This window comes from Hordeum vulgare, chromosome 5H, assembly GCF_904849725.1.
Source record: "Hordeum vulgare subsp. vulgare chromosome 5H, MorexV3_pseudomolecules_assembly, whole genome shotgun sequence".
NCBI lineage: Eukaryota > Viridiplantae > Streptophyta > Magnoliopsida > Poales > Poaceae > Hordeum > Hordeum vulgare.
Window position 1 is genome coordinate 466,953,900 of NC_058522.1, and position 72,089 is coordinate 467,025,988.

Consider the following 72,089-nt stretch of genomic DNA (forward strand, 5'->3'; position numbering starts at 1 on the left):
ACAGCCACCATACCTACCTACTATGGATTTTTCAAAGTCATTCCGAGATATATTGCCATGCAACTACCACCATGATATGTGCCACCACGTCTACATTGCCATTGCATGATCGTAAGATAGCTAGCATGATGTTTCCATTGATGTCTATGCTATGCTAGATCATTGCCACGGTACACTACCGAAGGCATTCCATATAAAGTCATAATTGCTCTAAGTTTTGATTTGAAAGTGTGATGATCATCATTATTGGAGCATTGTCCCATGTGAGGAAATAAAAGAGGCCAAAGAAGCCCATAAAAAAGAGGCCAAAGAGCCCAGCAAAGTAATTAAAAAAATGAGAGAAAAAGAGAGAAGGGACAATGCAACCATTTTTTCACACTTGTGCATTTTGAGCACCATGATCTTCATGATTGAGAGTCTCTCGTTTTGTCACCATTATATAGCTAGTGGGAAATTTTCATTATATAACTTGGCTTGTATATTCCAATGATAGGCTTCCTCAAAATTGCCTTAGGTCTTCGTGAGCAAGCAAGTTGGATGCATACCCACTAGTTTTCTTTAAGAGCTTTCACGTACTTATAGCTCTAGTGCATCATTTGTATGGCAATCCCTACCCATTCACATTGATATCTATTGATGAGCATCTCCACAGCTCATTGATATGCCTAGTTAATGTAACTATCTTCTCCTTTTTGTCTTGCAAACTCCACCACATTCCACACCATCTATAGTGCTATAACCATGGCTCACGCTCATGTATTGCGTGAGAGTTGAAAATGTTTGAGAAAGTAAAGGTGTGAAACAATTACTTGGCCAATACCGGGGTTGTGCATGATTTAAATTCGTTGTGCAATGATGATAGAGCATAGCCAGACTATATGCTTTTGTAGGGATAACTTTCTTTTGGCCTTGTTATTTTGGAAGTTCATGATTACTTTGCTAGTTTGCTTGAATTATTATTGTTTCCACGTCAATAGCAAACTATTGTTTTCAATCTAATGGATCTGAACATTCACGTCACATAAGAGGAATTACAAAGGACACCTATGCTAGGTAGCATGAAAGCATCAGAAATTCATTCTTATCACTTCCCTACTCGAGGACGAGCAGGAATTAAGCTTGGGGATGCTTGATACGACTCAAACGTATCTATATTTTTTGATGGTTTCACGCTGTTATCTTGTCTTCTTTGTATGTTTTATGTACCTTTTATATATCTTTTTGGGGACTAACTTATTGATTCAGTGCCAAGTGCCAGTTCCTGTTTTCCCGTGTTTTTGACTCTTTTCAGATCTGATTTTGGAACGGAGTCCAAATGGAATAAAATCCCCGAAATGATTTTTTCCCGAACGAAAGAAGACCAGGGAGCCTTTGGGCCAAGCCAGGTGGGCCCCAGGGAGCCCACAAGCTTGCACCACGCCACCAGGGGGGAGGCGGCGGTGGGCAAGCTTGTGGCTTCCCTGGCCACCTCCTGACCTAGGTTTTGCGCCTATATATTCCCAAATATTCCGCAAAAAATTAGGGGAGCCTCGAAAATACTTTTCCACGAGATCTCATCTAGAGACCCTTCCTGGCGCCCTGCCGGAGGGGACTTTGGAGGTGGAGGGCTTCTTCATCATAATCATCGCCGCTCAAATGACTCGTGAGTAGTTCACTTCAGACCTACTGGTCCGTAGTTAGTAGCTAGAAGGCTTCTTCTCTCTCTTGGATCTTTAATACAAAGTTCTCCATGATCTTCATGGAGATCTATCCGATGTAATCTTCTTTGGTGGTGTGTTTGTCGAGATCCGATGAATTGTGGACTTGTGATCAGATTATCTATGATATATATTTGAGTCTTTTTTGATTTCTTATATGCATGATTTGATATCCTTGTAAGTCTCTCCGAGTCTTGGATTTTGTTTGGCCAACTAGATCTATGATTCTTGCAATGGGAGAAGTGCTTGGTTTTGGGTTCTGCCATGTGGTGACCTTTCCCAGTGACAGTAGGGGCAGCAAGGCACACATAAAGCAGTTGCCATCAAGGGTAAAAAGATGGGGTTTTTTATCATTGGTTTGAGATTATCCCTCTACATCATGTCATCTTGCTTAAGGCGTTACTATGTTCTTATGGACTTAATACACTAGATGCATGCTGGATAGAGGTCGACGTGTGGAGTAATAGTAGTAGATGCAGACAGTATCGATCTACTTGTTTTGGACGTGATGCCTATAGAAATAATCATTGCATAGATATCGTCACGACTCTGCACAGTTCTATCAATTGCTGGACAGTAATTTGTGCACCCACCGTCTACTTGCTTTCATGAGAGAAGCCACTAGTAAACACTACGGCCCCCGGGTCTATTCACATCCATCGTTTACACCTCCGCTTTTACTTTGCTTTGTTACTTTGTTGCTTTCAGTTCTCACTTGGCAAACAATCTATAAGGGATTGACAACCCGTTCATAGCGTTGGGTGCAAGCTTTTGTGTTTGTGCAGGATCTTGACATACTCTTCCGCCGGATTGATACCATGGTTCTCAAACTGAGGGAAATACTTACCACCGCTAAGCTACATCACCCTTTCCGATTCGAGGGAACACCAACGCAAGGCTCCAAGGCCACGGGGGAAATCCTTTGCATACTTGCCTAGGAAGTCCCTTAAGGCGTAGCCGCAGCTGAAGGATTCCTGGTGCCGTTGCTGAGGAGTATCAAGCAACACTCCTATTTCTGGCGCCGTGGAAGGTCTTTTGTTGCAGTAGCAGACTCCTCCACCTCCAATTTCAGCTAAACCTTGAGGGTTTGAGGCTGCCTCCTCCCCTCCCTCCCTCCTATATATACTGGGGTATTAGGGCCAATTTGAGACAATTTTGCCACGGCAGCCCGACCACGTATCTCCATGGTTTTTCCTCTAGATCGTATTTCTGTGGAGCTCGGGCGGAGCCCTGCTGGAATAGATCATCACCAACCTCCGGAGCGCCGTCACGCTGCCAGAGAACTCATCTATCTCTTCGTCTCTCTTGCTGGATCAAGAAGGCCGAGATCGTCGTTGCGCTGTACGTGTGCTGAACGTGGAGGTGCCGTCCGTTCGGCACTAGATCGGGAAGGATCATGATGAGATCGCGGGACGGATCGTGATGAAGTTCGCGGGATGTATCGTGATGAGATCGTGGGATGGAGTGTACGACTACGGTGATTTGAATCACACAAGTTGTTCCACTACATCGTCCGCGTTTCTTAACGCTTACCGCTGTTCGATCTACAAGGGTACGCAGATCAGAAATCTCCTCTCGTAGATGAACATCACCATGATAGGTATTGCGGGTGCGTAGGAAAATTTTGTTTCCAATGCAACGTTCCTCAACAGTGGCATCATGAGCTAGGTTCATGTGTAGATGTTATCTCGAGTAGGACACAAAAGTTTTTCTGGGCGGTGATGTGCGGTTTGCTGCCCTCCTTAGTCTTTTCTTGATTCCGCGGTATTGTTGGATCGAAGCGGCTCGGACCGACATTACTCGTACGCTTACGAGAGACTGGTTTCATCGCTACGAGCAACCCCGTTGCTCAAAGATGACTGGCGAGTGTTGGTTTCTCCAACTTTAGTTGAATCGGATTTGACCGAGGAGGTCCTTGGAGAGAGGTTAAATAGCAATTCATACATCTCCGTTGTGGTGTTTGCGTAAGTAAGATGCGATCCTACTAGATACCTATGGCAACCACGTACAACATGCAACAACAGTTAGAGGACGTCTAACTTGTTTTTGCAGGGTATGCTTGTGATGTGATATGGCCAACGACGTGATATGATATATTGGATGTATGATATGATCATGTTGTAATAGTTAATATCGACTTGCACGTCGATGCTACGGCAACCGGCAGGAGCCATAGGGTTGTCTTTAAACTAATGTTTGTGTTTGCAGATGCGTTTACTATATTGCTAGGACATAGCTTTAGTAGTAATAGCATAGCATACACGACAACCTCGATGGCGACACGACGATGGAGATCATGATGAAGGGGATCATGGTGTGGCGCCGGTGACAAAAAGATCATACTGATGCTTTGGTGATGGAGATCAAGGAGCACTTGATGATGGCCATATCATGTCACTTATGAATTGCATGTGATGTTAATCCTTTATGCACCATATCATGCTTCAACAAGATTTTGCGGTTCACCTGTGGAAAAAACCCAGCCCGAGTGTATACAACCATCAGTATAAACTTTTGGTTTGGTAATACCACCTTGTGCACGTGTGTGAGCTCGAACAGGTGGAGGCGAAGCAGGGCGATGAAGATGTTGCTGAAGCCGTTGTGAGGTAGCAGAAACAGGAGATCCTTCGGGTGATGAAGTGCCGGAACCAGCCGACAACGTTGCATGGCCGAAATCTGCGTGTGGTGCACCCAGCGACCCACCAGCAGTGTCGCCTTACATCGTAGGCAGTGGCTAATCCGGACGAGCGCATGCAGGAACCGTCTGGGTGCTCGCCCGCGCCATAGGAGCCGACAAGGGGACTGTTGGGGATATTATCTGTTGTGTGACCCGCCCTAGTTGGGCCGGGTCACCAAGCGGGCGACTCATCCTTTTGCAATTCAAGCCTTGTCCTATAAGCCCAGGAGCTAGACGGCGGGTCAAGATCCTCGTGGAGAATCAATCATTGGGAAGATCTCCAAGTCTTGGAAAGCACGGCGACTTAGAGATAGAAAGAATCATGACCTGCATGATGGCAAGGACTCTTGTAAACCCTAACGGCTTGACCTGTATATAAAGGCGAGTCCCGGGGAAGGAGAGGAGAGGTGAGAAATCATCGAGTGCTAGGTCAGGCGAGTTACGCCCTCCTTGTAACCGAAACACCATCAATACAGCACAAAGCAGGACGTAGGCTTTTACCTCCTCTCGAGGGGCTGAACCTGGGTAAATCTCTGTCTCGCTCCCGTTCAACCCCTTTGAGTCGCCACCAAGGTGCGATGGCTCCAACACTAAGTCCTTTCACGAGGACATCTGCCGTGACAAAACCACGACAGTTGGCGCCCACCATGGGGCCTACGCACGGTGGAGTTGAGTTCTCAAAAGGAGCCCTACCAGGGTCAGGGAGCTACGCGGCGGGGCCCATGACTCGGAGCTGCCGCGGAAAGTACTACATCAATAACTCGCTGTGGGGGCCCAAGGCCGATTCCATCGAATCCGGTTACAGAGTCCCCTTCGGCAATATCAACATCTTTGTCGGCATGGTTGGATCGCCTGCGCCTGAGCCGGACATCTTCACCGACATCGTCGAGCCGACCAGGTATGTCCGCCCTGTTGCAACGCCAAATCTAACCCGCCCGGTCTTTGTTGGTTTCACACAGGGATCTGAGGAACCAGAACGATCGGTGACTCAGGAAACTACGCTGGTCAACACTGATGACGAATCATCCATGGGCGACTCAGATTCAATTCAGTCTCTACATGGGGGCTGCCTCGGAGGCCTGTCATTGGCAATGGACCCCGAGGTCCTCGACCGGACCCACCGTCAGATTGCCGTGTACATGGCAGGGGCGACTCAGCCCCAGCAAAACCCTGCAGGCAATGAGGGGACTGGCGAAACATCCAGGAGCCCAGCTGCGATCTTGGTGGACTTGACGGCGGAGATAACAAGGATCATGGCGACCCGTGTAACAGCAGAAAACCAGGGCACGGTAAACGCCGAGTTGGCAAAGCTAAGAGATGGGGTGGCGAAGGCTCAACGAGATGCTGAAGTAGAAGCCGCGAGGATCGAGACCCGGCAAGCTCAGATCACCGCTGAGACAGCCCGCTTGAACACCGAAAACTAGCGGCTTGAGAGGCATGAGCGCGCATCCGACGCTGTTCATCAGAGGAGGCACCAGGGGCGTTTACCCCCTGATCTCAACCCTACCCGCCTATTAGACACTCCACACACCCTCGGGGCAGGAGACGCTCCAGAAGGAGGGCCGGGTCTGCCGCCAAACCCGCCCTTCAGCCAGCAGTTGATCGCATTCCCCGTTTCCAGACACCTCGGGGTCACTTTTCCAACCCGGTGGACAATGTGCTCGCTGCAACTCGCCATTTAGAATCCCTTCCGATTCATGGCAACACCTCAGCCGAAATAGAGGCAAGAAACGCTATTGAGATGTTGAAGACAGCGGTGGTTCAAAATGCTCAGTTCTCGCACAGCCTCGATCGGCTACACTCCACCCCCAAGCAAGCCGCACCAGGAGCCGGCCAGAGGACCAGCCCGCCATAACCAGCGGACCGTGACCCCTGCCCCACGTTAACCCGCCTGACCATCGGGACCCGCCTGGTCGGGATCACCCGGACGTTCAAACCGGCCCGGCACAACTTGTTGGAGGCGGCAAGCAGGTAAGGGTGCCATGCTTGGCCCCCGCCCTTCGCAATGAGCGGATGCCGAAAGATTTTAAAGGACCAAGGAAGGTGCCTAATTACACCCCGGACCTTGAGCCGGCATCATGGGTTGAGAGTTACGAAATCGCCATGGACATGCTCGATGTAAATGAAGCAGTCTGCGCCAGGTACTTCACAATGATGCTCGAGGGGACGGCACGTACTTGGTTGAAAAACCTGCCACCCAACTCCATCCAAACTTGGGCCGAACTAAAAGAGCGTTTCATCAAAAATTTCCGGGGAACTTTCAAGCGCCCAATGACAATAGTCGATTTACAGCACTTCGTTCAACGCCCCGATGTGTCGGCTTACCGCTGGACGCGGCGGTCGCAAAAATCATCCACTTGTCGGACGGCATCACGGCGGCTCAGGCTGTGCTGATCTTGGAGCAAAACTGCCACTATGAACCCTTGGTACAAAAGTTGGGGCGACTCAAGCGAAAGGTCCAGGATATGGGGGAACTAATGGTCACCCTCACTAGGTACGCCGAAGCGGACGATACGAAAGATCCAGGAGAGGATGGCAGCAAGGCCAACTCGCCGACGAAGGGCGAGTCATCCAAAAATCATACCCGGCTTCAGGGACGCGCCCACCATAATCATGGGGGGAACGACAAAAGAAGGCAGCAGGAAGGGTCCACGGACTTTGTCGCCAACACCAATGCCAACAACGGCAACCAGCGCCAGAAGAAGAGGGGTTACAGTGGCAAGAAGCCGCACAATTATAATGAGATACTCAAGGGCCCCTGCCAGCATCATGCCATGGCGGACGGGCCGTCGACTCACTCTTGGGAGGACTGTTACGTGATGTAGGAATTTCGGGCGGAGGCAATCAAAAAGGGCCAAAACGGTGACCAGGGCCAACGGCAGGAACAGTTCGGTGCACCTAATCAACGCCAGAACCCGTTCGGCGGCTTCCCCGAACAGGGGGCTCAGGGCGGCTCGCAGCCAAGCAGCGGCCAGTACCCAGTGCATAACCAACATCGGTATAACCCGCCCGGAGTATTTCAGCAGCCACCCCCGTAGAGGGCTCCACAGGGGCAAGATGATCATGGCGGGTTCCGCAACAATCCAAAACAATTAAGCAACGGACAATACCACGTGTTCACCACCAATGCCTGCAAGCGTGATAAGAAGGTGAGTCACCGAGCGTACAGTGTATCTGAGCCGGCGCTCCCCAGGTACCTCCACTGGTCCGAGCAGACTATCTCCTGGAGTAGGGAGGATCACCCGCCCAGAATTGACAACCCCGGCGACTTAGCATTGGTCGTGGCTCCTCAAGTCGGGGGGTATACCCTATCGAAGGTGCTGATGGATGGTGGTAGCAACATCAACATACTATACTTCGACATTTTTCGAAGGATGAACCTGCTGGAGAAAGACCTAATGCCATCAACCACGATATTCCATGGAATTGTCCCAGGTAAGTCGGCATACCCTATAGGCCGGGTTAAACTCACAGTGGCGTTTGGAACAACATCCAATTACAGGAGTGAGTCACTTATATTTGAGGTGGTCAAGTTAAATAGCCCTTATCATTCGTTGTTTGGGCGACCGGCTTACGCCCGTTTGATAGATCGCCCCTGCTATGTTTACCTTAAACTCAAGATGCCTGGTCCTAAGGGACCCATCAAGGTTGACGGTGATAGGAGGATAGCAAGAGAGTGTGAGCAAGGGGATGCGGATTACACAGAAGTCGCATGTGCTGCAGAAGAGCTCAAGTATCACCACGCCAATGTTGATCCAGCAGATATGTCACCTCTCAAGAAGCCAACAACAGACGCTGAACCGCCCCTCAAGTTCAAACCAACGGATGACACTAAGATGGTGGATTTCGTTCCTGGCGACTCATCCAAGCAGTTTACTATTCGGGCGGGTCTGGATCCTAAATAGGAAAGCGCGCTTATCGAATTCATCTGTAAGAATCGGGACATCTTCGCGTGGAAACCTTCTGACATGCCTGGTGTACCGAGAGAATTCACTGAGCACCATCTTAATGTTGATCCAAAAGCAAAGCCGATTCAGCAATATCTTTGTAGGTTCAATGAGGAACGACGCAAGGCAATCGGGGAAGAAGTCGCCCGTCTTTTGGCGGCTGGATTCATCATAGAGGTCTTCCACCCCAAGTGGTTGGCTAACCCGGTCCTGGTGCTCAAGAAGAACGGCACCTTCCGCATGTGCATTGACTACACAGACCTTAACAGAGCTTGTCCAAAGGACCCTTTCACCCTTCCCCGCATCGATCAAATCATTGATTCAGTGGCGAGCGTCTGTGTTTCCTGGACGCTTATTCCGGGTATCACCAAATCAAGATGGCTGTGGAAGATCAGGAAAAGACAACTTTTATAACCCCTTTCGGGGATTTTGTTTATGTGTCCATGCCGTTCGGGCTCAAAAGCGCTGGGGCGACTTACCAGCGCTGCATCCAAAATTGTCTCCGTGGCCAAATCGGACGCAACGTCCACGCTTACGTTGATGACATTGTGGTTAAAACTCGTAGGAGGGAGACGCTCTTGGAAGACCTAAGGGAAACTTTTGACAACCTGCGGGTATATCAAATGAAGCTTAATCCCACCAAATGTGTCTTTGGCATTCCCACAGGAAAGTTGTTGGGCTTCCTGGTGTCAGAATGCGGCATTGAGGCCAACCCGGACAAAATTGAGGCAGTTACTTCGCTTGGGAAAGCAGCGAATATCAATCTAGTTCAACGCATGGCGGGTCGTATCGCGGCCTTAAGTCTCTTCATAAGCCGCCTCGGGGAGAAAGCTATTCCCCTCTATCAGTTGCTTAAGAAATCTGTCCGTTTTGTTTGGACGGACGAGGCCAACGAAGCTTTTGAAGCCTTGAAACAGGAACTGGTCAACCCGCCAGTTTTGGCCGCCCCGACTGAAAAAGAACCTATGCTCCTGTACATCGCGGCGAACTCCAAGGCGGTGAGCGTGGCAGTAGCTGTCGAACGGAAGTAAGAAGGGAAGGAATATATGGTACAATGGCCGGTGTACTTCATTAGCGAGGTGCTAACCCTCTCCAAACAACATTACCCGCACTGGCAGAAGCTGGTCTACGGGGTCTTTATGGCGACTCGGAAGCTCAAACACTATTTCCAAGAGCATCCCATCACGGTGGTTAGCTCCGCTCCTCTTGGGGACATCATCCAAAACCGAGAAGCAACATGGCGGATCGTCAAATGGGCGATTGAACTTGGGCCGCACCACGTACGGTACACCCCTCGCACGACCATCAAATCCCAGGAATTGGTCGACTTCGTCAACGATTGGACTGAATTGCAAATTCTGGAAGACAGGCCTGACCTCACGTACTGGACTATTTACTTTGATGGGTCTAGGCAATTGGAAGGCTCGGGGGCTGGCGTGGTGTTGAATTCGCCCCAGGGAGACAAATTCTGTTATGTTCTCCGACTTATGTTTCCATGCACCAACAACGCTGCAGAGTATGAAGCCTTGCTTCATGGTTTGCGACTCGCCAAGGAGATGAACCTCACGCGTGTCAGATGTCTTGGCGATTCTGATATGGTGGCTCAACAAGTTTCAGGTACTTGGGATTCTCGGGACCCCTTGATGGCGGCTTACAGAAGAGCCGTGACTGATGTGGCGGGTCATTTCCATGGCTATCAAGTTGATCATATCGACCGACGACTTAACGAAGCTGCTGACGCCCTTTCACGTCTTGGCTCACAACGTAAGCCGGTTCCTCCCAATGTTTTTCTGGATATTTTGCATAATCCTTCCGTGAGGTTGCCCTCAGAAGAGGAGTTGGCAAGACCAGACCCTGACTCCCAGTTTGTGGCGGCTCTCCGTATTACGCCGGATTGGGTTCTTCCTTATTTGGCATATCTTGCACGAGGCGAGTTACCTTCAGATGAGGTGATGGCTCGACAAATTGTTCGACGGAGCAAATCCATGGTCATCATCAACGGCGAATTATATAAGCGAAGCACTTCTGGGGTATTCCAACGATGCGTTTCTTCCAAAGAAGGGTGCGTGATTCTGCACGACATCCATGCCTGAGATTGTGGGCATCATGCCGGGTCACGTTCCCCGGTCTCAAAGGCGTTCCGTCACGGATTCTTTTGGTTGACGGCTCATGCACACGCAGAGGAGATAGTTCGTCGATGTGATGGCTGTCAGCGTTACGGATGAAATGCTCATGTGTCGGCTCAAGAACTAAGGATGATACCTATTACTTGGCCTTTTGCGGTCTGGGGGCTAGACATGGTTGGCCCCTTTAAGATGTCATCCAACAAAAAAACACATCTACTGGTGGCGGTTGATAAATTCACCAAGTGGTTCGAAGCAGAACCTGTTGGTGCGTGCGATGCGGAAACAACGGTCAAGTTTTTGAAAAAAACTGATATTCCGATTCGGATATCCACACAACATTATTACTGATAATGGTACTAATCTATCACAAGGAGCGATGCAGGAGTTTTGTCACCGTGAGCACATTCGGCTTGATGTATCTGCTGTTGCTCATCCATAATCTAATTGGCAAGCAGAACGGGAGAATCAGGAAGTGTTGCGAGGAATCAAGCCCCGACTTATGGTTCCCTTGGAGCGCACCCCAGGATGTTGGGTTGAGGAGTTGCCTTCAGTACTGTGGAGCATCCGAACCACCCCAAACCGTTCTACGGGTTTTACTCCTTTTTTCCTGGTGTATGGGGCAGAAGCTGTTCTTCCCACTGACATTAGGCATGACTCGCCCAGAGTTGCTGCTTATGTGGAACAGGATAACGAGTTGGCGCGTCAAGATTCTTTGGACACTTTGGAGGAAGCACACGACTTGGCTGCCGCTCGATCGGCTATTTATCAGGAGGACTTGCGGTGTTACCATAGCCGCCGGGTCAAGAGCCAAACTTTTAAGGAGGGCGGCTTAGTGCTTCGATTGATCCAATATCGCACTGGCATGCATAAGTTATCACCACCATGGGAAGGACCGTTCGTCGTCAGCAAAAGCCTTTGCAACGGGTCATACTATCTGGTGGATCTTCGGCCTGATCGGCCAACCACGGAGGCTGAGTCAACTCGCCCCTGGAACATAGCCCACTTGCGGCCTTATTACACTTGAGCTATTGGCTCTGTTTTTTCTTCTCTTGAAAATTGTAAGTCTTTCATTTTTATGAAGCAATAAAATTGATGCCCACGAATTTTGGGGCTTTCCTGCTATTTCATCTTATTGAAAGTATGGATTTTTATTGCTCCTCAACAAGTCGCCCAAGCATGGACGCTATCCATACCAGAGAGCATAAGTCGCCATGTTGCACTTATTACAACACTGGGTATCGATAAGCCAAAGAGGATCAAGTCGCTACGAGCGCGCAATTCAAACATAGGCGCCTTATATGATTCTGTGGATTAGGCCAGCTAACTTGGGGGCTATTTGCTCCCAAGTTGTTTTGTGGTAAGAGCGTATATGCTTCTACAATCCTATGACCGGTCTTTCCCCTAATCATAGGTCACTTGGGGGCTTCCTCTCATTGAGATCAGCCTTACTACCCATTTGGCCCGCGTAAAATTACCGCATTACAAATGGTTATACTGGACTGTGTGTTGGCCAAATCGCCATATGGACCCATGAACTCTTGGCGAGTTACTCCGCTTTATGGATCCTGAACTCGCCTTGGTTAAAACATGCATGGTACCGGCTAGCACCCACATGGAAAATAGAGAAATCATTGGTTCACTAAACCTGCTTCACTGAAGCTTGACTCGTGCCTGATCAGCCGGTCTAAATACTTCCTCGGGTAGCACTTGAGTTTATATAACTCGTCCCATCCTGTCGCGACTTGAACGAGCCGACGAAATTCTTACTTTCACCTTCCTGGCACTGCCACAAGGTTTTGCAAATTTTTCCGACTCACCGAAACATCATGAGTCGGTTATCATTTATTATCATCCATTACTCACTGAGGTGGTTTGATGTATGTTTTCAGCCTAACAGAATTATGATCAAAATCTCTACTGACATGGCGGGTCAAGCATCATAAGGCGCCCTGAGGGCGACACAAGGGTTTTAAAGAAATCACGGAACAAGGTTGTTTTCTACAAATAACCTATTACATGGCTCTGATAGCCAATTCCATGAAGAACTACTCTGCTGATGACCCCGGGTCAGCTTGCTTTGAGCTCTGGCCGACTTCAAGTTGTAAGTCGCCCAACACCCAATTACACTTGGATAAGGCGGCGAATTCATCTTCATCATTCAAAAATGTCGAGAGGTCCGCCTCCAAATCAAAAGGGTTCTTGGGTCGACGCGGAGTCAAGCTGGTTGTCACAAAGGTTGGCGGATTTATTTTCTTATTTTTGTCATCATAAGCAGCTTGATACTTTGACAAATCCAAGCTTGCTGCAAGCTGAGTCGCCGCCAAGCGAGATTCTTTGACAACGCGATGATAATCATCTTGAGTAAATTCTGACCCGTCGTCCTTGAGCTGGGGAAAGCCTGCTGCTACTTCTTCGGGTTTTAGCTCTGGAGCGTATGCTAAACATAGTCGGTACCCCTTTCCGGGCAGCTGATCGGGTTAGCTCACCTATCTGAGGCAGATGGGTAGATAAGCAGCCAAGCATCTTTTTGATTGATGTTATGGGTTCCTTGGCGCTCATCACTGCCTTCACGGTCAGCACGCTTCCGGTATACAGTTGCTCTGTTAATGTGTAAATCGCCTTTAGCATCAAGATACAGTCATCCTGAAGGTTGGCGGCTCTCGGACCTATATAAGGGATAATGATGGTCAGTAACTTCTTCATACAAAGTTTTTTTTTACGAAGTACAAGATCAGGGTTTGCTTCTTACCAAAGATAGCCCGTGCCATGTTGGAGATATGTTGCTTTAAGCCGGCCAGCTCTTGTTGCATAGTTTCCAGTTTTGCTTCAGCTTTTTCCGCTCGCTTTACCGCGGCGCCTTGATCATCTTGGGACTTCTTGTGGGTGGCCTTCAGCTTCTTCATCTCAGATAAGATCACTTGACATTTTTTTTTCTGATTTAGCCCGCGCGTCTTGCTGGTCGGCTAAAGTTTTCTTTAAGTCGCCCAACGCCGACTCAGCTTGGGCAAGAGATTCCTGTCAAAATATATTATCAAGGGGCAAGTCTCAGAATTATTGCAAGCAACATCTCTGACACTTGGGGGCTAATGTATAATTTTTTTAGACAAAATTATACAAGATCAAGACCCGACTCATCTTTTAACAGATGACCCGACCCTTGGGGGTTACAGGTCGAAAGATTTTTTCTAATATCAAGACCCGGCTCATCTTTCAACAGATGACCCAGCCCTTGGGGGTTAGAGGACGAAAGATTTTTTCCTAATATCAAGACCCGACTCATCTTTCAACAGATGACCCGGCCCTTGGGGGTTACAGGTCGACAGATTTTTTCTAATATCAAGACCCGACTCATCTTTCAACACATGACCCGTCCCTTGGGGGTTACAGGTCGAAAGATTTTTCTAATATCAAGACCCGGCTCATCTTTCAACAGATGACCCGGCCCTTGGGGGCTAATAAGGATGGTATGCATTAAGGCGTACCTCATGTCTATTCTTCATCATAAGGAGTAGACTCTTCTCCATTTCATAACTCGCCTCCAGACGACTTGCAAAGCCGGAGCAGAGCTCTATAAATTCAAGATTTTCGTATTGGGATAGTTTGGCCTTGGAAATCTCATGTCCAGTAGAAGGCTGGGTTGATGTTGATACATGCTTCAACAAGACTGCCGAAGCCGGTTTAGAGAAGCTAGTAGCAGTGATGATTATAGCATCTGGATCCTCTGCCCTTTTCAACGGACTCGACGGATTGGCCGTTTCCGTGCCTTCCTTGGGAGAACTTGGGAGGTCCGCTTGGTCATCAGGTTTATCCTTTGCCGGGTTAGCCTGAGCCGGCGCCGGTTTTTCAATAGGTTCCGGAGCTGTAGTGGAAGTTGATCCGCCAGTTTTCCTTTTCTTCGCTTGTGCCCTAAAAATAGAAGGGGATATGCTTAAAAAACAGACATTATCATCATCAGGACAAATGTAAGTGTTTTGAGGATTTACCCTGGAACGCGGATCGTTGGCGGAAGGGCTGACATCACTGAGTCGCCTCACGAAGGGGGAGAATTCTGCAAAAGTAATACCTCAAGATATGAGCAAGTTATAAGTATGATCCAAAAGGAAGCAAAGGGGGACGCTGTTAAAAGGATACCTCATTCTGCCTCTTCTTGGTAGGAGTTTTCGCTGGTAACCCGGACACCAAGTCTCCAGAATGACTCCGAGTCTTCCGATAGGAAGCATGTTGCGCTTTCTTCAAAAGGAAATTAGGATCCAAACAAGCATTTGGGTGAGACATGGGAACCTTCGCACAAACCCGCCTGGCCGGCTTAGGCGGAGGAGAAGATGAGTCGGAGGAAACAGAAATTACCTCTATGGAGTCTTCTTGGCTTTCGTTGCCATCATTCTATACATAAGAGATACAGAGGTGTAAACACAAATTATAGCGATGGATGGCAAGACAAAGAAGATAGAATTTTACCTCTGAAGATACGTCGCCGATTTGGGATTCGTCCACATCAGACGGTTCAGTAATGGCGGTTTTGCTTTTGCTCTTGCATTTCTTTTTTGGAGGCGGCCTGGCCTGCTTCAGGCCCACTTTTTTCGGCCTCTTGGACCAGAATCGGTCACCTTTCTGAAGTGGCATTTTTATTATGTGAATCAGAATTCAAGTAAGTCGGAAAGAATAAAGTAAAGGCAGGTTAAGTTATTTATCTTAGGAGCCGGGTTGATCTTGCAGAATGGCTTAAGCCCTATTTGGGTACACTTGGCCAAGGGCTCGCCGGTCAGCTTCTTGATGATGGTCACAATATCATTTTCTGTCAGTGCTTTACGGAAGTAGCATTGGGGATGGTCCAAAGTGCCATCAAACTCACACATTAAGCCGTCTCGGCGACTTAAGGGATGGATGCGCCATTCAACCCAGCAGCGGATCAAATCAATCCCAGTAAGACCATTGTTTGTCAAAGATCGTAACTCAGATAGCACCGGAATAAAATCTGACTCCTCTTCTTCAGTGAGCTTGTCTGGAAGTTTAAAGTTTGTAGGAAGGCGTTCCTCCCTATAGCCAAGGAGCTTGTTTTTACCCTCAAGAGAAGTGTCTTGGCAATAAAACCAAGACTCGCCCCAGCCTTTGGGATGGCTTGGCATGGCGAGTGATTGGAATGAGCTGTCCCTGCGACGTTGGACATTGACGCCTCCAAGTTCCAAGCTAGGGCCATTGGAAAATTCGGTCTGGCTATTCAAATGAGAAAAAACCACCAGAACAAAGGAACTGAAGGTTCCATCCGCAAGTAGGCTTCGCAGAACACTTGTAACTGACATAAGTTACTAATCAAGTTCGGTCCTAAGTCTTGGAGGCAGACGTTCATGAAAGTCATGGCATCTCTGAGGAATTTTGACCTTGGCGGCTTAAACCCCCATTGGAGGTGTTCAGCAAAGACAACTATTTCCCCTTCCTTCGGGTTGGGAATTTCTTCTCCAAACCCAGATCGCCATCCGATAACCTCTTTCGGGTCAAGATTTCCCATCTTCACAGAGTCGTTGAGAAAAGATTCATCAACTTTGGTCGTGAGCCAATCGGCTTTGAAAACGGTACCCATGGCTACAGAGGAAAAGATTACGGATAAATTAACTCGCCGAGCGTTTACTGAGTGGTTAAAAGGATCAATGAACTCGCCGAACATTTGTCAGGTGACTAAGGGAGTCTGTTGACTCGCCAACAAGGGACCGGGTCAGGATACAAGGGCGATTTAGGAATTTCCTACTATTTGAGGGAGACAACTCAGAGCTTCAGAGATGTTCGCTAAAATGGTGAAGTACGGATCTACAAACAGGTTTTATACAATAGGCAGTAACACATAGATCTACAGAGCATGCGAAAATGAATGGAAATAGGCCTGGATAAAGTAAAACAGCCCGTGGCTAGGGTAAGAACAGTAAGGCTGATTTGAGAGAAGCCTTTTTTAGATTCTCAAACAGGAGCTAATCAAATGAGGATATGGTCGATGCTACCGTGCCTACTATTATCATTGTGAACTAATCAGCATCTATGGGGGCATTCGAGGTGTTCTAAGGAACCGGCAAGTGATGAACCTCGAGGAGCTAAGATCTACCTCTAATGGCGAAGGACTGACCTGATGATGGCGACCGGAGGCGACCGAGGAAGATCCGCGGCGAGTGTTGCGCGTTTGGTCGGCCTGGGGATGCGTCGGACGCGGTTCCCGGAGACGGAGGTCCTCGGGCGGCGATGGAATTCTTGGTGCAGTCGTGAGGAAGAAGGGGTCGACGAAATGGATAGGTGGGGATGTTCCCTGCCCCTCCCCCAGCCTATTTATTGGGTCGGGCGCTGGAATCAAGGCGCCTTGCGTGGGAACTGACGACAGGATAAAAGATTCGCTATAATAACGCCAAGATTTTCGAGATATTTGTGCCGAAAGATCCGTTGGGGATGGCATCATCATTACTTCCGAGATTAAAGGGATAAGATGGTGTCAATGAGAAACGGTTCGGCGACTTGGATATTTCCACGAAAGGGTGGCAGATTAAGTGTATGATGCGTAAAAAGAGCACAGTGAGTCGCCCCTGACTAGGTGAGAGTTGGCATGAACAGGTTCAGGTCAATCTGGGTCCTAATGTTGGGGATATTATCTGTTGTGTGACCCGCCCTAGTTGGGCCGGGTCACCAAGCGGGCGTCTCATCCTTTGGTAATTCAAGCCTTGGCCTATAAGCCCAGGAGCTAGACGGCGGTTCAAGATCCTCGTGGAGAATCAATCATTGGGAAGATCTCCAAGTCTTGGAAAGCATGGCGACTTAGAGATAGAAAGAATCATGACCTGCATGATGGCAAGGACTCTTGTAAACCCTAAGGGCTCGACCTGTATATAAAGGCGAGTCCCGGGGAAGGAGAGGAGAGGTGAGAAATCATCGAGTGCTAGGTCAGGCGAGTTACACCCTCCTTGTATTCGAAACACCATCAATACAACACAAAGCAGGACGTAGGCTTTTACCTCCTATCGAGGGGCCGAACCTGGGTAAATCTCTGTCTCGCTCCCGTTCAACCCCTTTGAGTCGCCACCAAGGTGCGATGGCTCCAACACTAAGCCTTTCACGAGGACATCTGCCATGACAAAACCACGATAGGGACTGCCCGACCGCGCGCCTTGGGCTCCGTCAGGGGAACCATCTGATAACCCACAAGTATAGGGGATCACAACAGTTTTCGAGGGTGGAGTTTTCAATCCAAATTTGTTGATTCGACATAACGGGAAGCCAAAGAATATTCTCGAGTATTAGCAGTTGAGTTGTCAATTCAACCACACATGAAAGACTTAGTATATGCAGCAAAGTATCAGTAGCAAAGTAGTGTGATAGCAACAGTAGCAACGGTAACCAGTAGTAATAGTGACAGCAGTAGCAGTAACAGTAGGAGCAGTGACGACAATAGCAGTAACAGTAGCAGCAGTGACATCAGTGACAACAGTAGCGGCAAAGTAACGTTGCAAGGACCAGTAGGAAAAGCTCGTAGCCATTGGATCAGTGATGGATAATTATGCCGGATGACATTCATCATGTAACAATTATAAGATGGGGAGATATGTAACTAGCTCCAGTTCGTGAATGTAATGTAGGCATGTATTCCGTATATAGTCATACGTGCTTAGGGAAAAGAACTTGCATGACATCTATTGTCCATTGATATGTCTCCGTCGTTTCTACTTTTCCAGACTCTTTTGCCCTTGTCTTGGACTCTAATTTGCATGATTTGAATGGAACTAACTTGGACTCACGCTGTTTTCAGCAGAATTGCCTTGGTGTTATTTTTGTGCAGAAATCAAAGTTCTCCAAACGTCCTGAAACTTTACGGGGAGCAGTTTTGGAAAATATAAAAAATATCTGCGCCAAGTTCCACCTCAGGGGGTGGGCCAGTACTCCACAAGCCCTGGCTCCGTCACCTCCCCCCTGGTGGTGGTGGGCAGGCTTGTGGGACCCACACGGCTCTGCCGCCCCCAATTCCACCTCTATAAGATCCCTTTCGTCCCACAAAAAAATAAAAAGAGAAGTTTTCGTCGCGTTTTCGATACGGAGGCGCCGCCACCACCTGTTCTTCATCTGGAGGGCAGATCTGGAGTCCGTCTTGGGCTCCGGAGAGGGGAAATCGTCGCCATCATCATCATCAACCTTCTACCCTCTCCAATTCCATGAAGCTCTTCGTCGTTCGTGAGTAATCTATTCGTAGGCTCGCTGGGCGGTGATGAGTAGGATGAGATCTATCATGTAATCGAGTTAGTTTTGATTGGGATTGATCCCTAGTATCCACTATGTTCTGAGATTGATGTTGCTACTACTTTGCCATGCTTAATGCTTGTCACTAGGTCCCGAGTGCCGTGATTTCAGATCTGAAATTATTATGTTGTCACCAATATATGTGTGTTTTAGATCTGATCTTGCAAGTTCTAGTTACCTACTATGTGTTATGATCCGGCAACCCCGGAGTGACAATAACCGGAACCACTCCAGGTGATGACCATAGTTTGAGGAGTTCATGTGTTCACCAAGTGCTAATGCGTTGGTCCGGTTCTTTATTAAAACGAGAACCTTAATATCCCGTAGTTTCTTTTTGGACCCCGCTGCCACGGGAGGGATGGACAATAGATGTCATGCAAGTTCTTTTCTCTAAGCACGTATCATGACACACGGAATGCATGCCTACATCACATTGACGAATGGGAGCTAGCCACATATCTCTCCGTGTTATAGATGTTGCATGATGAATATCATCCAAACAAATCACCGACCCATTTCCTACGAGTTTGTCCTACTGCTGTTACTTGTCTTGCTCTCCTGCTGCTACTACTGTTGCTACTGCTATTACTTGTCTTGCTCTACTGCTGCTGCTACTACTGTTGCTACTGCTGTTACTTGTCTTGCTCTGCTGCTACTCTCGCTATTACTGTCGCTTGCTACTATTGCTACTTGCTACTGCTGTCACTACTGCTGTTCCTTGCCACTGCTGTTACTCGTTACACTGCTGCTACCTGCTACAATTTTGGTTCACTGGACGTTGACGGGAAGTGACAACTTCCGTCAACACGGCAACTTGGTGCCATTGATACAATCGTTAGGAATAGTCTGCCGTCAACAGATTGTTTCTGACACCGTTGTTATCATACTACTTTGCTGTTACTACTGTGCTTGCAGATACTAATCTTTCAGGTGTGGTTGAATGTGACAAATTCAGCTACTAATACTCGAGAGTATTCTCTCACCTCCTGCTTGGCTTACCAACAAATTTGGGTCGAATACTCTACCCTCGAATACTGTTGCGAACCCACGCGCTGGTGGGCCGTCAACAACATTCTTCTAGTTTCATTACTGGGGAGTGCTATCAGCATTATTTTGGTGCCGTTGCAGGGGAAGGTTTGTTGTCATCAACATTCGTCTAGCCATCGGCAAAGATTGCAATCAACATTTTTCTGGCACCGTTGTCGGGGAGGTATTGCTATATTCTCTGAGTCACTTGTGATTTATATCTGCTGATCACTATGAAGAATCTGAAGGATCCAAAGACCAAAGTCTTGCCCTCAACTACGATGGGAGGTAAGGAATTGCCATCTAGCTCTGCACTTGATTCACCTTCAGTTATGAGTAAGTTTGCGACATCACCTCCTACTAGAAATTTTGATATGTCGCCTGCGCTTGATGATGCTTATGATGCTACTGCTAGAGATGCTATGCTTGATACTATGCCTGATGATACTATCCTTGATACTATGCCTGATACGGCTAGATATGCTATGCTTGATACTGCTTTGCGTGATGATGCTAGAGATGCTATTTTGCCTGATGATGCTATGCTTGATACTGCTAGAGATACTCCTTTGCTTGATGTTCCACTAGGAGTGTTCCTTGATGCTCATATTACTATAGTTACTGCCAATGCTCGTGATGCTTTTGAAACTGCCGATACTATTGAGATAGAACCTGCTTTTGCTCCTGTTAGATCTAGCTCTCCTAGATGTGAATTGCCTGATATACCTGAGGGTTACATTATGGAGGGAGAGATAGCTGAGGATTTTCTTGCGTGTAAGGATTCCTATGACGCTGAGAAATTACTTCTCAAGTGGAAGGAAAAATCTCGGGAAGCTAGGATGAAAAATGACCCGAAGTTTGCCACTTCGCCTATCTTTGTCACCGATAAGGATTATGAATTCTCTGTCAATCCTGAGATAATCTCTCTAGTCGAATCTGATCCTTTTCACGGTTATGAGTCTGAGACGGTCATAGCCCATCTTGCCAAACTATCCGAAATAGCCAACCTTTTCACTAATGAGGAGAAGATCCGCCACTACTATATCCTTAAGTTGTTTCCTTTCTCTCTAAAGGATGATGCTAAAGTCTGGTTCACCTCTCTTGCTCCCGAATGTGTGCGTAGTCCCTAGGAGATGGTCTATTACTTCTGTGAGAAATATTTCCCTGCCCATAAGAAGCAAGCTGCCTTGCAGGATATATACAACTTTGCTCAACTCCAAGAAGAGAGTCTTCCACAAGCTTGGGGGAGGCTCGTCCAGCTACAGAATGCTTTGCCTAATCACCCTCTTAAGTAGAACGAGATACTTGATATCCTCTATAACGGACTTACCGATGCCTCTAGAGACCACCTAGATAGTTGTGCCGGTTGTGTTTTTAGGGAACGAACTATAGAACAAGCTGAGACCCTACTGAATAACCTCTTGATCAACGATAATGCTTGGACTATTCCCGAACCACCTCCTAAGCCAACTTCGAAGAAATGAGGTATTCTATTCCTTAGTCCCGAAGATATGCAAGAAGCCAAGAAATCTATGCAAGAGAAAGGCATTAGATCCGAAGATGTCAAAAATCTACCACCTATCGAAGAAATCCATGGTCTCGATAACCCGATACAGGTTGTAGAAGTGAATTCTATGCGTAGGTTTGATGAGAGTGATATTCCTTTTGATAAACCTGCTAGCCTATGCTTTGATGAATTTGACAACTTTGTTGCCAAACAACAGAGTTTCAATGATTATGTTAGCAGACATTTGGAACAAAGTACTCGTATGCTTAGCCATTTAAGTGCTTGTGTAGACAGAAATGTCAATGATCTGAAGCTTCTGAGTAAACATGCCTCTATGATTACTACTCAGGTAGAACAAGTACTTAAAGCTCAGAATGACCTACTCAATGAATTAAATGACAACTCTGTCAGAGTCATTACTTGAGGAGGCAAAATGACTTAGGAACCTTTGTATCTTGAAGGTCATCCTAAGAGAATTGATCAAGATTCTCAAGGAATAAATGCTGATACACCCAGTCATTCTAAGGAGAAGAAGAAGGATGATAGAAACCTGCACGCCAGTTCACCAAATACTGTCACACCTGAAGAACCTAATGATATTTCCGCGTCTGATGCGGAAACACAATCAGGTGATGAACATGAACCTGGTGACAATGTGGACATCGATGTTCATAATAATGCTCAACCTAGCAATGATGAGGATGTGGAGATTGAACCTACGGTTAATCCTGATAATCCACAACCTAAAAAATACGATAAGAATGACTTTGCTGCTAGGAAGCATGGTAAAGAGAGGGAGCCATGGGTTCAGAGACCTATGCCCTTTCCTCCTAAGCCATCCAAGAAAAAGGATGATGAGGATTTTGAGCGCTTCGTTGAGATGATAAGACCCGTCTTTCTGCAGATGCGGTTAACTGATATGCTCAAGATGTCTCCGTACGCCAAGTACATGAAAGATATCATGACTAATAAACGGAAGATACCAGATCTTGAGATCTCCACCATGCTTGCCAACTACACTTTTAAAGGTGGAACTCCTAAGAAACTTGGTGATCCCGGAGTGCCCACTATACCTTGCTCCATTATAGGAAACTACGTAAGAACTGCCTTATGTGACCTTGGGGCCGGTGTTAGTGTTATGCCGCTCTATCTTTATCGTAGACTTGAGTTGGATAAGTTGACACCCAGTACAATTTCTCTGCAAATGGTCGACAAATCAACTGCTTTCCCTATCGGCATTTGCGAGGATGTGCGTGTTGTGGTTGCTAACACCACTATCTTAATAGACTTTGTTATCTTGGATATTCCCGAGGACGATGCCATGACTATCATCCTCAGAAGACCCTTTTTAAACACGGCAGGGGCTGTTATAGATTGCAACAAAGGAAATGTCACTTTCCATGTCAACGGTAATGAGCACACAGTGCATTTTCCGAAGAAACGATATCAAGTACATTGCATCAATGCTATCGAAAATACTTCATCGATTCTCATTGGGAGCTTTGAATGCCCTATTCCTCATGTCAAGGTGAACTATGATTTGCTTGTTGGGGAGAAACATATCCCCATTGAGGTTACTTAGTGGCTATTTGAAAATTATCCGTTCTCTCTTGCGATTCGAGAAGGTTTTGTCATAAGGGCTTGATCAATCCCATTGACGGATTTCTTTCGATGACCATGAAACGGATGAATCAAGGAGTCACATACCTCTGTTTTGAGTTTTCCTTTTCTGTTGCTTAGAAGAAAAGTGATAGAATTAGTTTAGCTTTTCCTGTTTTCTGTTTTAGCGTCCCATAGAAAAATACCTCGAAAATGAAAGTTCTCCGATGTTCCTCAAAATTTAGTATGATTTTTTCTAGAATTTTGAAAATTTCTGGGCCTGAGAGCTGGCCTGGGGCCCTGACCAGTGGGCCACAAGCCCTGCCACCGCCACCTACCCCCCTGGTGGCGGGGTGCAAGCTGGTGGGGCCCACAGGCACCCGCTCCACTCATTCCATCTCCCAGCCTCTTCTTCCACCTCCAGAAAAAATTGTTTCGCAGCTCAAACCCGTGTTCTTGCTCATTTGGCTGTGATTTTCGATCTCCTTGCTCAAAGCACCGTTCTCCGAACTGTTTTGGGGAAATTACTCCTTGGTAAGTGACTCCTCCATTGGTCCAATTAGTTTTTGCTTTAGTGCTTTATCCTTCGCGTATTCTTGCTACCTTGGTGACCCTGTTCTTGAGCTAGAAATGTTGATTTTAGTTGGTCCCAAGTAGTTTTAGCGCGTGATACGATCTCTAGGCACTAGTGGGAGTAGTTGCTACAAGCTGGGTTAATCCTTATTCACTTTTCTTTCGAAGTCTCTAAAAATTTCAGAATTTTTCACAGCTAGAAAAAGGAAAGGATGAGGAGGTTCTTGAGAGGCTCTTCAAGCCGTAACCCCAAGGAGGATGAGAAGAACCACCCCAAGTACGTAGTCCCTCGAGTCACAGAAGTTCGAGCGTGCGAGTGGCCAAGTGATGAATTTTTGCGCGCCGCTCGGCTTTATGAAGAGTTTTATTACTTGGTGGAGAACGCAGGTCTTATTGTGTTCGTTGAAGATAAGTGCCCACAATAGCTCCTCCTCACCAATATTTTCGTTCAAAGCTTCAACTTTTATCCGAGGAAGAATCCTCCCATGGTTGAGTTCATGATATACGATGTTCCCCAGTGCATGACGCTGCACGATTTTTGCAATGTATGCAAATTACCTTATGTTGGGGATATCCGTGACCCTCGTCCACGGGACTTGGAGGATTTTATTGGTTCTATTGCTGTTGGAGAGGAGAGAGGAGTGTCTCGCGCTAGAATTGCTAGCATACATTTTCCTGTGCGTCGGTACTTCTCATTATTTGTGGGAAAATGTTTGGTTGGCCGTGGGGAGGCTGGAGCACTTAGTTCTCCAAACCTTGCGGTTTTGCGCGAAGGCCTTTATAACGATAAGACTTATAGCTTGGGCGCTATAGTAGCTCAACGGTTGAACCTGAACCGTTCTAAAGGTGTCGTCTATGGAGGTATCTATGCTACCCGTCTTGCCAGACACTTTGAGATACCCATTATCTGGGATAGGAAGGAGATATGCTTCTCCCTCAGATATATCTAGATTATGACAGCATGGTTCGCCATGATTTTCTAGATAGAGATGCTAGTAGACGGATGATTTATAACTTGGTGTTTAGTCAGGGTACTCGAGAGACTATTACTTTGCCTGCTCCTTCTTTGTTTGATCTTCATGCAGGCAGGTACACTATTATGCCCGCGGACATCTATGCATATTGGGGCTTGGCCCAACCAGAGGCGCCCGTGCCCAAGCCGCTAGTCGAGTACCAGACGCCAGTTTATCAGTGGGAGCCAGAGGAGCTCACACAACAGTGGCATCCACAGTCTGCTCCAGAGTATCCTGGAGCTGGTTATTTCCCACCTTGGGAGTAGACCAAGCTAGGCCAAAAGCCTAAGCTTGAGGAAGTACGTGTTCTCACCGACTTTACATTCATGCTTATGCTTTCACTTTGTTAGCCAGTGTTTACACTTTGCCACTGTATTATCCATGCTAGTTTCTTTTCGTTTTCTTGTTTTCTTGTTTTGTGTTCTTTTGAGAAAACCCAAAAAGGTTTTTCTTTCTTCTTTTGCTTCTTGGGAGCTTTCCCATGTAAATAGTTTTCTTTTTCTTTGTGTCAAGGTAGAAGATATTGGTTACAATGTTTAGTGGTTCTTACATACTTACCTATTTAGTTTTCAAAAAGCCATATTACTTTGTCTTCTCCTTTGTGTTTGCGTGCAGATTCATCTTAGTCCAATGCGCTTATTATTGTTCACATCGTTCAATCGTGCAAATGAAAGGCAACAATGATGATATATGATGAAGTGACTGAGACTGAAAAGTTGGTATGAACTCTATCTATTTTGTTTTTGTAAATATGACTAGCTTGTCGACCCAGATTTAGCTTTGTTGTGAGAGAACCATGTTTGCAATGACAACTTAGAGATCATAGTTTCTGATGCCATGCTTATTCAGCTGAGAGCTTATAATGGTTTGTCTTGAATGCCAACATAGATTTTGAGATGACTATGATGTAGTATGATAGGATGGTATTCTCCTTTGAATGTTTCAAGTGGCTTGACTTGGCGCATGTTCATGCATGTAGTTGAAACAAAATCAACATAGCCTCTATGATGTTTGTGTTCATGCTGATTTATATCCTGTTCATGCTTGCATTCAATGTTAGTCAAACTCATTGCATCTTGATGACTGTTGCCGCTCTCTAGTTGGTCGCTTCCTAGTCTTTTGCTAGCCTTCACTTGTACTAAGCGGAATACTGCTTGTGCATCCACTTCCATAAACCCAAAAGTTTTTCCATGAGAGTCCACCATACCTACCTATTTGCGGTATCTACCTGCCATTCCAAGTAAATTTGCATTTGCCATTCTCTAAACCTTCAAGAAATAATCTGTTTTGCATGCCCGAACCGCTCATGTGGTGACAGAGGGCTATTGGTATCTTCCATGCTAGGAGTGTTATCCTCGACATGTGTTTATTCACAGTCATTCATGAGAAAGGGGCCGGTAATTGGAATGCCCAGTTCCACGCTTAAATCGAAAACATAATTGTAAAACAAGACTCCCCCTGGATTGATGTTAGTATGGACGGTACCCGAGGATTCGGCTAGCCATGGAGTGTGATTGATTGCTGGTGGGGGAGTTAAAACTTTACTTTTCTGTTTGGGAACCGCCTATAGCATGAGTAGCATGGAATATATTGAGAACTCTTGGTCATTGCGTTGACAATGAAAGCATGCCACCCAAAATTATTATCTCTGTTTTCAAAGCTTGAGCTCTAGCATCTCTCCAAATCAATGCTTCCCTCTGCGAAGGGCCTGTCTATTTATTTTCCTATTGAGTCATCCTCTTCTTATATAAGCACCAATTAGAGAGCACCTTTGTCATTTTTATGCTTTGCTTTTGATTGATATTGAGTATGACTATGACTGGATCTTCGTTGCTATGAATTACAATGTTTAGTCAGCCCTTGATCTTTGAAAGTGCTCTGGATTTATGTTTTGCGGTCTCAGAAAGAGCTAGCGAGATACCACCTATTCATATTGCTTCATGCTTGTTTTGATTGAAGTGTTGGTATTTGAAACTCATTATTATTTGCTCGTTAGCTGATTATGCCATTGCTATTAGTTTACCGTGAGACCTTTGTGTCATTTGCTTATGTGGTTAACTTGTGATCTTGCTGAAATTCTGGTTATGAGTTAGACATAGTTGCAACAACAAGATCAAACAGAGTCTGTCAAAGTTTTTCTTTCTCTCTCAGTTTGTCAACTGAGTTGCTTGAGGACAACCAAGGATTTAAGCTTGGGGGAGTTGATACGTCTCCATCGTATCTGCTTTTCCAAACTCTTTTGCCCTTGTTTTGGACTCTAATTTGCATGATTTGAATGGAACTAACCTGGACTAACGCTGTTTTCAGCAGAATTGCCTTGGTGTTATTTTTGTGCAGAAATCAAAGTTCTCCAAACGTCCTGAAAATTTACGGGGAGCAGTTTTGGAAAATATGAAAAATATCTGCGCCAAGTTCCACCTCACGGGGTGGGCCAGTGGGCCACAAGCCCTGGCTCCGCCACCACCCCCTGGTGGCGGTGGGCAGGCTTGTGGAGCCCACACGGCTCTGCCGCCCCCAATTCCAGCTCTATAAGACCCCTTTCGTCCGAGAAAAAAGAAAAAGAGAAGTTTTCGTCGCGTTTTCGATACGGAGGCGCCGCCACCACCTGTTCTTCATCTGGAGGGCAGATCTCGAGTCCGTCTTGGGCTCCAGAGAGGGGAAATCGTCGCCATCGTCATCATCAACCTTCTTCCCTCTCCAATTCCATGAAGCTCTTCGTCGTTCGTGAGTAATCTATTTATAGGCTCGCTGGCGGTGATGAGTAGGATGAGATCTATCATGTAATCGAGTTAGTTTCGATGGGGATTGATCCCTAGTATCCACTATATTCGGAGATTGATGTTGCTACTACTTTGACATGCTTAATGCTTGTCACTAGGGCCCGAGTGCCATGATTTCAGATCTGAAATTATTATGTTGTCACCAATATATGTGTGTTTTAGATCCGATCTTGCAAGTTGTAGTTACCTACTATGTGTTTTGATCCGGCAACCCCGGAGTGACAATAACCGGAACCACTCCAGGTGATGACCATAGTTTGAGGAGTTCATGTGTTCACCAAGTGCTAATGCGTTGGTCCGGTTCTTTATTAAAAGGAGAACCTTAATATCCCGTAGTTTCCTTTTGGACCCCGCTGCCACGGGAGGGATCGACAATAGATGTCATGCAAGTTCTTTTCCCTAAGCACGTATGACAACACACGGAATGCATGCCTACATCACATTGACGAACGGGAGCTAGCCACATATCTCTCAGTGTTATAGCCGTTGCATGATGATTATCATCCAAACAAATCACCGACCCATTGCCTATGAATTTGTCCTACTGCTGTTACTTGTCTTGCTCTCCTGCTGCTACTACTGTTGCTACTGCTATTACTTGTCTTGCTCTGCTGCTGCTGCTACTACTGTTGCTACTGCTGTTACTTGTCTTGCTCTGCTGCTACTCTCGCTATTACTGTCGCTTGCTACTATTGCTACTTGCTACTGCTGTCACTACTGCTGTTCCTTGCCACTGCTGTTACTCGTTACACTGCTGCTACCTGCTACAATTTTGGTTCACTGGACGTTGACGGGAAGTGACAACTTCCGTCAACGCGGCAACTTGGTCCCATTGATACAATCGTTAGGAATAGTCTGCCGTCAACAGATTGTTTCTGACACCGTTGTTATCATACTACTTTGCTGTTACTACTGTGCTTGCAGATACTAATCTTTCAGGTGTGGTTGAATGTGACAAATTCAGCTACTAATACTCGAGAGTATTCTCTCACCTCCTGCTTGGCTTACCAACAAATTTGGGTCGAATACTCTACCCTCGAATACTGTTGCGAACCCACGCGCTGGTGGGCCGTCAACAACATTCTTCTAGTTTCATTACTGGGGAGTGCTATCAGCATTCTTCTGGTGCCGTTGCAGGGGAAGGTTTGTTGTCATTAGCATACGTCTAGCCATCGCCAGAGATTGCAATCATCCATCCCTCCCGTGGCAGTGGGGTCCTAATGGATACTAAGGGATATTAAGGTTCTCCATTTAATAGAGAACCGGAAGAAAGCATTAGCACTTAGTGAATACATGAACTCCTCATACTATGGTCATCTCCGGGAGTGGTACCGGCTATTGTCACTCCGGGGTTGCCGGGTCATAACACATAGCAGGTGACTACAACTTGCAAGATAGGATCAAGAACACACATATATTGACGACAACATAATAGGTTCATATCTGAAATCATGGCACTCGGGCCCTAGTGACAAGCATTAAGCATAGCCAAGTAGTAGCAACATCAATCTTAGAACATAATGGATAATAGGGATCAATGCCCATCAAAACTAACTCGATTAAATGATAGATCTCATCCAACCCATCACTGTCCAGCAAGCCTACGATGAGATTACTCACGAACGATCAAGAGCATCATGGAATTGGCGATGAAGGAAGGTTGGTGATGACGATGGCGACGATCTCCCCTCTCCAAAGCCTAGACCGGACTCCAGATCTGTCCTCTAGAGGAAGAACAGGTGGTGGCGGCGCCTCCGTATCGTAAAATGCAATGAACTCTTCTCCTTGATTTTTTTTCCGGACGAAAGGGACTAAATAGAGCTGGAGTTGGAGGCGGTGGAGCTCTGTGGGCCCCACAAGCCTGCTAGGCGCGACCAGGGGGGCCCGCGCCTTGTGGGCTTGTGGGCTCCTTGCTCCACTCCTCCGGTTGATTCTTGCGCCAGTATTTTTTATATATTCCACAAAAAATCCTCGTAAATTTCTAGGTCATTGTGAGAACTTTTATTTGTGCGCAAAAACAACACCATGGCAATTCCGCTGAAAACAGCGTTAGTCCAGGTTAGTTCCATTCAAATCATGCAAGTTAGAGTCCAAAACAAGGGCAAAAGAGTTTGGAAAAGTAGATACGATGGAGACGTATCAACTCCCCCAAGCTTAAAGCCTTGCTTGTCCTCAAGAAATTTAGTTGACAAACTGAAAGAGACAAAAGAAAAACTTTTACAAACTCTGTTTGATCTTGTTGTTGCAATTATGTCTAACTCATATCCATATTTTTAGCAAGATCATAAGCTAACCACATAAGCAATGACATTTAGGTCTCAAGAGGAACGCATATCAATGGCATAATCAACTAGCGAGCAATAATAATGAGTTTCAAACGTCAACACTTCAATCAAAACAATCATGAAACAGTATGAGCAGATGGTATCTCGCTATCTCTTTCTAAGACCACAAAACATGAATGCAGAGCACCTTCAAATACCAAGGGCTGAGTGACCATTGTAATTCATGGCAAACAAGATCTAGTCACAGTCATACTCAATATCAATTAAAAGCAAAGAATAGAAATGACAGAGGTGCTTTCTAATTGGTGCTTTTATAAGAAGAGGATGACTCAATAGAAACGTAAATAGATAGGCCCTTCGCAGAGGGAAGCATTGATTTGCAGAGGTGCCAAAGCTCAAGCTTTGAAGACAAAGATAAACAATTTTGGGTGGCATGCTTTCATTGTCAAGGCGATGACTAAGAGTTTTCACCATCTTCCATGGTACACATACTATAGGCAGTTCCCAAACAGAAAAGTGAAGTTTTGAGTCCCCCACCACCGATCAATCACACTCCACGACTAGCCGAATACTCGGGTGCCGTCCATACCAACATCAATCCAGGGGGAGTTTTGTTTGCAATTATCTTTTCGATTTGAGCATGGAACTGGGCATTCCAATTCCCGGCCCCTTTCTCGTGAGTGATAGTGAATAAACACGTATCGAGGATAACACGCCTAGCATGGAAGATACTGACCGCCCCTTGTCACCATATGAGCGGTTCGGGCATACAAAACAAATTATTACTTGAAGGTTTAGAGAGTGGCACATGCAAATTTACCTTGAACGGCAGGTAGATACCACATATAGGTAGGTATGATGGACTCATATGGAACAACTTTGGGTTTATGGAAGTGGATGCACAAGCAGTATTCCCGCTTAGTACAAGTGAAGGCTAGCAAAAGACTGGGAAACGACCAACTAGAGAGCGACAACAATCATCAAAATGCATTGAGATTAACCAACATTGAGTGCAAGCAGGAGTATGACATAAATCACCATGAACATGAATATCGTAGAGGCTATGTTGATTTTGTTTCAACTACATGCATAAACATGTGCCAAGTCAAGACACTTGAATCATTCAAAGTTGGATACCATCCTATCATACTACATCATAATCATCTCAAAATTCATGTTGGCATCCAAGACAAACCATTATAAGCTCCTAGCTAATTAAGCATGGCATCAGAAACTATGATCTCTAAGTTGTCACTGGAAACATGTTTCTCTCACAACAAAGCTGAATCAGGAACGATGAGCTAGTCATATTTACAAAAAGAAAATATATCGAGTTCATACCAGCTTTTTCATGCTCAGTCACTTCATCATATATTGTCATTATTGACTTTCACTTGCATGACCGAATGATGTGAACAATAATAAGAGTGCTCGTGCATTGGACTAACCTGGAATCTGCAAGCAAACACAAAGGAGAAGACAAAGTAATATTGCTCTTTGAAGTACAAACAAATATGCATGTGAGAGCCACTAAACAATGTAACCATGGTCTTCTACCTTGACCCAAAGAAAAAGAAAACTATTTACACGGGAAAGCTCCCAACAAGAAAAAGAAGAACAAGAAATCTTTTTGGGTTTTCTCAAACTAGACAAACACACGAGAAGAAAGCGAGAAAAAGAAATAAACTAGCATGGATGATACAATGGCAAAGTGTGAACACCCACTAACAAAATGAAAGCGTGAGCAAGAATATAAAGTCGGTAAGAAACACGTACTCCCTCAAGCTTAGGCTTTTGGCCTAAGTTGGTCTACTCCGAAGGAGGGAAGTAACCGTCTCCGGGGTACTCCGGAGTGTACTGAGGGTGCCACTGCTAGGTGAACTCCTTTGGCTCCCACTGATAAAAGTTGGGAATAGAAGGTTGTGACTTCTAGATTCATCCATCTCAACTGGGATGTGCATATCCCCAACAAGTAAATCATACTTCATCTTGACAGTAGGTATAGGGCATTCAAAGCTACCAATAAGAATCGATGAAGTTTTTTCAATAGCATTGATGCAACGTACTCGATATTGTTTCTTCGGAAAGTGCACCGTATGCTCATTACCATTGACATGGAAAGTGACATTGCCTTTTTTGCAATCAATAACAGCCCATGTAGTGTTTAAAAAGGGTCTTCCAAGGATGACCGCCATGGCATCATCCTCGGGAATATCCAGAATAACAAAGTACGTTAAGATAGCAACGTTAGCAACCACAACAGGCACATCCTCGCAAATGCCGATAGGGAAAGCAGCTGATTTGTCGGCCATTTGCAAGGAGATTTCAGTGGGTGTCAACTTATCCAATTCAAGTCTACGGTATAAGGAGAGAGGCATAACACTAACACCGGCTCCAAGGTCGCATAAAGCAGTTCTAACATAGTTTCCTTTAATGGAGCATGGTATAGTGGGCTCTCCTAGATCACCTAGTTTCTTAGGAGTTCCACCCTTGAAGGTGTAATTGGCAAGCATGGTGGAAATCTCAACCTCAGGTATCCTCCTCTTATTAGTCACAATATCCGTCATGTACTTAGCATAAGGATACATTTTGAGCATATCTGTCAAACGCATTTGAAGAAAGATAGGTCTAATCATTTCAACAAATCGCTCAAAATCCTCATCATCCTTTTTCTTGGTTGGTTTGGGAGGAAAGGGCATGGGTTTCTAAACCCATGGTTCCCTTTCTTTACCATGCTTCCTAGCAATGAAGTCATTCTTATTGTATCTCCTATTCTTAGGTTGTGGGTTATCAAGATCAACTGGTTCAATCTCCACATCCTTACCCTAGCTAGGTTAAGGATCATCATGAACACCACTATTGATATTATCACTAAGCTCATGCTCATCACCAGATTGTGTTTCGGCATTAGAAACAGAGATATCATTTGGATTCTCAGGTGCAACAGCAGCAAGGTTGCTAGCATGCAAGTTCCTATCATCTTTCTATTTCTTCCTAGGATGACTAGGTGCATCAGTGCTAACTCCTTGAGAATCTTATTCAGTTCTCTTAGGATGACCCTCAGGATACAAAGGTTCTCGGGTCATTCTACCGCCTCTAGTGATGACTCTAATACAATTGTCATTCAACTCATTGAGCAAGTCATTTTGAGCCTTAAGTACTTGTTCTACTTGAGTAGTAACCATAGAGGCATGTTTACTCAAAAGCTTAAGATCATTGACATTTCTGTCCACACAAGCACTTAAATGACTAAGCATACGAGCATTATGTTCCAATTGTCTCCTAACATAATCATTGAAAGTTTCTTGTTTGGCAACAAAGTTATCAAATTCATCCAAGCATAAGCTAGCAGGTTTATCAAAAGGAATATCACTCTCATTGAATCTACGAAGAGAATTTACCTGTGTCGGGTTATCAAGACCATCGATCTCTTCGATAGGTGGTAGATTTTTGACGACTTCAGATTTATAGCCTTTCTCTTTCATAGATTTCTTAGCTTCTTGCATATCTTCAGGACTGAGGAATAGAATACCTATTTTCTTCGGAGTTGGCTTCGGAGGTGGTTCGGGAATAGTCAAAGCATTCTCATTGCACAAGATATTATTCAATAGAATCTCAGCTTGTTCCACAGTTCGTTCCCTAAAAACACAACCAGCACAACTATCTAGGTGGTCTTTAGAAGCATCGGTTAGTCCATTATAGAAGATATCAAGTATTTCATTTTTCTCAAGAGGGTGGTCAGAGAAAGCATTCAACAGCTGGACAAGCCTCCCCCAAGCTTGTGGGAGACTCTCTTCTTCAACTTGCACAAAGTTATATATTTCATGCAAGGCAGCTTGCTTCTTATGGGCAGGAAAATATTTCTCAGAGAAGTAGTAGAACATATCCTAGGGGTTACGCACACAACCAGGAGCAAGAGAAGTGAACCAAGTCTTAGCATCTAGCGAGAAAGGAAACAACTTAAGGATATAGTAGTGGTGGATCTTTTCCTCACTCGTGAATAGGGTGGCTATATCATGGAGCTTAGTAAGATGTGCTATGATACGTCTCCATCGTATCTACTTTTCCTAACTCTTTTGCCCTTGTTTTGGACTCTAATTTGCATGATTTGAATGGAACTAACCCGGACTGACGCTGTTTTCAGCAGAATTGCCATGGTGTTGTTTTTGTGCAGAAAAGAAAGTTCTCGGAATGTCCTGAAAATTTACGGAGAATATTTCTGGAAAATATGAAAAATACCCGCGCAAAGATCCACCGGAGGGGACGGGCCACAAGCCCTGTAGCCGCGGCCTCCCCCTGGCCGCGACTACCAGGCTTGTGGGGCCCACATGGCTCTGCCGCCCCCAATTCCAGTGCTATTTATTCTCTTTCGTCCCAGAAAAAAATCAAGAGAGAAGAGTTCATCGCGTTTCACGATCCAGAGGCGCCGCCACATCCCGTTCTTGCCTGGAGGGCAGATCTAGAGTCTGTTTTGGGATCCGGATCAAGGAGATCGTCGCCATCGTCATCATCAAACTTCTTCTCTCTCCAATTCCATGAAGCTCTTCACTGTTCGTGAGTAATCTATTCATAGGCTCGCTGGGCTGTGATGAGTTGGATGAGATCTATCATGTAATCGAGTTAGTTTTGACGGGGATTGATCCCTAGTATCCACTATATTCTGAGATTGACGTTGGTACTACTTTGCCATGCTTAATGCTTGTCACTAGGGCCCGAGTGCCATGATTTCAGATCTGAAATTATTATGTTCTCACCAATATATGTGTGTTTTAGATCCGATCTTGCAAGTTGTAGTTACCTACTATGTGTTATGATCCGGCAACCCCGGAGTGACAATAACCGGAACCACTCCCGGTGATGACCATAGTTTGAGGAGTTCATGTGTTCACCAAGTGCTAATGCGTTGGTCCGGTTCTTTATTAAAAGGATAACCTTAGTATCCTGTAGTATCCATTTGGACCCCGCTGCCACGGGAGGGATGGACAATAAATGTCATGCAAGTTCTTTTCCCTAAGCACGTATGACTACACACGGAATGCATGCCTACATCACATTGACGAACGTGAGCTAGCCACATATCTCTCCGTGTTATAACTGTTGCACGATGAATGTCATCCAACAAATCACCGATCCATTGCCTACGAGTTTGTCCCACTGCCACTGTTACTTGCCTTGTCGTGCAGCTGCTGCCACTACTGTTGCTACTACTATTATTTGTTGTTGCTGTTACTTGCTACTGTTGCTACTTGCTACTGCTGTCACTACTTCTGTTCCTTGCTACTGCTGTTACTCGTTACACTGCTGCTACCTGCTACAATACTTTTCTGGCGCCATTGATACTTCAGTTAGGAATAATCTGCCGTCAACAGATTCTTTCCTAGCACCGTTGCTATCATACTACCTTTAATGCTTATATCTTGCTTGCAGATACTAATCTTTCAGGTGTGGTTGAGCCAACAACTCAACTGTTAATACTGGAGAATATCCTTTCACTCCCATCGTGTCGAGCCAACAAATTTGGGTTGAATACTCTACCCTCGAAAACTGCCGCGATCCCACACGCTGGTGGGCCATCGCAATACAATTGCTAATTGTTGAGCAACTGGAAGCATGCCACAACCGTTTCAGACTCATAACCATGAAAAGGATCAGATTCGACCAAAGTGATTAACTCTGGGTCGACAGAGAATTCATAATCCTTATCGGTCATAAAGATAGGCGAAGTAGCAAACTTCGGGTCATATTTCATCCCAGCGTTCAGAGATTTTTCTTTCCACTTGCGAAGTAAATTCTCAACATCATAGCTATCCTTACAAGCAATAAAGTCCTCAGCTATCTCTCCCTCCATAACATAACCCTCAGGCATATCAGACAATTCATATCTAGGAGAGCTAGTTCTAACACGTGAAATAGCAAGTTGTACTTCAATAATCTCAACAGTCTCTGAAGTATCATCACATTCAGCAGTAACTCTAGCAATTTGTGCATCAAGGAATGCACCTAGTGGAAAAGCAGTATCAAGCAAAGCATCATCACAAGCATCATGGATAGCAGAAGTAGCATCATCAAGCACAGGTGACACATCAAAATTTCTGGGAAGAGGTGGTGTCGCAAACTTACTCATAACTGAAGGTGAATCAAGTGCAGAGCTAGATGGCAGTTCCTTACCTATCCTCGTAGTTGAGGGCAAGACTTTAGTTTTTGGATCTCTCGGATTCCTCCTAGTGATCAACAGACGTAAATCCCAAGTGACTCAGAGAATAGAGCTATGCTTCCCCGGCAACGGCGCCAGAAAATAGTCTTGATAACCCACAAGTATAGGGGATCGCAACAGTTTTCGAGGGTAGAGTATTCAACCCAAATTTGTTGATTCGACACAAGGGGAAGCCAAAAAAATATTCTCGAGTATTAGCAGTTGAGTTGTCAATTCAACCACACATGAAAGACTTAGGATCTGCAGATAAGTATCAGTAGCAAAGTAGTGTGATAGCAACAGTAGCAATGGTAACTAGTAGCAATAGTGATAGCTATAGCAGCAGTGACAACAGTAGCAATAACAGTAGCAGCAGTGACAACACTAACAGCGGTAGCGGCAAAATAACGTAGCAAGGGCCAGTAGGAAAAGCTCGTAGCCATTGGATCGGTGATGGTTAATTATGCCGGATGACATTCATCATGTAACAGTTATAACATGGGGAGATATGTAACTAGCTCCAGTTCGTCAATGTAATGTAGGCATGTATTCTGTTTATAGTCATACGTGCTTAGGGAAAAGAACTTGCATGACATCTATTGTCCATCCCTCCCGTGGCAGCGGGGTCCTAATGGAAACTACAAGATATTAAGGTTCTCCTTTTAATAGAGAACCGGAACAAAGCATTAGCACTTAGTGAATACATGAACTCCTCATACTATGGTCATCTCCGGGAGTGGTACTGGCTATTATCACTCCGGGGTTGCCGGGTCATAACACATAGTAGGTGACTACAACTGACAAGATAGGATCAAGAACACACATATATTGACGACAACATAATAGGTTCAGATCTGAAATCATGGCACTCGGGCCCTAGTGACAAGCATTAAGCATAGCCAAGTAGTAGCAACATCAATCTCATAACATAGTGGATACTAGGGATCAATCCCCATCAAAACTAACTCGATTACATGATAGATCTCATCCAACCCATCACCGTCCAACAAGCCTACGATGAGATTACTCACGGACGATGAAGAGCATCATGGAATTGGCGATGAAGGAAGGTTGGTGATGACGATGGCGACGATCTCCCCTCTCCGGAGCCTAGAACGGACTCCAGATCTGTCCTCTAGAGGAAGAACAGGTGGTGGCGGCGCCTCCGTATCGTAAAACGCGATGAACTCTTCTCCTTGATTTTTTTTCCGGACGGAAGGGACTAAATAGAGCTAGAGTTAGAGGCGGTGGAGCTATGTGGGCCCCACAAGCGTGCTAGGCGCGACCACGGGGGGGCCCGCGCCTTGTGGGCTTGTGGGGTCCTCGCTCCACTCCTCGGGTTGATTCTTGCGCTAGTATTTTTTATACATTCCACAAAAAATCCTCGTAAATTTCCAGGTCATTCCGAGAACTTTTATATCTGCGCAAAAACAACACCATGGCAATTTTGCTGAAAACAACGTTAGTCCGGGTTAGTTCCATTCAAATCATGCAAATTAGAGTCCAAAACAAGGGCAAAAGAGTTTGGAAAAGTAGATACGATGGAGACGTATCACCGTCCGACCGTGGCTGGACCCGCCAGACACCGTAGAGAGCGCGCCGGCACCATCAGCGCCAGGAGTTCCAGCCCCCGATGCAGCGCCGGATCCCGATGCGATTTGGACCGAATCTGGAGCTGATTCCAAGGCAGGATCCTTTGTGGTGGCACCTGAGTCTGTTGTGGACATAAAATCATGCCCGTTTTCGTTATTTTCTGCACTGTTTTCCTGCACACTATCATCGGAGGGATGAGCAACATTTCTATTATGAGACATTGTTATGCGATCATCAGCAGTATCTATCCCCCTAGAAAGAAATTGTGGCGATGGGAGTAGGTGTGATGGTAGTAAAACAAACTATTTGCGAAGTTGAGCAACTGCATTAGGGTGAAGTGTTGTAAACGGAAAAACTTGCTCATCAAACACTACATCACGAGAGATATAGACACGACCAGAAGCAATATCAAGACACTTATAGCCTTTGTGCATGGTGCTATATCCTAAGAAGACACATTGTTTGGAGCGGAACTCAAGCTTGTGTTTATTAAAAGGACGCAAGTTTGGCCAAACGGTACACCCAAAAATGTGTAGGAAGGTGTAGTTGGGTATTGTGTGGAAGAGACGCTCAAGAGGGGATTGGTTGTTGATGACCCTACTAGGGAGACAATTAATTAGGTAAACGGCAGTGGGGAAAGCTTCATCCCAGAATTTTAGTGGCATAAAGGCATGAGCAAGTAGAGATAGCCCAACTTCTACAATGTGTCAGTGCTTTCTTTTAGGGGACCCATTCTGTTGATGAGCATGGGGACATGAGACGTGGTGAGTTATGCCAATGCGCTCAAAGAAGACATTGAGTTTTTGATATTCACCTCCCCAATCCGTTTGCATGGCAAGGATTTTGCTATCAAAAATACGCTCAACATGTTGTTCGAAGATATGAAATTTAGCAAACACATTAGATTTATGTTTGATTAAATAGATCCAACTAAACTTGTTGAAATCATTAATGATACTAACATAATATTTTTGTTTGCCTACAGAAAGACGTCCATGCCCCACACATCGGAAAAAATCAGCTCTAAAGGAGCTTTTGACTCACTAGTCGAACGTGAATAAGGAAGTTGATGGCTCTTGGCCATTTGACATGAATCACAAACTAACAAGAGATCCTTTTCATTTGACACTAGAAGACAAAAGTCTCGAAGAATTTTCTGGACAACTGGTAGGGCCGGATGACCAAGAAGCTTATGCCACCTTGACGTAGATGGTTTCATCACACCAAGTGCTTGACGTTGAGGGGGATCATGGCGACCGGACACTAGAAACGAGCGGTGTTTACTCTTGCTTTATAGAATGGTTCTCCGAGTGTCCCGATCCTTAACAAAAACAATTTGAGGGTAAACTTCAAGGAAGGCATGATTATCTTTGATAAGTTGGTAGGTAGAGAGGAGACTTTTGTCAGCTTGAGGAGCATGGAGAATATTGTTTAGATCTAAGGAACCATGGGGAGTAGATAATACAGAGTGACCAACATGAGCAATGTTCATACCTTGACCACTCGCAGTGTGTATTTGTTCTGTGCCGGTGTAGCGATCGCGAACAACTAACTTCTCGAGCTCACCGGTGACGTGGTCGGTTGCATCGGTGTCAAGATACCAGTTGGTATCCACTCCATAGGATTGTACGGCGTTGGCACACCTGTTTCCACCACCACCACCCGCGGGGTTGCGAACATTGTTGTTGTAGTTGCGATCGTAGCGCTTCCTGCAGCGCCACGCACCGTGCCCATTTTCCTTGCATATCTGGCAATTCTCTCGGTTGGTGTTGTTGCTGCGGTCACCGCGATCACCACCACAGTCACCGCGCCCGCCACCGAGACCACCACCACTGCTTGAGTTGTCAGAGAAGCGGCCACCCGTGTTGTTGTTGTTGTAGTCACGGGGGCCGCCGTTGCCGTTTCCAGAACGGCCGTAGGTGCCTTGGCCACCTCCCTTGGCCGCCAGATTGGCGGTATAGGAAGCAACGTGAGCATTGATCCGGCCTTCTGCTACGAGGAGAAGAGAATACAATTCCCTGAGGCCGATCGGTTGGTCAGTGATGGTGCGAGTGGAGATAGCAAAAACAAACCCATTATACTCAAATTCGTGCATCAAGACCTGGAGGATGTGAGATACCACATCGTCTTCATCTAGGGGTTTTCCGGCAGCGGCGAGTTCATCAGCAAGCCCCTTCATCTTGCTAAAGTAGGCGGCGGCAGAGAGATCACCCTTTCGCGTGGAGGCGATCTGCGAGCGGAGCTGGATTATACGCGCCCTTGATTGCGAGGAGAAGCTCTGTGTGAGCTCCTTCTAGGCCTCGACAACGGTCTCACAGCTGCTGACCTGCATCAGCACATCGTGGGAGAGAGACGCCAGCAGGAAGGTGAGAGCCTGCTGGTCCTGTGTTACCCAAACATCATGTTCAGGGTTGGCGGTGGCGACAATCTCCTTTTTGCTGGCAATCTCTTTCTCCAAGAGAAGCTCAGCGCCTGGTTCCTTGTTCTAACCATCGAGGAAGCCTAGCATCCGAGTAGCACGGATGTGCGGCAGGACTTGGGCCCTCCATACATGGAAATTCTCCCTTGTTAGCTTCTCCGTGATGGTGTAACCAAGAGAAGCGATGGAGGGGGCGGCCATGGCGACAACACAGGATGAGGACATGGCGGCTAGATGCAGTGGAAGGGATAGGCTTTGTATACCATGTGAAAACTATAGGATAGGCATATGCATTGCCGCAGGGATGCATCCGTGTTATATAGGGGCGCTAAGGCGAGAGATTACAAGGGTAGTTAGGCTTAGGATTGATCTCCAAGGAAACTAGCTTAAACTGGATCTTATCCCTAAGCCTAACAAACTACAAGATGTGTTACTGATACGTCTCCAACATATCTATAATTTTTGATCGTTCCATGCTATTATATTATCAACTTTGGATGTTTTATATGCATGAATATGCTATTTTTGGGACTAACCTATTGACTTAGAGACCAGTGCCAGTTCCTGTTTTTCCTTGTTTTTGACCTTTTTCAGATTGGAATATCAAATGGAGTCCAAACGGAATAAAACTTTCGTCGTGATTTTTTATGGAAAATGTCAAAACTACGAGAAGAAAAAGATACCAAAGGGGAGTCTCGAGGAAGCCACGAGCCAGGGAGGCGCCCACCCCCCTGGGCGCGCCTGGGGGCTCGTGACTCCCTCGTGGGCCCCCCTGACTTGTTCTCGATGCCATCTCGTCTTATAAATACCAAAAACTCCAGAAAGAAACCTAGATCGGTAGTTCCGCCGCCGCAAGCCTCTGTAGCCACCAAAAACCAATCGGGAGCCCGTTCCGGCACCCTGCCGGAGGGGGAAACCATCTCCGGTGGCCATCTTCATCATCCCGACGATCTCCATGACGATGAGGGAGTAGTTCTCCCTCGGGTCTGAGGGTATGTACCAGTAGCTATGTGTTTGATCTTTCTCTCTCTCGTGTTCTTGAGATGTCATGATCTCGATGTACCGCGGGCTTTGCTACTATAGTTGGATCCTATGATGTTATTCCCCCTCTCCCTTCTTGTAATGAATTGAGTTTCCCGTTTGAAGTTATCTTATCGGATTGAGTCTTTAAGAACATCCTATGTGTGTCTTGCACGTGTCTATCTGTGGTGACAACGGGATATTCATGTGAGTACTTGATGTATGTTTTGGTGATCAACTTGCGGGTTTCGTGACATCGGGAACCTATGCATATGGGTTGGCACACCTTTTGACTCTCCGGTAGAAACTTTGGGGCACTCTTTGAAGTTCTATGTGTTGGTTGAATAGATGATTCTGAGATGCATATCGTATAATCATGCCCATGGATAATTGAGGTGACAATTGTGTATCTAGGTGACATTAAGGTCTTGGTTGATATGTGTCTTAAGGTTTTATTCTAGTACGAACTCTAGGATAGATTGAACGGAAAGAATAGCTTCGTGTTATTTTACTACGGACTCTTGAATAGATCGATCAGAAAGAATAACTTTATGGTGGTTTCGTACCCGACAATAATCTCTTCGTTTGTTCTCCGCTATTAGTGACTTTGGAGTGACTCTTTGTTGCACATTGCGGGCTAGTTATATGATCCAATTATGTTATCATCGTTGAGAGAACTTCACTAGTGAAAGTATGAACCGTAGGCCTTGTTTCCACGCATTGCAATACCGTTCGTGCTCACTTTTACTATTATTTACCTTGTTGTCTTTATATTTTCAGATTACAAAAACCTATATCTGCCATCCATATTGCACTTGTATGACCATCTCTTCGCTGAACTAGTGCACCTATACATTTACCGTTGTATTGGGTGTGTTGGGGACACAATAGAGACTCTTTGTTATTTGGTTGCAGGGTTGTTTGAGAGAGACCATCTTCATCCTACGCCTCCCACAGATTGATAAACCTTAGGTCATCCACTTGAGGGAAATTGCTACTGTCGTACAAACCTCTGAACTTGGAGGCCCAACAACGTCTACAAGGAGAAGGTTGCGTAGTAGACATCAAGCTCTTTTCTGGCGTCGTTGCCGGGGAGGTTAGCGCTTGAAGGTATATCTTTAGATCTTGCAATCGAATCTTTTTGTTTCTTGTTTTATCACTAGTTTAGTCTATAAAAGAAAACTACAAAAGAAGGGAATTAAGGTTGCCTCATATGCTTCATCTTTTTAATGTCTTTCGTGAAAATGATGGGAAGGAAAATTGTGCTCAAGTGCTATAAGAAGAATTACATAGAATGCTTGGCATAAAATATGTGAATGATGAGCATGATTGCAATGTTGTTAGTATGAATTCTTTGAATACCCAAGATGCTAATGATATGCAAAGCCACAAGCTTGGGGATGCTATGTTTGATGAAGATGATATGTTTAGTCTTCCATGTTTTGATGAGAAAATTTAGTATGATGAAAGCATGCCTCCTATTTATGATGATTATTGTGATGATACTTATGATATTAAGAAGAATGATGAAACTTCTGACAATTATGAGTACCCTTTTACTGAACATTACTCCTTTAATGTGGAAACAATTGGTAGTGTTCAAGTCTTTTACGATACTCCATCTATTAATCATAAGAATACATTTGCTTATGTGGAGAGTAGTAAAATTTATATGCTTGTAGATCATGAAAAGAATGATTTAGATGCTATTGAATTCATTCATGATGCTACTGAAAATTATTATGAGAGAGGATCATATGCTTGTACATATTACAATAATATCAAGTTTCCTCTCTATGTGTTGAAAATATTGAAGCTATGCTTGTTTTACCTTCCTATGCTAGTTGATTCTTGCTCCAATAAATTGTTTGATCACAAAATACCTATGCATAGGAAGTGGGTTAGACTTAAATGTGCTAGTCGTATGCTTCATGATGCTGTTATTATGTTTCAATCATTATCTTTTATGTGAGCATCATTGAAATTGTCATGCATAGCTTGAAAGGCATAAAAGAAAAGCCCTTGTTGGGAGACAACTCAATATGTATCCTTCCTATTTATACGTTTTCACATGATTAAGCTACTATATTAATCATGTTTTATAGCTTTTATTTCAATAAAGTGCCAAGTAAAGCCCGTATGATTATTTTGGGTGATAGTTGTTTGATCATGCTGAAAAAGACAAAACTTTGTGCTCACGAAATTACTTTTGATTCCTATCCAGTTATATATTTTGAGTTGATTCTTTTTCCTTCTGATTTAATTACAGAATTTTTGGAACTGCAGAAGTATGGTTATCATTCAGATCATTACAGACTGTTCTGTTTTTGACAGATTCTGTTTTCAATGCATAGTTTGCTTGTTTTGGTGTTTCGATAGATTATATTGAGTAATATAAATTGTGGAAATAGTAAGATACAGTAGGCATTGTGTGAAAATAATTATGAGTCTTGTTTTGACAGTACCCAAGTGATTGATTTGCTCGTTATCATACTAACCCATCTCACGAAGTTCCGTTAAGTTTTGTGTTGTGAAGTTTTCAAGTTTTGGGTAGAGTTTCGATGGACTATGGAATTTGGAGTGGCAAGATATTAAGCCTGGGGATGCCCAAGGAATCCCAAGCCATATTCAAGGATACCAAAAAGCCTAAGCTTGGGGATGCCCCCGTAAGGCATCCCCTCTTTCGTGGGTGGGGACTGCAAAGATAAATCACATAAAGCAGTGCATTCACAATTAATGATTTGTCTTAATAGTAGGCTCACATCCATCATATATTTTCTAAGACTATAAACCTTAAGTTCAAGCTTCTCTTCTTTGGCCTAAGTAAGTGCTTCTACAATATACATAATAATTTTTTATTATCATAGTAGGGATTGGGTGAATTTAACATGAATTACACTAAAGTAATAGTACATCTAGTAACTGGACAATTAACATAATTAAAGTCTTCGAAATCCAAAACAATGGATGTAGTACTACTTAAAGTATTGACCTGTGGAAACTCACTTTATCAATTTTACCATCAAGATTTTCACCCTCCAAATAATTGGGACCATGTCTACCAAAAGTCAACTCTTCTCCAACCCTTTATCATCATATTTAATGCTTTTAACATTTATGAATAATGATTCTATTAGTGACATACATATAGTATTAATATCCTCATCATTATTAGCATGATATTGTGATTCAACTTCTCTTTCTACCTGCTCTCTGCTAGCTCTTAACATAGCAATCATTCTAACATTATAATCAATAGAAACTTCGCTAGTTTCCAAAAAAATCTTGCATTTAATAGTTGTTAAGTGATTTTTTTTTAATTGTAGTAAATCCATCTCATGAACAAGCCTATCAACAGTTATAACCATTACATCAGAGTTACTAAACTTTTCCTCTACAGTAGCATAAAAGTTTTCTTAGAACTAATAAAATGTTTAGTTGTATTCTCAAGATAAGTAGATATTCTAATAATAATAATAATAATAATAATAATAATAATAATAATAATAATAATAATAATAGAGTAATTACTAACACTTACCCTAAGCATTTCAGGATTGTCGAGATATGGTCTAGGATTATTAAATTTCCTCTATAAGAATTGTTGTTGAAATTACTTCTAGAAATATAATTCACATCAATATTATCTTTATTTTGATCAATAAAATTAGACAATAGCATCTCATTTGGATCGATAGGAGTTGCTTAGTAGCAATAAATGACATAATCATATCAATTTTTCTACTAAGGGAGGAAATTTCCTAGACATAATTTACCTTCTTACTAGGTGGTGCTCGATTGGTGGGCATTGAGAATAGTTTCCGGTCATGTTGTTAAGAACTTAGTTGCATCTCCAATAGTTATCCCCACAAATGTAACACCTGCAGCAGAATCTAGAAGGTTCCTAGAAACAAAGTTTAGTCATGCATATAAATTTTGTACTGTCATCTAAAGACTTAATTCATGAGCAGGGCAAAATTTGAGCATAAGTTTCATTCTTTCCCAAGATTTGTAGCGACCCGACTCAACGAGTCAAGCCTGTGGTGTTTCTGTACCATCCCAAGATCATGCTGGTACACACACAGTACATAATGTATATATTCAAGAGTGCAATCACAAAGCTTTATTAATCGAAATCTCATAAAGAGTACTTTATTACAATAACGGAGTACCATAAAGTGGCTGAAGGCCAACTCATGAGATTATCTAACGAAGACTAAGCAGAAGCATCAGGTAGACGAGTCCATCCGACTCCAAGGGCATGTCGCTGAGCGTAGAACCGTAGCCTCACTCTTGGTCGGAAAAGTACTCTGCAACATGATACGTTGCAGCCGTGTAGGTCAGCATATTGAATATGCTGGCAAATCATCAAGAGAGGGAGTAAAATAATAATCACTATCTCTACATGCATATTTGGCCGGTGGAGCTAAGTTTTTGCATAAAGCTAGTTTTATCCTACAACAAAAGGGTTTGAAAGCAAAATATTACTACATAGTTTGTTGTTAACGAGATGGTTCCGCCAACCAGTTCTCGTACCCGAATAGTTGTTAACACCCACATCATTATTAAGTTGTGTCGAGAGTTCACGGGAAATTCAATGCCTTCGGCTCAAGTTGTCCATGACCGTGGACACGGCTAATCGATTAGGTTGAGTACTCTGCAGAGTTTTGCACACGTTCCCCACAAGATTTGATCGCCTCCGGGTTTGTCCTCGCACTTCAGGGTGTTTGAAGACCGGATGATCAAAACATGGTCTTTCAACGGGTCCCTTTGAATCCCTGTCGGTGCCCATCCATTCCTACCGTTCGTCTACATCTGCTAGCACGGCCTGTCCAGAGTCGCCGCGTTGTCCAACCAAGCCAGAGCCCATAATGACTTGTGGCTGTGCAGGTAAGCCTTGAGTCTTGAAGTCTCCGTCCGTCCCTTTGAGCCTGGGTGAAGCTTTCCGCAGGATGACATGGCCTCTCCAGCATCCCGGGCATCCACTGGGTTTTCCAGGGAGCCGATCAACCGTCCTTCACCCAGTGTTGCATTGCGTCCGAGGTCTTGAAAATCTTGTCTTAGTCCGGTCTTGATTATTATATCAACCTCGCATTCACTCGTGGTATACACTCAACCGATAACCCGTCTACTAGAGCATAGCATATATATAACTTTGTCGTACCGGGGCCAAGTATCGGGGTGTTGGTGTTCCTACCACATGATACTACACCTATGACTAAAGTTTCCAAGTACCTAGGCAGCATGCAAATAGGGCAAAGAAGGTGATCTACTATGCATTGAAAACATAGGTAAAATAACATGATCAAAGATGACTTGCCTTGATGATAGTTGTCCTGCTCGAGCGTCTCTAAGTAACACGCTTCGCACTCCGGATGATCTACCGATACAAACACAAAGCATATGTGGCAAACGATTGGCAAAAATACTTGGAATGATTGGCAAAAACATCTCCGGATGATCATGCCACGAGTAAAAATAACATCACATGCAATGATTGGCAAACGACTACGCAAAAGAATTTTATCGCGCGTCGGTAGGACAGAAACTTGTTTCTGTTGAAAACACTAGTAAAAATACTTGGAAAATTCTGAAAATTCTACTACAGTAAGGTTTTATCACTAGAAAACAGTAGCAAAAAGAATCAACTCAATATCATTTTTCAAACTCCTGGAATAGGTGAAACAGTGTTTAAACTAAATATGCTCTAACTTATATTTAAAAATTCCAAACACAGAAAACTTATATGTTTTTAAAAACTACGGGCAATTTTTGAGCTACTGGAGAAAGAATCAATGTCATTGGACGTAGGGATAAAAAGTTGTGATCAAAACAAGATTGAAAGTTTCTGTTTTCGAAATCTGGACAGAAAATTACAAAACTGCTAGTGCTAAAGAGAGGCACACGTGGCAAGTTCTATTGGCTGTAGTGGCTGTGTGTTTTCTTGGTTTAGAGCAAACGTCCTATGGCTAGCAAAACCACTGGCTAAATCTTAAGTGAACAAAAGAACCGTTGGTTTTCCGGAATAAACCGAAGGGGTACTAGTGTTCTAATCCTAGCCATTGCATGGGATTGCATGGGATCTAGGGGCTGAGATGGAGTGCATGAAATATATAGAGAGAGAGGTTGCTACCTGCTGCTGGAGGTGTTGCACCGGCAAGAAAGGAGATGGCCGGCGAGGAAGGAGGGAGTAGCTCCGGGCGGTGGGGCGTCGGGCGGCGGCGGTGAGGTTCCTCCTCCGCGGGGAAGAGGTGGCGGTGGAGAGAGAGTTCGGGGAGGGCTCCTGCTCCGCGGCGAGGCCGAGGTGCAGCAGCTTTTGGGCTGCTGCCGCTGCTCGCGGCGGCGGCTAGGGCGGCGGTGGGGTGAGGCGCCGGCGGCGGCTTGTGGAGGCGGCGGTGGAGACGGCGGCTAGGGTTGGGGAGAGGTGACGATGGGGGGGGGGTTTATATAGGCTTAGGGAAGGAGAGTAAAAGGAAGGAGAGGGAGAACTTTGGGAAGGAGATCACGGTAGAGAAAATAGGAAAGAGAGGGAGAGGTGGCGGTGGAGACAAAAGGAAAAGGAGGGAGTAGAAATAGGAAAGAGAGAAATAAGGAAAGGGAGGGAGTACTCACGTGGAGGAAGAGAAGAGAGAGAGAACTTAGGAAAGAGAGGGAAACGTGGGGAGGGAGAGGGAGGTTGGGACGTGGGGGAGGGGGCTGCATCCATGCATGCATGGGGGCTGGGCTGAGCCCTTGTGGCTCGGCCTGGCAGTTCTATTTTTTTTAAAACAAACTAACAACAGCAAAAAAAAAGAAAACCAAAACAGTAAAAATATATATATATATATTCCTAGCTAACAAAAATACTAGAAACAGAGTAGGTACTAATATACGTATATGCACTAGAATACTAGGAGAAAACAAAATAACATATACAACTAATATATATATATAATATATATAGGAATCCTAGTTCCACCTAATGCAATTTTAAAAAAAAAGTTTTATGCACTAGGATCACACAACGCGATCGGAAAAAAAAGCTCGACTAAAATAATTCGGAGTTTGGAAAAATTTGCAAAAACTAAAAATGATGACTTTAACTCATAGGGGAGAAGTCATATTATCTCCGCTCCGATAAATTGCCTGCAGTCACATGACGATAAATTTTTTACAAGAACACAATGATGCATAAAATATGGAATGCAAATGAATGATCTATTAACATCCGAATTTACGAAAATTGGGATGTTACAAACCTACCCACCTTAAGATGAATCTCGCCCTCGAGATTCGGGTTGGCTAGAAAATAGGTGCGGGTGGTCTCGACGAAGGTCCTCTTCTCGTTCCCAGGTGGCTTCTTCCTTGGTGTGGTGGCTCCACAACACCTTGCAGAACTTGATGATCTTGCTGCGGGTAACTCTGTTGGCGGTCTCGAGAATCCGGACGGGTTTCTCCTCATATGTCAGATCGCTGTCAAGCTGTATGGCCTCTAGGGGCACTGTATCTCTCAACGGAACATCGGCCATCTCAGCATGGCATTTCTTCAACTGAGAAACATGGAAGACATCATGAACTCCGGACAATCCTTCCGGCAGTTCCAGTTTGTATGCAACTTCGCCTCTACGTTCAAGAATTTTGTAGGGGCCAATGAAACGTGGGGCTAATTTTCCTTTCACTCCGAATCTCTTGATTCCTCGAAGTGGAGACACCCGAAGATATGCTCGATCTCCCACTTTGTACGTTACTTCCTTGCGTTTGTTATCGACATAACTCTTCTGCCTGGACTGAGCTATCTTGAGTCGGTCACGAATAAGCTTGACCTTCTCTTCAGAATCTCGGATAAGATCGGGACCAAAAAGTTGTCGGTCTCCAACTCCATCCCACATCAACGGTGTTCTGCACGTCCTTCCGTATAGAGCTTCGAAAGGGGCCATCTTCAGACTGGTCTGGTAGCTGTTGTTGTACGAGAACTCGGCATACGGTAAATTGTCATCCCAACTAGACCCATAGTCTAGTGCGCAAGCTCTCAACATGTCCTCCAGAATCTGATTAACTCTCTCGGGCTGTCCATCTGTTTGCGGGTGAAATGCTGTGCTGAACTCCAATCTTGTTCCCAAGGTTTCATGCAGTTGGTGCCAAAATTTCGATGTGAACTGAGTCCCTCTATCGGACACAATGCTCTTCGGTACTCCGTGCAGACATACGATCCTCGTCATATAAATCTTGGCCAGCTTGGCACTAGTGTAGGTAGTCTTCACCGGAATGAAGTGAGCTACCTTGGTCAACCGATCGACCACAACCCAAATAGAATCATAGCCAGAACGGGTCCGAGGTAATCCTGTGATGAAGTCCATACCAAGCTTTTCCCATTTCCATTTGGGTATCGGCAGAGGTTGGAGCAAACCTGCTGGCTTCTGATGCTCGGCTTTTACTCGCTGACAAACATCGCATATAGCTACGAACTCGGCAATGTCTTTCTTCAATCCTGTCCACCAGAAACTTTCTTTCAGATCCAGATACATCTTGGTGTTACCGGGGTGTATCGAGTACGGGGAATCATGAGCTTCCTGAAGTATCAACTTCCTGAGTTCGGGATCATTGGGCACATAGATGCGATCCTCAAACCATAAAGTTCCGTGTTCATCCTCACGAAAACCTTTAGCTTTCCCGTCTCCAATTTTCTGCTTAATCTCAGCTATCTCTTTGTCAGCTTTCTGTGCTTCATGGATCTTTTCCGTCAAAGTAGACTGAATTTCCAAAGTGGCAACAAATCCTCTTGGAACTATCTCCAATTTGAGCTCTCGGAGATCATCGGCTAACTCCTGGGGTAATCCTCCCGCTGTGAGCGTGTTCACATAACTCTTGTGGCTCAACGCATCGGCTACAACATTTGCCTTGCCTGGGTGATAGTGCAATCTCATGTCATAGTCCTTGATCAACTCTAGCCATCGCCTCTGTCTGAGGTTCAACTCCTTCTGCATGAAGATATACTTCAAGCTCTTGTGATCAGTGTAAACATCACAACTATTTCCGATTAGGAAATGTCTCCAGGTCTTGAGAGCGTGCAGTACGGCTGCTAGTTCCAAGTCATGTGTGGCATAATTCAACTCATGAGGTCTGAGCTGTCTGGATGCATAGGCTACAACTTTGCCTTCTTGCATGAGCACTCCTCCAAGTCCTTGATGAGAAGCATCACAATAAACCTGGAAATCCTTCTGAATGTTCGGCAATATCAGCACTGGGGCTGTCACAAGACGTTTCTTCAGCTCTTGAAAACTGGTTTCACAATCCTCAGTCCAAACATACTTGGATTCCTTCTTCAACAACTCTGTCATGGGCTTGGCAATCTTTGAGAAATTCTCAATGAACCTCCGGTAATATCCGGCAAGTCCGAGGAAACTGCGGATCTCCTTGCCTGAAGTGGGTGCTACCCATTCAGTGACTGCTACGACCTTGGTAGGGTCCACTGCTATTCCTTCTCCTGAGATGACGTGTCCGAGAAATCCGACTTCCTTCAACCAAAACTCACATTTGCTGAACTTTGCATATAGCTTATGCTCTCGAAGCTTCTCCAGAACTAGACGCAGATGTTCCTTGTGTTCCCCTTCGTTCTTGGAGAATATCAGTATGTCATCGATGAACACCACGACAAACTTGTCCAAGTACTCCATAAATACCTTGTTCATCAGATTCATAAAATATGCCGGAGCATTAGTCAGTCCAAATGACATGACCGTGTACTCATACAAGCCGTACCGAGTGGTAAAGGCTGTCTTGGGTATATCCTGTTCACGAATCTTCAACTGATGATACCCGGATCGAAGATCGATCTTTGAGAATATGCGAGCTCCAACTAACTGATCAAACAGATCATTGATCATCGGCAAGGGGTACTTGTTCTTGATGGTCACATCGTTCAATGCACGATAATCGACAACCATTCTCAGGGACTTGTCCTTCTTTTCAACCAAGAGCACTGGGGCTGCCCAAGGTGAAGAACTTGGGCGAATATACCCTTTGTCCAATAACTCCTTAATTTGCTTCTTGATTTCTATCAAGTCATTTGCGGGCATCCGATAAGGTCTCTTGGATATCGGTGCTGTTCCGGGTAATAGCTCAATCAAGAACTCAATCTCTCTATCGGGTGGCATGCCCGGCAATTCCTCCGGAAATACATATGGATACTCCTGTACGATCGGTACCTCCTCCTGGACTACTCCCGTGAGAGAGTTTACTCGCTTACTCCGTGTTGGGCGCTGAGACACGTACTTAATCCGCTTCTGCTCGGGGGTGGTGAGCAAAATGGACTTAAGGGCACAATCGATATTCCCTTCATACTTGGCCATCCAATCCATGCCTAGGATTACATCCAATCCCTGGGACTCTAATACGATGAGGTCGGTGGGGAAATTATGGTTCCCGATGTTGAGACTCAAAGCATGGCATCCTATCCCGTCTGTCATCATGCCTCCTGGGGAACTGACCTTAATAGGTTGGCCGAGGGTTCTAGTTGGCAAGCTATACTTTTCCACAACTACCCTTGATATGAATGAATGCGTTGCACCAGAATCAAAAAGTACCAATACTGGATGTGAATTTAGCAAAAACTTACCAACCACAGTATCGGGGTGATCATAGACCTCTTCCACATCAATGTGGTTCACCTGAGCTCGAGGAAAAGGATTGGGCTTCTTTGCTGCAGAGTTGCCGTTGCCGTTGCCGTTTCCATTCCCTTGCTTGTTCTGGGGACAATCAGTGGCATAGTGTCCCTTCTTCTGACACTTGAAGCAGGTGATGTGGGTCAGATCCTTCTGAGCTGGAGCTGAATTCTGCTGAGTGCCAGTACCGCCATTCTTGAAGTTGCTGTTGTTGCGGTGATTCCCATTTCCTCCATGGTTGTGGCCTCCATGGTTGTGCACAGGGTGGTTATGCTGAACATGTCCACCAAACTTACCGGATCCAGTCCCGGCATTCCCTGGATAAGGGGTGTAGCGAGGCTTCTGCTGAGTGCCGGAGTTGAACTTTCCAACCCCATACTTTCGCTTGCGGTTCTCCATCTGCTGATGTTTCCCCTCCAAGATGAGGGCCTTATCAACCAGCTCCTGGTAGTTGTTGAAAGTGGCTACCATCAATTGAATGCTCAGCTCATCATTCAGTCCTTCCAAGAACTTCTCCTGCTTGGCCGCATCATCAGCCACATCTCCAGGTGCATAACGGGCGAGCATGCTGAAATCATCAACGTACTGGGCCACAGTGCGACTCCCGTGGCGTAAGTTGCGAAACTCACGCTTCTTCAGACTCATTGCACCAGCTGAGACATGTGCGGTGCGGAAGGCTTGCTTGAATTGCTCCCAAGTGACTCCAGCAATGTGATAAGTGGTGGTGTAGTTCTCCCACCAAGCAGCTGCAGGGCCTTCAAGTTGATGCGCGGCAAAACGCACCTTCTCAGCTTCAGAACAACCAGCGGGGATGAGCTCACGCTCCATCTTGCGAAGCCAATCATCTGCCACAATGGGCTCAATGCTGCTGGAGAAAGTTGGAGGGTTCAACCTCAGAAAACGGGTAAGGTTGTCGGCCTGGGGTGGATGATGGTTGTTGTTGTTCTGGTTCTGGATGATCAGCTGCATCAGGGTGTTTTGTTGCTGGATCAACTGGGTGAGTTCCGGCGGAAAGTTGGACTCAGGGGCGCGTCTTGGAGGCATCTGATGTTTGTAGAGGGGTGAGATTAGCATAGAACAATGGTCTAGAGGAATTACACTACCCATATGAATGCAACACACAAATATCACACCACACATTTTATTCAAACATCACAAAGGTTCTCACGGGGATACAAAATTCGATAATCCTAAACATCGGCCTAACACGTAAAACGATAAAGTAAATTTGGTGGTCTAGTCTAAGTGTCCTCCTCAGAATAGCATGGTGTCGGGTCCTTCGGTGGAGCTTTCTTCATAGTCCTCGTCGTTGCTGATCACGGGGGTACGTCTCCTTTGGGATGAAGGTTCTCGCCCATGTCCAGTTCCTCCTCGAGGTATGCAACTCGAGTCTTCAGCTTCTTGATCCGCTCAAGCTTCTCTTCTTTGGCCTAAGTAAGTGCTTCTACAATATACATAATAATTTTTTATTATCATAGTAGGGATTGGGTGAATTTAACATGAATTACACTAAAGTAATAATACATCTAGTAACTGGACAATTAACATAATTAAAGTCTTCGAAATCCAAAACAATGGATGTAGTACTACTTAAAGCATTGACCTCTGGAAACTCACTTTATCAATTTTACCATCAAGATTTTCACCCTCCAAATAATTGGGACCATGTCTACCAAAAGCCAACTCTTCTCCAACCCTTTATCATCATATTTCATGCTTTTAACATTTATGAATAATGATTCTATTAGTGACATACATATAGTATTAATATCCTCATCATTATTAGCATGATATTGTGATTCAACTTCTCTTTCTACCTGCTCTCTGCTAGCTCTTAACATAGCAATCATTCTAGCATTATAATCAATAGAAACTTTGCTAGTTTCCAAAAAAATCTTGCATTTAATAGTTGTTAAGTGAATTTTTTTAATTTTAGTAAATCCATCTCATGAACAAGCCTATCAACAGTTATAGCCATTACATCAGAGTTACTAAACTTTTCCTCTACAGTAGCATAAAAGTTTTCTTAGAACTAATAAAATGTTTAGTTGTATTCTCAAGATAAGTAGATATTCTAATAATGATAATAATAATAATAATAATAATAATAGAGTAATTACTAACACTTACCCTAAGCATTTCAGGATTGTCGAGATATGGTCTAGGATTATTAAATTTCCTCTATAAGAATTGTTGTTGAAATTACTTCTAGAAATATAATTCACATCAATATTATCTTTATTTTGATCAATAAAATTAGACAATAGCATCTCATTTGGATCGACAGGAGTTGCTTAGTAGCAATAAATGACATAATCATATCAATTTTTCTACTAAGGGAGGAAATTTCCTAGACATAATTTACCTTCTTACTAGGTGGTGCTCGATTGGTGGGCATTGAGAATAGCTTCCGGTCATGTTGTTAAGAACTTAGTTGCATCTCCAAGAGTTATCCCCACAAATGTAACACCTGCAGCAGAATCTAGAAGGTTCCTAGAAACAAAGTTTAGTCATGCATATAAATTTTGTACTGTCATCTAAAGACTTAATTCATGAGCAGGGCAAAATTTGAGCATAAGTTTCATTCTTTCCCAAGATTTGTAGCGACCCGACTCAACGAGTCAAGCCTCTGGTGTTTCTGTACCATCCCAAGATCATGCTGGTACACACACAGTACATAATGTATATATTCAAGAGTGCAATCACAAAGCTTTATTAATCGAAATCTCATAAAGAGTACTTTATTACAATAACGGAGTACCATAAAGTGGCTGAAGGCCAACTCATGAGATTATCTAACGAAGACTAAGCAGAAGCATCAGGTAGACGAGTCCATCCGACTCCAAGGGCATGTCGCTGAGCGTAGAACCGTAGCCTCACTCTTGGTCGGAAAAGTACTCTGCAACATGATACGTTGCAGCCGTGTAGGTCAGCATATTGAATATGCTGGCAAATCATCAAGAGAGGGAGTAAAATAATAATCACTATCTCTACATGCATATTTGGCCGGTGGAGCTAAGTTTTTGCATAAAGCTAGTTTTATCCTACAACAAAAGGGTTTGAAAGCAAAATATTACTACATAGTTTGTTGTTAACGAGATGGTTCCGCCAACCAGTTCTCGTACCCGAATAGTTGTTAACACCCACATCATTATTAAGTTGTGTCGAGAGTTCACGGGAAATTCAATGCCTTCGGCTCAAGTTGTCCATGACCGTGGACACGGCTAATCGATTAGGTTGAGTACTCTGCAGAGTTTTGCACACGTTCCCCACAAGATTTGATCGCCTCCGGGTTTGTCCTCGCACTTCAGGGTGTTTGAAGACCGGATGATCAAAACATGGTCTTTCAACGGGTCCCTTTGAATCCCTGTCGGTGCCCATCCATTCCTACCGTTCGTCTACATCTGCTAGCACGGCCTGTCCAGAGTCGCCGCGTTGTCCAACCAAGCCAGAGCCCATAATGACTTGTGGCTGTGCAGGTAAGCCTTGAGTCTTGAAGTCTCCGTCCGTCCCTTTGAGCCTGGGTGAAGCTTTCCGCAGGATGACATGGCCTCTCCAGCATCCCGGGCATCCACTGGGTTTTCCAGGGAGCCGATCAACCGTCCTTCACCCAGTGTTGCATTGCGTCCGAGGTCTTGAAAATCTTGTCTTAGTCCGGTCTTGATTATTATATCAACCTCGCATTCACTCGTGGTATACACTCAACCGATAACCCGTCTACTAGAGCATAGCATATATATAACTTTGTCGTACCGGGGCCAAGTATCGGGGTGTTGGTGTTCCTACCACATGATACTACACCTATGACTAAAGTTTCCAAGTACCTAGGCAGCATGCAAATAGGGCAAAGAAGGTGATCTACTATGCATTGAAAACATAGGTAAAATAACATGATCAAAGATGACTTGCCTTGATGATAGTTGTCCTGCTCGAGCGTCTCTAAGTAACACGCTTCGCACTCCGGATGATCTACCGATACAAACACAAAGCATATGTGGCAAACGATTGGCAAAAATACTTGGAATGATTGGCAAAAACATCTCCGGATGATCATGCCACGAGTAAAAATAACATCACATGCAATGATTGGCAAACGACTACGCAAAAGAATTTTATCGCGCGTCGGTAGGACAGAAACTTGTTTCTGTTGAAAACACTAGTAAAAATACTTGGAAAATTCTGAAAATTCTACTACAGTAAGGTTTTATCACTAGAAAACAGTAGCAAAAAGAATCAACTCAATATCATTTTTCAAACTCCTGGAATAGGCGAAACAGTGTTTAAACTAAATCTGCTCTAACTTATATTTAAAAATTCCAAACACAGAAAACTTATATGTTTTTAAAAACTACAGGCAATTTCTGAGCTACTGGAAAAAGAATCAATGTCATTGGACGTAGGGATAAAAAGTTGTGATCAAAACAAGATTGAAAGTTTCTGTTTTCAAAATCTGGACAGAAAATTACAAAACTGCTAGTGCTAAAGAGAGGCACACGTGGCAAGTTCTATTGGCTGTAGTGGCTGTGTGTTTTCTTGGTTTAGAGCAAACGTCCTATGGCTAGCAAAACCACTGGCTAAATCTTAAGTGAACAAAAGAACCGTTGGTTTTCCGGAATAAACCGAAGGGGTACTAGTGTTCTAATCCTAGCCATTGCATGGGATTGCATGGGATCTAGGGGCTGAGATGGAGTGCATGAAATATATAGAGAGAGAGGTTGCTACCTGCTGCTGGAGGTGTTGCACCGGCAAGAAAGGAGATGGCCGGCGAGGAAGGAGGGAGTAGCTCCGGGCGGTGGGGCGTCGGGCGGCGGCGGTGAGGTTCCTCCTCCGCGGGGAAGAGGCGGCGGTGGAGAGAGAGTTCGGGGAGGGCTCCTCCTCCGCGGCGAGGCCGAGGTGCAGCAGCTTTTGGGCTGCTGCCGCTGCTCGCGGCGGCGGCTAGGGCGGCGGTGGGGTGAGGCGCCGGCGGCGGCTTGTGGAGGCGGCGGTGGAGACGGCGGCTAGGGTTGGGGAGAGGTGACGGTGGGGGGGGTTTATGTAGGCTTAGGGGAGGAGAGTAAAAGGAAGGAGAGGGAGAACTTTGGGAAGGAGATCACGGGAGAGAAAATAGGAAAGAGAGGGAGAGGTGGCGGTGGAGACAAAAGGAAAAGGAGGGAGTAGAAATAGGAAAGAGAGAAATAAGGAAAGGGAGGGAGTACTCACGTGGAGGAAGAGAAGAGAGAGAACTTAGGAAAGAGAGGGAAACGTGGGGAGGGAGAGGGAGGTTGGGACGTGGGGGAGGGGGCTGCATGCATGCATGCATGGGGGCTGGACTGAGCCCTTGTGGCTCCGCCTGGCAGTTCTATTTTTTTTTAAACAAACTAACAGCAGCAAAAAAAAAACCAAAACAGTAATATATATATATATATATATATATATATATATATATATATATATATATTCCTAGCTAACAAAAATACTAGAAACAGAGTAGGTACTAATATACGTATATGCACTAGAATACTAGGAGAAAACAAAATAACATATACAACTAATATATATATATATAATATATATAGGAATCCTAGTTCCACCTAATGCAATTTAAAAAAAAAAGTTTTATGCACTAGGATCACACAACGCGATCGAAAAAAAAAACTCGACTAAAATAATTCGGAGTTTGGAAAAATTTGCAAAAACTAAAAATGATGACTTTAACTCACAGGGGAGAAGTCATATTATCTCCGCTCTAATAAATTGCCTGCAGTCACATGACGATAAAATTTTCACAAGAACACAATGATGCATAAAATATGGAATGCAAATGAATGATCTATTAACATCCGAATTTACGAAAATTGATGCTATTTCTACGAAAATACTTCCCAATACAAGCATCTTTGCTTTTAGTCCAAGAATCGATGCTATTTCTAGGTAAATACACCAACCATTACTTAGCTCTATATCTTAACAAAAAAGGGAATAATTTTAGTTTTACAATTTCACCGTCCACATCTTTAGTTTTTTGTGTATCACAAATTTCAACAAAAGTATTAAGATGAGTATCATCATCTTCGCTATGATTTTCACAAAATTGTTCTTCCATGACAAGATTCAACAAAATACTTTTAGTTTCATGAGACTCTACACTAGTGGCGGGAGAGCAATAGGAGTACTAATAAAATCATTGTTATTAGTACTAGAAAAATCACACAACTTAGTATCCTCGGGAGTAGGCATGATTTCAATAAGAGCAAGAATAGCAACAAAAGGTATTTTTGAAGTTTTTTTTGGCAAGCAAAGATGTTAGCAAGGCAAGAAACAAAAGTAACTAGACAAGATAGAACATAAGTAAGTAATGTGTTTGTGTGAAGGCACCTGTTTTAATAGTGGAAGACTTCCCGGCAACAACTTGAGAAATCTTGCTTGCTCCCATAGGAGTTGTTGGGATTCCCCAAGTGTAAGGGTGAAACAGAATAATAGCAACTATTTCATTAGTTAGGGAAACCAATGATGTCAATCGAGTGGGAGTCTCCCAAGCGAGCAACGTGGGCATCACCTTTGAATAAAACACACACACACACACACACACACACACACACGTGCGCGCGTGCGCACACACACACACACTTGTACCCAACACATCAAGAGGGTTGCCAATCCTTTTGTCTTGCTAGTTACAAATTGAACGCAGAAGATGCAGACATATAGTAGAAAAGTAGCATGAAAAAAAGTAGCAATTCTATAGAATAATTTAGTAGTGGAAAATAGATTCAAGGGGGCACAAGATCACTAGTGGTAGCTCACTCGAAAATAGGCTAATGGCATGGTAAACATATTATAGTTGGATAATTGACGAGATTGCAATATTTATGACTATGATCATTCATGTATACTCTCATATGGGCATTACGTCCGTGATAAGTAGACCTTTAATCCAACTGCATCTACTACTAATACTTCACCCCAAAACCGCTATCCAGCATGCATCTCAAGGTATCAAGTTTGTAAGAAACACACCGTCACAATAAGAAACATGACATGATATAGACATAAAGAAGGCAATCAATATGAAAAAAACTTATTTTATCCTTAGTGGCAACAATACAATATGTGTCTTATACCTTATTGTCACTAGGTTAGATCACCGCAAGATTGAACCCACCGCAAAGCATCACTCCTTGTAATGAAAAACCCATCAAACTTGGCCGAAGAAGACAGATAGATCAGAGAGCTTGCTAAACTTTTTATTTATACAACAAGGAAAAGTCAATATAGCTTCAATTGGTTTCAATGAACAATCTGATCATAAAGTGACAATTCATCATATCCTAACAAACATACCATTGATTATATCGAATTGATCCCGATCATGTGAGATGGCTCATGGGAATATGGTATTGGAGATCCAAAAAGAGGCCGAACCACAAAGCTACTACAATGGACCCTAATGTCCTCATGGAACTACTCACACATCATCACAAAGGCAACAAGGTTGATCAAGAAGGCTCCGCAATGGTTTCCCCTTCCAGCAGAGGTCAGAAACACGGCTCCAAATTGGATATTCATGGAATAGGAACATTAGATGGCGATAAAATTCTTCTAAATATATGGCGAAGGGTTTTGTTATTTATTGGGATTTATGATGGTGGAATCGAGGTAGTGCAGCTTGTGTGCGCTCCACACGCCTTACCAGCGTGCCCTAGGGCCAAGGCGCATCATGTAACCGTGTGGTCCCCCTAATACATCTACAGTTCTCCCACAAAGCTTCTAGGGTCCTTCGCCCAGAAAAAATCTTCAAAATTGAGATCTTGTTTTGACCTTCCAAATTACTGATTTCTGGTGAAACCGAAACAAGTAGAAAACAACAACTGACATTGGACACTAATTTAATATGTTAGTCTAGAAAATAATATAAATTGCCACAGAGAGTATATAAAAGTGATGCTTTCATAGCATGAAACAATAAAAACTTATACATACATTGAGACGTATCAAGAGACCATCAAGGCGAGTGGTGCTTTTGTCAAGTAGCTTGCCGACCTAGAAGACTTCATCTCGATGATCCTGAAGATGCTTGTCGAGCACCAGAATCGCCATTCAGGAGGTTGTAAATCACCTTTTCATTTGGCATGAGCCCCTCCATCTCCTCCGCCCTTCACCGCACCTTGAAGCGTGTAATGTGAGAGTAGCACGGTAGCTTTAGGATCGTTGTATTTGATACCAATGTGTAACTGTTCCCTTACTCTCCCTGTAGATATAGGGCTGGGTATACTGTGGAAATGGTGATGTATAAGTTTGCTTGGGATTTCATCCCATCCACCCTCGCAACGAGTTCAAAATGTTAGAGTCGTAGCCAATCTGTTCCTAGCCAACTATGATGAAACTAGACGACTGCTACTTAAGTTATTTGTTAGGGAACCTCCAATGAGATTTGCAATCCACCTGCATCCATCTGGACTAAGGTGTACGAACATGTTTTTTCATCCAACGCGGTGCCCCATCCGTCTACGGACCGGTCCGAATGTCTGTTTCCCCGCAAACTCGAGGTAAACTCGGGAGGAGGGGTGATTTCCGGGAGTCGGGACACCCACCATGTTGGACTCTAACACCCGGACCACTGAAGACCCCTTCTAGTCCTATTTTTCTTTCACCCCACCCCTTCCCCCCTTCCTCGCACCCTGATCGGCCATTGCCGCTAATGTACCTCTCTGGTTGCTTCCATGCATCCTCGGCTGTCTAGAGACACCACCTACGCGCATGACCGTCTTGAAATACACCGACGTCTAACGGGGAATCCCTCTATAGCTAGGTATCCCCACCCCGCACTCTACTGACGCTTTCCATGGAGGATACCGCGCCCAACAAGTGTTGTATCAAATGCCATTGAGCTTTTTTAAACTTCTTGTTGTTTTCTAGAGAAGCATGGCGACGGGGTTACTCGTTGATTGAGGATGAGTTACTATGAGATGTATGGTTGTCCATTTATGCGGACTTTGTAGGTATGAGCTAGGCCCCGACCTGTTGGCAAAGCTTACATATTCTTCATTTCAGGAGCGGAAGTACTGTGCGCCATATGACATCCACATCATCCATGTAAGCAATGTGAAGCCATTAACACATCATTAGTACACAATCCGTAACTTCATCAAGAATTTTTGTGTTGCCAATCACCAAGTGGAGACAAGGTGCTCATTGGGCTACTTAACCATGGAGATCATACGTGTTGCTTCGTGTTAGTCTACATGTTGATTAATTATTTATTCACTTAGTGTTGCATGAGCTGCCATGGTGCAGTATTGGACTGAGGCATGCCATTCATGCACATAAATTGTTTGTTGAATCTTAGAAGGCAGTTTGTGTGGGACAAAATTTTGAAAGGATCGATATGGTTGACTAGAGGGGGTGAATAGGCAACTTAACGAAGATTAAAACTTTTCTACAAACAAATAAGGTTTAGTAACAAATAGGTTGTCTAGATATGCAACTAAGAGAGCAACCTATATGACGCGAACAACAACAATAAGAAGAAATAAGTAAACACAAGTAAAGGTAAGAAATAACCACAAGTGGAACCGATGAACATGAGGATGTGTTTCTGAAGTTCCTTCCTTTTGAGGGGAAGTACGTCTCCGTTGGAGCGGTGTGGAGGCACAATGCTCCCCAAGATGCCACTAGGGCCACCGTATTCTCCTCATGCCCTCACACGATGTGAGGTGACGTGATTCCACTAAGTGGTGCCCTTGAAGGCGGCGACCGAACCTTTACGAACAAAGCTGGGGCAATCTCCACAATTTAATTGGAGGCTCCAAACGAGACCATGAAGCTTCACCACAATGGAATATGGCTTCAAGGTGACTGATACGTCCATTTTGCATCATGCTTCCATGTTGATATTTATTGCTTTTTGGGTTGTTATATTACTTGTGGTACCATATTTATGCCTTTTCTCTCTTATTTTGCAAGGTTTATTTGAAGAGGGAGAATTCAGGCAGCTGGAATTCTGGACTGGAAAAGGAGCAAATCCTAGTCCACTATTCTGCACATCTCCAAATGCCCTGAAAAGTTACGTGGATTTTTACTGGATTATATAAAAAATACTGGGCGAAATAACTACCAGAGGGGGCCACCAGGGCTCCACAAGCCCTGCCACCGCCACCACCCCCTGGTGGCGGAGTGGGGGCTTGTGGGCTCCCTGACGGCCCACTAGCCCCCCTGTTTTTCTATATGAAGGGTTTTGGTCCAGAAAAAAATCATTTGGGAGCTTTTTCGTGGTCTCGCCGTCGCCACAAGGCGGAACTTGAGCAGATCCAATCTAGAACTCCGGCAGGACGATCCTGCCAGGGAACCTTCCCTCCCGGAGGGGGGAATCGTCGCCATCGTCATCACCAACACTCCTCTCGTCGGAGGGGAGGCATCTTCATCAACATCTTCATCAGAACTATCTCCTCTCCAATCCCTAGTTCATCTCTTGTAACCAATCTTCGTCTCGCGACTCCGATTGGTACTTGTAAGGTTGCTAGTAGTGTTGATTACTCTTTGTAGTTGATGCTAGTTGGATTACTTGGTGGAAGAGTTTATGTTCAGATCCTTGATGCTATTCATTACACCTCTGATCATGATTATGATTATGTTTTGTGAGTAGTTACTTTTTCTCCTGAGGACATGGGATAAGTCGTGCTGATAATAGTCATGTGAATTTGATATTCGTTCGGTATTTTGATATGTTGTATGTTCTTTTTCCTCTAGTGGTGTTATGTGAACATCGACTACATAACACTTCACCATATTTGGGCCTAGAGCAAGGCATTGGGAAGTAGTAAGTAGATGATGGGTTGCTGGAGTGACAGAAGCTTAAACCCCAATCTATGCGTTGCTTCGTGAGGGGCTGATTTGGATCCACTAGTTTAATGATATGGTTAGACTTTGTCTTAATTCTTCTTTTGTAGTTGCGGATGCTTGCAAGAGAGGTTAATCATAAGAGGGATGCTTGTCCAAGTAAGGGCAGTACCCAAGCGCCGGTCCACCCACATATCAAATATCAAAGTAACGAACGCGAATCATATGAACATGATGAAACTAGCATGACAGAAATTACCGTGTGTCCTTGAGAGCGTTTTTCCTCCTATAAGACTTTGTTCAGGCTTGTCCCTTGATACAAAAGTGATTGGGCCACTTGCTGCACCGTTGCTACAACTTGTTACTTGTTACTCTTTGCTTGCTACGTTTCACCTCGCTACACAATCACTTGTTACCGCTACTTTCAGTGCTTGCAGTTATTACCTTGCGGAAATCCGTTTATCAGAGCCTTCTGCTCCTCGTTGGGTTCGACACTCTTACTTATCGAAAGGACTACGATTGGTCCCCTATACTTGTGGGTCATCAAGACTCTTTTCTCGCGCCGTTGCCGAGGAGTGAAGCGCCTTTGGTAAGTGGAAATTGGTAATGAAACATTTTTATACTGTGCTGAAATTTATTGTCACATGTCACTATGGAAACTGTTCCTTTGAGGAGTTTGTTCGGGGTATCTTCACCACGAACGGAAGCACGAGGAGTTGCTCCTCAACCTGAGGTACCTACTGAAAATATCTTTTATGAAATTCCTTCGGGTATGCTTGAGAAACTGCTGGCTAATCCTTTCACAGGAGATGGATCTTCACATCCAGACTTGCATCTAATCTATGTAGATGAAGTTTGTGGTTTATTTAAGCTTGCAGGTTTACTCGAGGATGAGGTAAAGAAGAAAGTCTTTCCTTTATCTTTGAAGGATAAGGCGTTGACATGGTATAGGCTATGTGATGATACTGGATCATGGGGCTACAATCGGTTGAAATTGGAATTTCATCAAAAGTTCTATCCTATACATTTAGTACATCGTGATCGGAACTTTATTTATAACTTTTGGCCTCATGACAGGGAAAGCATAGCTCAAGCTTGGGGGAGGCTTAAATCAATGCTATATTCATGCCCCAATCATGAGCTCTCGAGAGAAATCATCACTCAAAACTTTTATGCTCGACTTTCTCATGAAGATCGTACCATGCTTGACACTTCTTGTGTCGGTTCTTTGATGAAGAAGGATATTGATCAAAAGTGGAATTTATTGGAGAGAATCAAACGCATCTCTGAAGATTGGGAGCTGGAGGAAGGTAAGGAGTCAGGTATGAATTTCCAGTTTGATTGCGTTAAATCTTTTGTTGAGACAAACACTTCTAGAGATTTTAGCGCTAAGTATGGACTTGACTCTGAGATAGTAGCTTGTGTATGTGAATCTTTTGCTGCTCATGTTGATCTTTCCAAAGAGAAGTGGTTTAAATATCATCCTCCTGTAGAAAGCAACATAGCCAAAACCAATCTAGTTGAGGAGAAAGTCATTGCTTTTAGTGATCCTGTTGTTCCTTGTGCTTACACTAAGAAACCACCATAGCCTTCTAGGATAAAGGATTATTCTAAAGCTCCAACTGTGATACATAGGGGTTACATTAGATCACTTGCATCCCCTGAGGAAATTAGAGTTGAAACTAGTGTTGCTACTATCAAAGATCTCTTAGCCGAAGACATAGACGGGCATGTTATCAAATTCTGTGAGGACTCCGCTAGAATTGCTAAACCTCACGCGAAAGACAAACACGGAACTGTAGTTGGCCTGCCCATTGTTTCTGTTAAGATAGGAAATCACTGTTACCATGGTTTATGTGATATGGGAGCTAGTGTTAGTGCAATACCCCGTTCTCTATATGATGAAATCAAAGATGAGATTGCACCTGTTGAGTTAGAACCCATTGATATCACTATTACGCTAGCTAATAGAGACACTATCTGCCCTCTAGGAATTGTGAGAGACGTAAAAGTCCTGTGTGGTAAGACGCAGTATCTGATGGGGAACGTCGCATGGGAAACAAAAAATTTCCTACGCGCACGAAGACCTGTCATGGTGATGTCCATCTACGAGAGGGAATTTCCGATCTACGTACCCTTGTAGATCGCACAGCAGAAGCGTTAGTGAACGCGGTTAATGTAGTGGAACGTCCTCACGTCCCTCGATCCGCCCCGCGAACCGTCCCACGAACCGTCCCGCGATCCGTCCCACGATCCACTCCGATCTAGTGCCGAACGGACGGCACCTCCGCGTTCAGCACACGTACAGCTCGATGATGATCTCGGCCTTCTTGATCCAGCAAGAGAGACGGAGAGGTAGATGAGTTCTCCGGCAGCGTGATGGCGCTCCGGAGGTTAGTGGTGATCTAATCTCAGCAGGGCTCCGCCCGAGCTCTGCAGAAACGCGATCTAGAGGAAAACCGTGGAGGTATGTGGTCGGGCTGCCGTGGCAAAAGTTGTCTCAAATCAGCACTAATAGCTCCATATATATGGGAGGAGGGGAGGGGAGGCTTGCCTTGAGGCTCAAGGAGCTCCAAGGGCTGCGCCACCAAGGGGAGGAGGAGTCCTCCTCCAATCCTAGTCCAACTAGGATTGGAAGGTGGAGTCCTTCTCTTCCTTCCCACCTCCTTTTTTTTCTTTTCTCTTTGATTTTCTATCTATGGCACATAGGGCCTTCTTGGGCTGTCCCACCAGCCCACCAAGGGCTGGTGCACCACCCCCAAGGCCTATGGGCTTCCCCGGGGTGGGCTGCCCCCCCCCCCCCGGTGAACATCCGGAACCCATTCATCATTCCCGGTAAATCCGACAACCTTCCGGTAACTAAATGAGGTCATCATATATATCAATATTCGTTTCCGGACCATTCCAGAAACCCTCGTGACGTCCGTGATCTCATCCGGGACTCCGAACAACATTCGGTAACCAACCATATAACTCAAATACGCATAAAACAACGTCGAACCATAAGTGTGCACACCCTGCGGGCTCGAGAACTATGTAGACATGACCCGAGTGACTCCTCGGTCAATATCCAATAGCGGGACCTGGATGCCCATATTGGATCCTACATATTCTACGAAGATCTTATCGTTTGAACCTCAGTGCCAAGGATTCATATAATCCCGTATGTCATTCCCTTTGTCCTTCGGTATGTTACTTGCCCGAGATTCAATCGTCAGTATCCGCATACCTATTTCAATCTCGTTTACCGGCAAGTCTCTTTACTCGTTCCGTAATACAAGATCCCGCAACTTACACTGAGTCACATTGCTTGCAAGGCTTGTGTGTGATGTTGTATTACCGAGTGGGCCCCGAGATACCTCTCCGTCATACGGAGTGACAAATCCCAGTCTCGATCCATACTAACTCAACGAACACCTTCGGAGATACCTATAGAGCATCTTTATAGTCACCCAGTTACGTTGCGACGTTTGATACACACAAAGCATTCCTCCGGTGTCAGTGAGTTATATGATCTCATGGTCATAGGAACAAATACTTGACACGCAGAAAACAGTAGCAACAAAATGACACGATCAACATGCTACATCTATTAGTTTGGGTCTAGTCCATCACATGATTCTCCTAATGATGTGATCCCGTTATCAAGTGACAACACTTACCTATGGTCGGGAAACCTTGACCATCTTTGATCAACGAGCTAGTCAACTAGAGGCTTACTAGGGACAGCGTGTTGTCTATGTATCAACACATGCACTGTGTTTCCAATCAACACAATTATAGCATGGATAATAAACGATTATCATGAACAAAGAAATATAATAATAACTAATTTATTATTGCCTCTAGGGCATATTTCCAACAGTCTCCCACTTGCACTAGAGTCAATAATCTAATTCACATCACAATGTGATTCCAACGAATCCAACACCCATATAGTTATGGGGTCTGATCACGTCTTGCCCGTGAGAGAGGTTTTAGTCAACGGTTGTGAAACTTTCAGATCCGTGTGTTCTTTACAAATCTTTATGTCATATTATAGATGCTGCTACTATGTGCTATTCGGAAATACTCCAAATATCTACTCTGCTATACGAATCCGTTTCACTACTCATAGTTATTCGGATTAGTGTCAAAGCATGAATTGACGTAACCCTTTACGACGAACTCTTTAACCACCTCCATAATCGAGAAAAATTCCTTAGTCGATCAGTTACTAAGGATAAATTTTGACCATTGCTAGTGATTCAATCATGGATCACTCTTTGTACCTCTCAACAGACTTTGAGTCAAGGCACACATCAGGTGCGGTACCTAGCATGGCATACTTCAGATTCTACGGCCAAGGCAAAGAAGACGACCTTCGTCTATTCTCTTTATTCTGTCGGGGTCGGGTTTTGAGTCTTACTCAAATTCACACCTTACAACGCAACCAGGAACTCCTTCTTTGCTGATCTATTTTGAACTCCTTCAAAAACTTGTCAAGGCATTCTTCTTGTTAAAACTTCTATTAAGCGCTTTCGATCTATCTTCATAGATCTTTGATGCTCAGCGTTCAAGTAGCGCAATCCAGGTATTCCTTTGAAAAACTCCTTTCAAACAACCTTGTATGCTTTACAGAGATTCTACATTACTTCTGATCCACAATACGTCAACCACATATACTTATCAGAAATTCTATAGTGCTCCCACTCGCTTCTTTGGAAATAAAAATTTCTCATAAACCTTGTACAAACCCAAAATCTTTGATCATCTCATCAAAGTGTATATTCCAACTCCGAGATGCTTGCACCAGTCCATTGAAGGATCGCTGGAGCTTGCATACTTGCTAGTATCTTTAGGATCGGCAAAACCTCCTGGTTGTATCACATACAATGTTTGCTCAAGGAAACCGTCGAGGAAACAATGTTTTGACATCCTATGTGCAATATTTCATAAATAATGCAGCAACTACTAACAAAATTCTAACAGACTTTTAGCATCGCTACGAGTGAGAAAGTCTCATCATAGTCAACTGTTTGATCTTGACGGAAACATCTTTTCAACAAGTCGAGCTTTTCTTAATGGTGACTTATCACCATCATCGTCTGTGTTCCTTTTAAAGATCCATTTTTACTCAATAGTCCTATGACCATCAAGTAGTTCTTCCAAAGTCTACACTTTGTTTTTATACATGGATCCTCTCTTAGATTTCATGGCCTCCAGCCATTTGTCGGAATCCGGGCCCACCATTGCTTTCTTCATAACTCGTAGGTTCACTGTTTGTCAACAACATGACCTCCAAGACAGGGTTACCGTACTACTCTGTAGTAGTACGCGACCTTGTTAACCTACGAGGTTTGTAGTAACTTGATCCGATGCTCGATGATCACCATCATCAGCTTTCACTTCAATTGGTGTAGGCACCACAGGAACAACTTCCTGCGCCCTGCTACACACTGGTTGAAGTGATGCTTTAGTAACCTCATCAAGTTCTACCACCCTCCCACTCAATTCTTTCGACAGAAACCTTTCCTCGAGAAAGGATCCGTTTCTAGAAACAAACACTTTGCTTTCGGATCTGAGATAGGAGTTGTACCCAACTGTTTTGGATATCCTATGAAGATGCATTTATCCACTTTGGGTTCGAGCTTATCAGACTAAAACTTTTTCACATAAGTGTCGAAGCCTCAAACTTTCAAGAAACGACAGTTTATATTTCTCTAAACCTTAGTCTATACTGTGTCATCTCAACGGAAATACGCGGTGCCTATTTAAAGTGAATGCGGTTGTCTCTAATGCATAACCCATAAAAGATAGTGGTAATTCGATAAGATACATCATAGCATGGACCATACCAAATAGTGCGTGTCTATGACGTTCAGACACATCATCACACTATGATGTTCCAGGTGGCATGAACTGCAAAACAATTTCCACATTGTCTTAACTACGTACCAAAACTCGTAACTCAGATATTCATTTCTATGATCATATCGTAGACCGTTTATCCTCTTGTTACGACGAACTTCACTCCGAAACAGAATTGAACTTTTCAATATTTCAGACTTGTGATTCATTAAGTAAATAATCCTGTATCTACTCAAATCGTCATTGAAGTAAGAACATAATGATATCCACTGCGTGCCTCAGCACCCATTGGACTGCATACATCAAAATGTATCACTTCCAACAAGTTACTATCTTGTTTCATCTCAATGAAAACACGGCCTTGCTCATGTGGTATGATTTGCATGTCACTAGTGATTCAAAATCAAGTGAGTATAAAGATCCATCAGCATGGAGCCTCTTCATGCAATTTATACGAACATGACTCAAGCGGCAGTGCCACAAGTAAGTGGTACTATCATCATTACCTCGTATCTTTTGGTACCAATATCATGGACATGTGTAACACTACGATCGAGATTCAATAAACCATTGAAGGTGATTATTGAAGCAAATAGAGTAACCATTATTTTCTTTAAATGAATAATCGCATTGCAATAAAAATGATCCAATCATGTTCATGCTTAACGCAAGCACCAAATAACAATTATTTAGGTTTTACATCAATCCCGATGGCAGAGGGAGCGTGCGACGTTTGATCATATCAACCTTGGAAACACTTCCAACACGTATCGTCACCTCGCCTTTAGCTAGTCTCCGTTTATGTCGTAGCTTTCATTTCGTGTTACTAATCACTTAGCAACCGAACCGGTATCCAATACCCTCGTGCTATTAGGAGTACTAGTAAAGTACACATCAACATCATGTATATTAAATATGCTTGTTTCGACTTTTGCCAGCCTTCTTTATCTACCAAGTATCTAGAGTTGCTCCGCCTCAGTGACCGTTCCCCTCACAACAGAAGCACTTAGTCACGGGCTTGGGTTTAATCTGGGGTCTCTTCATTAGTGCAGCAACTGCTTTGCCGTTTCACGAAGTATCCCTTCTAGCCCTTGCCTTTCTCGAAACTTAGTGGTTTTACTAACCATCAACTATTGATGCTCCTTCTTGATTTCTACTTTCGCAGTGTCAAACATCACGAATCGCTTAAGGATCATTGTATCTATCCTTGATATGTTATAGTTCATCATGAAGCTCTCACAGCTTGGTAGCAGTGACTTTGGAGAACCATCACGATCTTATCTGGAAGATCAACTCCCACTTGATTCAAGCGATTGTCGTACTCAGATAATCTAAGCAGACGCTCAATGATTGAGCTTTTCTCCTCTACTTCATGGACAAAGAATCTTGTCGGAGGTCTCATACCTCTTAACAAGGGCACAAGCATGAAATCACAATTTCATCTCTTTAGAACATATCTTATGTTCCGTGACGTTTCAAAACGTCTTCGGCGCCTTGATTCTAAGCCATTAAGTATTTTGTAGTCAACTATCATGTAGTCATCAGAAACGTGTATGTCGGATGTTCACAACATCTACAGACGACGCTCGAGGTGCAAGACACCGAGTGGTGCATTAAGGACATAAGCCTTCTGCGCAGCAACGAGGACAATCCTCGGTTTTACAGACTCGGTCTGCAAAGTTTGCTACTATCAACTTTCAACTAAATTTTCTCTAGGAACATATAAAAACAGTAGAGCTATAGCGCAAGCTACATCGTAATTCGCAAAGACCATTAGGCTATGTTCATGACAATTAGTTCAACTAATCTTATTACTTAAGAACTCCCACTCAAAAAGTACATCTCTCTAGTCATTTGAGTGGTACATGATCCTAATCCACTATCTCAAGTCCGATCATCACGTGAGTCGAGAATAGTTTCAGTGGTAAGCATCTCTATGCTAATCATATCAACTATACGATTCATGCTCGACCTTTCGGTCTCATGTGTTCTGAGGCCATGTCTGCACATGCTAGGCTCGTCAAGCTTAACCCAAGTGTTCCGCGTGTGCAACTGTTTTGCACCCATTGTATGTGAACGTTGAGTCTATCACACCCGATCATCACGTGGTGTCTCGAAACGAAGAACAGCCGCAACGGTGCACAGTCGGGGAGAACACAATTTCGTCTTGAAATTTTAGTGAGAGATCACCTCATAATGCTGCCGTCGTTCTAAGCAAGATAAGGTGCATAAAGGATTAACATCACATGCAATTCATAAGTGACATGATATGGCCATCATCATGCGCTTCTTGATCTCCATCACCAAAGCACCGGCATGATCTTCATGTCACCGGCGTCACACGATGATCTCCATCATCATGATCTCCATCAACATGTCGCCATCGGGGTTGTCGTGCTACTCATGCTATTACTACTAAAGCTATGTCCTAGCAATATAGTAAACACATCTGCAAGCACAAACGTTAGTTTAAAGACAACCCTATGGCTCCTGCCGGTTGCCGTACCATCGACGTGCAAGTCGATATTAACTATTACAACATGATCATCCATTCATCCAATATATCACATCACATCGTTGTCCATATCACATCAGAAGCATACCCTGCAAAAACATGTTAGACGTCCTCTAATTGTTGTTGCATGTTTTACGTGGTGACCATGGGTATCTAGTAGGATCGCGTCTTACTTACGCAAACACCACAACGGAGATATATGAATTGCTATTTAACCTCATCCAAGGACCTCCTCGGTCAAATCCGATTCAACTAAAGCTGGAGAAACCGACACTCGCCGGTCATCTTTGAGCAACGGAGTTACTCGTAGCGATGAAACCAGTCTCTCGTAAGCGTACGAGTAATGTCGGTCCGAGCCGCTTCGATACAACAATACCGCGGAATCAAGAAAAGACTAAGGAGGGCAGCAAAACGCACATCACTGCCCACAAAAACTTTTGTGTTCTACTCGAGAAGACATCTACGCATGAACCTAGCTCATGATGCCACTGTTGGGGAACGTCGCATGGGAAACAAAAAATTTCCTACGCGCACGAAGACCTGTCATGGTGATGTCCATCTACGAGAGGGGATTTCCGATCTACGTACCCTTGTAGATCGCACAACACAAGCATTAGTGAACGCGGTTGATGTAGTGGAACGTCCTCACGTCCCTCGATCCGCCCCGCGAACCGTCCCTTGATCCGTCCCACGATCCGCTCCGATCTAGTGTCGAACGGACGACACCTCCGCGTTCAGCACACGTACAGCTCGACGATGATCTCGGCCTTCTTGATCCAACAAGAGAGATGGAGAGGTAGATGAGTTCTCCGGCAGCGTGACGGCGCTCCGGAGGTTGGTGGTGATCTAATCTCAGCAAGGCTCCGCCCGAGCTCCGCAGAAACGCGATCTAGGGGAAAAACCGTGGAGGTATGTGGTCGGGCTGCCGTGGCAAAAGTTGTCTCAAATCAGCCCTAATAGCTCCATATATATAGGAGGAGGGGAGGGGAGGCTTGCCTTGAGGCTCAAGGAGCCCCAAGGGCTGCGCCACTAAGGGGAGGAGGAGTCCTCCTCCAATCCTAGTCCAACTAGGATTGGAAGGTGGAGTCCTTCTCTTCCTTCCCACCTCCTTTTTTTTCTTTTCTCTTTGATTTTCTATCTATGGCGCATAGGGCCTTCTTGGGCTGTCCCACCAGCCCACCAAGGGCTGGTGCGCCACCCCCAAGGCCTATGGGTTTCCTCGGGTGGGCTGCCCCCCGGTGAACATCCGGAACCCATTCGTCATTCCCGGTACATTCCCGGTAACTCCGAAAACCTTTCGGTAATCAAATGAGGTCATCCTATATATCAATCTTCGTTTTCGGACCATTCCGGAAACCCTCGTGACATCCTTGATCTCATCCGGGACTCCAAGCAACATTCGGTAACCAACCATATAACTCAAATACACATAAAACAACGTCGAACCTTAAGTGTGCAGACCCTACGGGCTCGAGAACTATGTAGACATGACCCGAGTGACTCCTCGGTCAATATCCAATAGCGGGACCTGGATGCCCATATTGGATCCTAC